The sequence below is a fragment of the Meles meles genome, chromosome 13, assembly GCF_922984935.1.
Source record: "Meles meles chromosome 13, mMelMel3.1 paternal haplotype, whole genome shotgun sequence".
NCBI classification, from domain to species: domain Eukaryota; kingdom Metazoa; phylum Chordata; class Mammalia; order Carnivora; family Mustelidae; genus Meles; species Meles meles.
Window position 1 is genome coordinate 87,651,604 of NC_060078.1, and position 69,455 is coordinate 87,721,058.

Here is a 69,455-nt window from a genome sequence, read left to right on the forward strand (position 1 = left end):
GCCTCCTACCGCTAGGCTACCCTGAAGTTTAACCCATGGCTGAAGAACTCCATTGGCTTTTGAGGAACTCCCTACCCAAGTGCAACTTGGTGACCCAGGTCTTGAGTTGGGACTCCTTGCCTTGTGGACCTGGCTATGTCTGGACTTGATTTCTGTTTGAATCATCTGGTTAGGATGGCTATCTCTGAGCCTGTGCTTAAAACCCACTCTTCCCTGAGCTGTTTGGGTGACTCCTGACTCCATCTCAAGCCACTTTTTCCTGGCAAAAGGAAGTCACAGTGTTTATTTATCACAGTGCTGATTCCTCCCGTGAGCTCCTTGGGGGCAGAGGCCAGTGGCTCTTATTTGTGTCTGTACCAACAACACTCTCATCTGCTCATTTATCAGCCCGATTACTCACTTTCCACCCATCCATCCACCCACCATATTTCCATCCACTCATCTATCTACCATCCATCCATTCATCCACCTACCCACTCATCCACCCAGCTATCTGTCCACCATCCATTCACTCATTCATCCTTTCATCCATCCATCCATCTGTTGGTCTATCTGTCCTCCTGCCTGTGCTCTCCTCTTCCATTTTTTTGAGTCCTTTCCTTTCCCCTCCACCCTTTCCTCTTCTATAGGGGAAGGAGTGTTTCCAAGGTGTTTGAGAAACAGCTGTGGAACTTGTGTGTCTGGAGTGAGGTGATAGAAAGTTATGGCAGGAGAAGATGACGTCAGGATGGAGGAGACACAGGTTATATAAAACCTTGCAGGTCTTGATGAGGATCTTAACTTATCTGAAAGGGTTGGGAACCTTTAAGTATTATGAGTGGAGGGGTGATGAGCTCCATCTCGCATTTGGAAGGACCCCTTGGCAGCTGTGTTGAGGAGACACTGTAGTGTAGAGACAGGGAGCCCAGTTGGGAGGCCATTGCAATAATCCAAGTGTGAGGTGGCGGTGATGGCGTCAGTGAAGGAAGAAGCCAGTGGGGTCTAGATATATTCTCAGAGTAGATCCAGTAGGACAGCTGATGGGATATGAGGACAAAAGAAGGACCAAGAATGCCTCACGGTTTTGGCCTGAGCAACTAGACGATGGATTCCATTAATGGAGATGGAAAAAGCTATAGATAGAGCAAGTTTTGGGGGGGGGATTTAAGGGTTCTGCTTTGGACACATTACGTCTGTGAGGAACATCTGAGTGGAGACAGTCAGTGAGCTGCTGGACACAGGTCTGGACTTCAGGGGAACCTGGGCAGTGGCACTTACTTGAGAATGTTGCTGTGGAAGTCACAAGACTGGTTAAGACCTCAAAGGAAGAGCTAGAGAGAGAAAAGAGAAGTTGGATGATGAGCCCGAGCCCTCTGATGCTAAGAGATCAGGAACGTGATGGCACCAGCCCAGGAGACGGGAAGGGCAGGTGCCAGGAAGGTGGAGAGCCAGCTGCTCCTGATGGCACCTTCCCATCCTCAGCTTAACCGTGGGGGAGGCCACATGACTGTGACAGAACAGTTTTGGTGAGGTGGTCGGGACAGTCTTGGAAGAGGGTGAGCAGAGAGGACTGATACCCCATCCGGGAGTCAGGAAGTGGCAACAGCTGGAGGAGGAAGTGGGTGAACCTACAGTGGTTGTGTCACTGCTGATGGTGACGTCTAGTCATGAGGGCAATCTCGGTGTCACGGGACTAAGAGAAGATGAGTGCTGGAGCGACCTCCTATTGGGTGAGAATGGGCGTCGAATGAGGGGCTGTGTGGGGTATCCTGGATCACTCCAGGCCTAGGTTGAAGGTTAGATAGTTGAGACCTTTGGACTATTTCAGTAATTCCTTGAAGACCAGGTGGAAGTGCGGTGGCCTGTTTACCCTGGATCTGCAGACGCGGGAATCCTGTGCTCACTCTCAAGAGGCACTCGGAGCAAACAGCTTGGTAGGAGCTGGAGCTTGGCGTTTGGCCACAGCTTCCTTCCCGGGTGGGTGCTGGCCAGGAGGCACCTGCTGGGCCAGGAGGCACCTGCTGGGCCGGGAGATGCCAGGCCCTCCCTGGCAGCAAGGGCCCCGGACACACCCAAGTCCCTGCCCATAACTGGTTTTCATGCCTTGGAACCTTGGCCTCCTGGTGGCTTTGAGTTGCCAGGCATCTTCAGGTAGCGGCTTGGCACGTTTTCCACCTGCAAGAAGCTGAGATGTGGTGATGGCTCTGCCCCTCCTGGGCTATTCTCCAGCACAGCTCAGCTCCTGCAGCTGAACTGAGTCCCTGCTCAGCTTCTGGCCCTTCCCTGACCCACTTCACCCAAGGGAACGTATTTTAGTTTGAGCCCTGTTTCTGAGAAAAAGTTCGTGTTCTTCGGGCAATTGGGGAATCATTCATAAACCTCATGGTACCCAATCAAATTGATAGTTTACAAGGACTCCAGCCAACTTCGGTGGGAGAAGGTTTACGAGCTGGGAGACCAAAGGGCTCTCTTCCCAGGGGCATCATTAAAAGAAGGTCAGGCAGGGCTGCGCAGGCTGAGCAGCCGCCTCGGGGAGGTGCCTTGCCAGGCCCCAGGCGACAAGAAGGCTGGGGGGTTCTGGCTCGTTAGGCTCAGGGAGAGTCAGGACCGGGGACTCCAGGGCATCATCATGGGGCTGACGAAGTCTCTCCCAGTTACTAACCACAGCAGGCTCACTCAGAGGAGTTCAGCTCAGAGGAGTCAATTAGTTTCAACAAGCAATTATGTAGGTGGCTCGCAAGCTCCCAAGAGCTGGGGTGACTGCTGCACGGCAGCAGGAGCCAGGAGGGAGGGCAGGAGCAGGAAGGCATTGAACGGGCATCTCCTGCATGAGGTCTCCACCTTCTGAAGTTTGACGGGGGCTGGAGGCCCATGGGAGATGAGGTGTGCCGACTGCTTCCCGGCCTCAGCAGACCTTGGATTCCCTGGTTTCCGTGGAATTTTCCTGCAAGGAGCCTGGTGACCCCGCGCAGTTCTGACAGGGTCTGTGGGCTGCACCAGAGCCTCATGCGGTGTGACCGTGACATGTAAACACTGGTGTGCTGCAGATCACGCCGGGGGCCCACTGTCCCCCTCCTGTGGCCAGAACACAGTCCGGCCATGCAAACAGCTGCTGGACCTCTCATTTTGTAGTGTGTTGGTGTTCACCCATTTCTGTATTCTCTCACTATCTATATTTCAAAGGGATTGGACTTTTTTAGGTGTGTCGACTTTTTTTGATTTGTACTGGCTATATCTTATGAGCAAGTATGTGACCACACAAAAATTTGGCAGTCCTTGTGTTTGTTGCTTTCTATATTGAGATGTAGTTGACACATAACATTGTATCAGTTTCAGGGATCCAGCATAACGACTTACATCCGTACAGACTGAGACATGATCACAATAAATTTAATCGACATGTCACCACACATAGTTACAATTTTCCCCTATGATTAGAACTTTCAAGATCTACTCTCTTAGCAGTTTTCTTTTTAATTAATTAATTATTCATTATGTTCGTTAGCCAGCATATAGTAATTCTCAAACGTAAAACATAGTATGATTAACTGTGCATTTTGTGAATCACACAATGCGTACACGAAAGCGCGCACATTTGAAGTGGACGGTTCGATGAGTTTCTGTCAACGGCACATGTCAAAGAAACCAGCGCCTGGTCTAGACCAGACGTGCCAGAACCCCACGGCCCACACCTCCTTCCTCCCACAGCTCCCAAAGGCTACTGTGGTCTTGACCACCTGCCACCACAGATTAGTTTCCTGTTTTTTTTTATTTGTGTAAGTGGAATCACACAGAACGTGCTCTCGTGTGCTTGGTGTTTCCCTCAGGTCCTCTTGTGTCTCACGATGTCGTACGCAGGCGCAGCTCATAAATTCTCACGACTCACCCACTCGGCTGTTGACGGACATTTGGGCTGGTTCTGTCTTTTGGTCATCGTAAGTAACGCTTCTCTGACAATTCTCATACATGTCTTTTGGGGAGAATATGCATGTGTTTCTTCTGGGTGTAAATCCAAGAGTGGAATTGCTGGGCCGTAGGTCTGTGTCTGTTCAATTTTACCAGGTAACAGTCTTTCTTTTTTAGGCATTTACTCATTTATTTATTTTAGAAAGCGAGAGAGAGCACACACGCAAGCATGAGTGGGAGGAGGGGCAGAAGGAGTGGGAGAGAAAATCTCAAGCAGACCCCACGCTGAGTGCAGAGCCCAGCGTGGGGGTCGATCTCATGACCCCGAGATCAGGACTTGAGCCAAAACGGAGAGGTGGATACAGACTGAGTCACCCTGGTGACCCGACCACAGTCTTTCTGGACGATTGCCACACTGTCCAGTCCCTCAGGAGTGTGGGGTGCTCTCCAACCTTGTGAGCACTTAGTGTTGTCTGTCTTCATTTTAGCCCTCCTGGAAGATGGATCCCATTGTGGTTTCAACTTACATTTCCTGGTGACTAGGAAGTTGGGCATTTCTTCATGCTCATCTGCCATGGAGATGCGAGTCAGGTCTCTTGATCTTGGATTTGAGAGAGCAGGATAGGGCCCCCGTGGGAACCTGTTTACCGCACTGGACAGCAGGGCTGTATTCAGACGCTTCTGCTGAAGCCCAGCTGTGCACCCCTGTGTCGCCTTGGAGATGGTGGACCGGCCAGCACCCCTGCCACCAGCACATCCCCCGAAGCCTTTCTGTTCGAAGTGCGTGTGGTTGGCTAACAAGTCCTCTTAAATCTGAGGAAATGTTGGTTGGGGCCACAGCATTGCTGTGGGCGTCTCTGTGCCAGAGGCCAGGCATCACTGCTCACTTGGGGCAGCACAGCCTTGGCCAGGAGCTGGGGTGGGTCCTCCCTGCCGTGGCTCCGCCGTCACGCCGTATCTGCACAGTGGGAGTGACCGCCATGCTTGCCCTGCCGCTCCGTGGGGACTGGGCGCCCCTCATTTGTCCTATGGGCAGCACAATGTGGGGATAGAATTCCCTTTAGGTGGTGGGTCCTAAGGAGGGCACGTGTAGCATGGAGCACTGGGTGTGGTGCCTAAACAGTGAATCTTGGAGCACTGCATCAGAAACTAATGATGTGTTTTATGGTGACTAACATAAGACAATAACAATTTTAAAAAAAGGAAAGAATTCCCCTTTTGTTGAAGAGGCTCGTGGTCACGTGGTGAGCACACTGCAGACCCGTGACCGTGGGCCTCTGCTCACCTTCCTTCCTCCACTTGAGTGAAACGACTCAGCCCGGCAGCTGAGAAGGGAAGCAGCCACCATGGCAGGGGGGCCGAGAGTGTGCTCTGTGGGACGCCCACGGGCGGACCAGCTGTTGAGCTCTTCGTGCTCTGGGGGGTGCTGTCCACCACGATTTCTATTCTGAGGACCACTGAGCTGCTCTGAGTACAGTTCTTTCAGAAAATATTCCTTTTGGCATAAAGCATCCTGTATGATTGCTGCCTCAGTCACTGTGATCACCATCACTGCTCGTTCCTGCTGCTGTGAACAGAGCGCCTGGGTGTGTGCAGTGTGCCTTTGCTCGGCTAGCAGAGGGTGAGCCCTGGGCTGGTGGGTCGCCCATGTGGCTGGGACCCCAGGCCGCAGGTGCGCCAGCTAGCTGGGTCCCGAGAGGCGGGGTGGGGGGAGCCCTGCTTGTCCCCTGTTGCTTGGATGTCGGCTTCTATACCGTCCCTATGGCGTGGCGGCCACTCAGTCCTCCAGTGGCCCTGCACAACAAGCCACCTCGGATCTCACAGCTTTTCTGGAAACCAGCACAGCAGTATCTTACAAAGTGACCACCTCATACCCTTGCCAGGCGACCCAGCCGTGCCGTCGCCTGGAGTTGACTCAGGAGAGATGGGATGGCATGTCCACACGGAGACATTCTAAGTGTGTTCATAGCGGCGTTGTTCATGATGGTCCCAAACGGAATGTGACCCAGGGTCTGTCCCATGGAGGACATTCACGTCATGGGTTACCACCCAGGAGCAGGCCGAAATGAGGTGTTCACACACACCTGATGGAGCGAAGGGCATGCCGGACTGCAGGCCTCAAGCAGCCGATCGCCACGAGAGGCAAACCTGAGTGCCGCAGGGGCTGTTTAGTGTGAGGAAGCGGGTCTGCTTGGGGGTACTGGCGGTCTCACTGTTGCAGGCAGTTACCACGACGCCTCAGGCTCCAGGCTTTACAGGAGTGATTTTACCATAAGAAAGATAACGCAGGACTAAAACCTTCAGTGGCTTAAGATCATTGATCGGACAGAAGCCCTCTCTTGCCCCTCCGGAGGCTGTGGCTGCACAGTGCTCGGGCTCCACGGTGCTCCCTGAGGTGTCCGAGGATAGCCGTGCGCTGGCTGGGCTCTGCCCGGGCTCGGGGACGGCCTCGCTCTCTCTGGTCCTGAAAACGTTTGTGACCCAGAGCTCTGAAGGGTGGATGAGGGCAGGTGGCTACTGAGAGGACTTTGGTCGTTCCTTCTGTCACCGTGGTGCAAACCTGGTGTCTGCGTGGGGACCCGTTCCTCCGCCTGGTGTCTGAACTGTCACATGCGCCACTGAGTTGGCTGGTGAGTGTTTTGTTGAGGGTTTTCCCATCTATGTTCAATAGGGATCCTGGCCTGTGCTTTTCTTTCCTTTTGGTATCTTTGGAATCAGCATCAGGGTAGCCCTGAAATTTATGTGCAACCACAGAAGACCCCAAACGGCTCGAGCCATCTTGAGAAGGAGGAAGGAAGCCGGAGGCATCGCACGTCCTGACTCGAAAACACACGACGAAGCCACAGGAACATCGGGGTCCTGGCCGCACCAGCTGCAGAGCAAGAGAACAGAGCAGAGGACGTGGAAGCGAAGTCATGCGCACACAGGCGGCCTGACGGGTCTCCGCAGGTGCCAGGAGCACACCTGGGGGAGGATGGCCACTTCAGCAAAGGGTTTTGGGAAACAAGATCCACACGACGAGACGGAGGTTGGATCCTGTTTTACACGGTGCGTGTGCGGAAGCCCCACGTGGATTAAAGATTTAACCGCAGGACTTGAGACTGTGACCCCCTAGAGCGATCTCCGGGGAGAAACTTCGTGACGTTGGTCTTGGCATGACTTCTCGCAGCAGCAACAGCACGAGCGACGAAACCAGAGGGAGAGGAGTGGGAGGACATCAAGCAGGCTCCGTAACAAAGTGTTTTATTTAAGTTCTCTTTACTTAACCTCTATATGCTGTGTGACTAGTTTCAGAGGTAGAGTTCAGTGATTCGTCAGTGGCACACAACACCCAGTGCTCGTTCCATCACGTGCCCTCCTTGGTGCCCCTCCCCCAGCAACCCTCAGTTTGTTTCCTGGAGTTAAGGGTCTCTTATGGTTCATCTCTCTCTCTCTGCTTTCTTCTTATTTTATTTTCTGTCCCTTCCCCTATGATCTTCTGTTTTGTTTCTTAAACTCCACATATCAGGGAGATCATATGATAACTGTCTTTCTCTGATTGACTTATTTCACTCAGCATAACACCCTCTAGCTCCATCCACGTCGTTGCAAATGGCAAGATTTCATTCTTTTTGGTGGCTGCATAGTACTCCATTGTGGATACATACCACATCTTCTTTATCCATTCATCTGTCGATGGACATCTGGGCTTTTTCTATAGTTTGGCTGTTGTGAATGTTGCTGTTACAAACATTGGGGTGCACGTGTCCCTTCGAATCACTATGTTTGTATTTGTATCCTTTGCATAAATACCCAGAGTGCCATTGCTGGGTCATAGGGAAGCTCTATTTTTAACTTTCTAAAGAACCTCCCCACTGTTCTCCAGACTGGCTGCACCAGCTTGCATTCCCACCAGCAGTGTTAGAGGGCTCCCTGTTCTGTGTCCTCGCCAACATCTGTCAAACAGCAGGCTTCTGAACAGCAAAGGAAACAGTCAACAAAATGAAAAGGCAACCAATGGGAGAAAACACCTACTGACTATATATCAGATAAAAATTCAATATCCAAAATATGTAAGGAATGTATACAATTCAGTTGCAAAACCCAAACAAAACCCCCTCCCCCAAAACCTGATTAAAAATGGGCAGAGGACATGAATTGACATTTTTTCGGAAGACCTACAGATTGTCAACAGACACTTGGAAAGATGACCAACGTTACTCAGCATCAGGGAAATGCAGATCAGAGCCATAATGAAATACCACCTCATGCCTGCCAGGATGTCTGCTACTAAAAAGCAAACTAAGCGTTGGTGAGGTCGTGGAGAAAAAGGGACCCTTGTGCACTGTTGCTGGGAATGTGAATTGGTGCAGCCGCTGTAGAAACAGTATCGAGTTTTCTTAAAAAACAGAAAGAAGTACTGTATGACCCCGCAATCCCACTTCTGGTGTATATCTGAAGGCAACGAACTCAGGGTCTTAAAAAGACTGTTTGCATTTCCACGTTCATTACAATAGTAAAGACACAGAAACAACCCAAGTGTTCGTCAACAGATGAACGGATAAAGAAGATCAGTGTATACACCCACACGTACACACACGTAACACACTCACATCAACACATGTACACACACTTATATGCACACATATAATAAACACATATACACACACTGATCTACACACACACACACATACAGTGGAATATTATCCAACTCTAAACAAGAAGACAACTCTGCCATCCATGACAGCACAGGAGAACCCAGAGGACATCATGCTCAGTGAGACAATCCAGACGCAGAAGGTGAACCCAGAGGACATCATGCTCAGTGAGACAATCCAGACGCAGAAGGTGAACCCAGAGGACATCATGCTCAGTGAGACAATCCAGACGCAGAAGGTGAACCCAGAGGACATCATGCTCAGTGAGACAATCCAGACGCAGAAGGTGAACCCAGAGGACATCATGCTCAGTGAGACAGTCCAGACGCAGAAGGCCACAAACTATGATTCCACTTACATGAGGCACCTCGAAGAGTCAGATTCCTAGAGACAGAGTGGAATGGTGGTTGCCAGAAGCTGGGTTGTGATCTCTAGATTGGTTGTAGAGAAAAACACTACACCTCACATTATCCTGGTATGAAATTTCTTCCTAGTAATACAACTTCATCGTTATCAGCAAGTTCTACTTTTGTTAAAATTTGCCTTATAGTCCCCTCCTCTGTAATTTGAATACAAGCTTAAAAAAAAGGAATTTTAAAAGGTTAAGCAGTGAGAAGGGCTTGGGTACAAATTTGGCTGACAGTTTTCTGGGCAAAAGACCTCTAGACTTCTGAGTGAACCCAACTCATCTCCAGTTTACTTTTATTAATATTTTGAGGACAACAAAGCACTTAGGAGTGGATGGGGACCAGAAACTATGCAAAGGGGATTGGATGTCACTCCTGTGATATGTTACCTGAGACCCCATGAGTCTGGCCTATAGTGGGAGGGCCTGTAGGGATCACCTGGCAGGGATCTCTTCCCAGAAGTCCTACAGTTGTGAGGAGATGAATTCTGTTGAGAATCTGAGAGAGCTTGGAAGTGAGTCCCTCCCCGGCTGAGCCTCACATGGAACGCGCCCCAGCTGACATCTGCCTGCAGTCCAGCAAAAACCCAAGCAGAAGACCCATGGAATGGTTTTGTGTTAACCTGTGATGACTTGTTCCACAGCAATAGGAAACACAGATGATGAAGGGAAGGATGGTGCAGTGCAAGGCTGGAAATATTGTTAAAATAAGCAGTTATTGAAAAGGCTTAAGCAGGTTTTCTCTGAGACTAATTAGCACCTTTGAGGCTACTCCTGTGCTCTTGGTCGTAGGCAGGTGGTCTGGGGGGCAGAAGCTGTCCCCAGACCACAGTCAGGAACTTCTCAGATGCTCCTGTAAAGCCTGGACCAGCTGATTCCAAGTGTCCTCAGGAGTGGCAAGTGTCCACCTAAGACTGTGACTGACTTTTTAGGAAAACTGGCCAAAGTTGCCACGTGCAACTATCCCCGAGTATAGGATGCAAGGGTGGCAGATTTTTCCAGCACCTTGAAGGCACTGGCTTCCACAGTTACTGCTGGAAACTCAGCTTTTCCCTTCATGTTCAGGTAGCCACTGTATAGGGCATTGCTGGTTTCTGATGTTGTGTTCAGTGGATCAGTGGTCGTGCATAACAGCCAGCGCTCATCACAGCGCGTGCCCTGGTTACCCCGTTTCCCACCCCCCCCCCAGCAACCCTTAGTTTGGTTCCCAGAGTCCAGAGTCTCTCATCGTTTGTCTCCGTCTCTGATTTCTTCCCAGTTTTCCCTCCTTCCCCTGTGGTCCTCTGAGCTATTCCTTGTGTTCCTCAAATAAGTGAAACCACACGATAATTGTCTTTCTCTGCTTGACTTATTTCAGCACAGTCCCCTCCAGTTCCGTCGATGCAAATGGTAGATGGTCATCCTTTCTGATGGCCGAGTAATATTCCATTGTGTATGTGGACCACATCTTCTTTATCCATTCGTCTCTTGAAGGGCATCTCAGCTCCTTCCACAGTTTGGCGACTGTGGCCATTGCTGTTATGAACATTTGGGTGCAGGTGCCCCTTCTTTTCACTATGTCTGTATCTTTGGGGTAAATACCCAGTAGTGCAGATGCTGGGGTGGGGGCAGGGCCGGCTCGGCACCGCAGGCCCAGGGAGACTGGCCTCCCGACGCCCACGCAGGAGTAGTGGCCGCTTCCTCCTCTGCTGTGGTGGCCCCTAATTCCACAGTGTGCAAAAGAAGGGAGTAGCGACTAGAGATACCCTAGTCGGAGCGCAGCTCCACTTTCAACGTTCTGGGGAGCCTCCACGCTGCTCTCCACAGCGGCTGCACCAGCTTGCAGTCCCACCAACAGTGGAGGAGGGTCCCCTTTCTCCACATCCTCGCCAGCATCTGTCGTTTCCTGCCTTGTTAGTTTTAGCCATTCTGACGGGTGTGAGGTGGGATCTCACTGTGGTTTTGATTTGTATTTCCCTGACGCCGAGTGATGTAGAGCACTTTTTCATGTGTCTGTTGTCCATTTCGATGTCTTCTTTGGAGAAGTTTCTGTTCATGTCTTCTGCCCATTTTTTGACTGGGTTATTTGTTTTTTGAGTGTTGAGTTTGAGAAGTTCTTTATAGTTAGTTTCTGGTCCCCTGGGAAGACATCTGCCTTTTTCCTGGTTGCTTTTTGGAAGTTTTTCTCTGTCTTTGATGTCATGTGCTTTTGGTATAATATGTCTGGGCGTCATCCGTCTTAGTTCTGCTCAACATTCATGGGCTTTTATTGAATCTATAGATTTCTCTTGTTTATTAGTTCTGGAATATTCCCAACCACAGTCTTATCAATATTGCTGTATCTGGGAAGCCTTTTCTGAAAAGGGTCAGAGAGTATGTGTTTGGCAGGTCTTACCCTTCCTGGCCGCCCCCTCCTAGCGCATCGCAGGCAACCCTGGTCTGCCGACACGGTGATCTTCTCTGAGACCACTTATGTGGTCTGTGTCAGTAGTCCAACCTCTTTATCACCAACAAACCCAGCATGTGGATGGGCTGTAACTTACTCACCCGCTGGCTGAGGGACACTTGAGCTCGTTCCGGTTTTGGGCGGTCACAAGAACGCTGTTATGAACATACACTTACAGTCTTTGGAAAGACTTTCATTTCTTTTGGATAAATACCTGTGAGATGGGGATTGCATGGTGGGTTTGCGTACACTGTTTCGGGAAGTTCCCATCTAGTCTCCAAGGTGGTTCTGCCCTTTGCATTCCAGCCAAGACACGTGACTTGGAAATACTGTCTCTCAGGCTGTGGCTCGTCTTTTCATTGTTTTAACTAACCCTTCTGAAGAGCAGAAGACTTAAATTCTATGGAGGTTCATTTGATGATTTCTTTCTTTTATGGATTTTGGTTTTGCTTTTATATCTAAGAAATTTCTGCCCAACCCAAGGTAAAAAAGATTTCCACAGATGTTTTCCTCTGGGAGTTTTAGGTTATATTTAGGTCTGTGAGTGTGTGTGCTGTGAGTTATGGATCAAAGCCTATTTGGGGGAATCAAGATATCTAATTTTTCCAGCCCTATTTGTTGAACAGACTGTTCTGTTTACTAAATTGCCTTTGCACTTTCGTCAAAAATCAGTTGTCTTTCTATGTGGGGCTCCATTTCTGTAGTCTCTCTGCTCTGATCTGCCGACCTGTTTGTCTCTCTTGACGCCAGTGTGTGCTTTCTTATCACGGGAGCTTTGTAATGAAACCGACATCTGTTAGTTTTCTAAACCTGTGGCTCTTTTTCAAGTTGTTGTGAAAATTCTAGGTCCTTAGCATCAGTTTGGTGGTTCCTAAGAGAAGCCTGCTCAGGTTCCGACTGAGATCACGTTGAATGTATAGATCAGTTTGGGGAGGATTAACAAAATTGAGTGTTTCAGCCCATGAATGTGGTTTACATCTCATTTCTTTAATGTCATCAGCAATATTTTGTAGTTTTGAGCGTATAGTTCTTGCACATCTTTGTAAGATTTGCCCTCAGCTGTTCTATTTTTTAATTTAAATTTAATTAGCCAAGGTATAGTACATCATTAGTTTCAGATAAACGTTCAGTGATTCATTAGTTGAAAATAACACCCAGTGCTCATCACATCCCATGCCCTCGTCCATTCCCATCATACTGGAAATGGTATTTGAAAACTACTTCAATTTCCTATTGTTCGTTGCTGATATATGACACAAGGTGGTTTTTGAATAATAAGCTCTACTGTAGGCCCCATGAGTTTCCTCTCCGCTCGCCCAGCACGCCGCGAGTCAGGGGTCTCAGCGGTATCCGAGAGGCAGACCCCTCCCTTCTGAGTCCTCTCAGCTCTGGCAGGACCACGCCGTTTGTCCAGTTTCTGGGGCTTTGTTGCTTCCGTCCCGCTGTCGCTGTGCTTATCCTGTGGGTCCCTTTACCATCATTCTGGTGGGATAAGGAGGGACTGTGTGGTGTGCCACTGACCATCTGTAACCAAAAACTGGACCCTGACTGGGGGCTGGGGCGGGGGGACAGAGGAGGCCTCGGAGAGGGCCTGGGGTGGTCGGTGGGACCCCCGGTGGCAAGGTGTCCGGGGCCGCAGAAGCTCCGACTCCTCACCTGCCAGTGGGTCCTCCCGTCGCTGGGGGCTCTGGGGCGGGGGCAGGGCTGGCTCGGCACCGCAGGCCCAGGGAGACGGGCCTCCCCACGCTCACGCGGGCGTAGCGGCCGCTTCCTCCTCTGCTGCCCCCAGCTTCACACTGCGCCAAAGAAAGGAGGAGCCGCCGGAAACACCTTCCAAAGTCTGAGAAAACAGAACGGATGGAGCATCCGATGAGGCGGCAGTTTAGGCCGTGCTGGGGGCTCCTAGGGCAGGCGGTGGGCCCAGTCCATGGCCCCCAGTGCCGGGGCTGCCGCTTTCCCTGCAGCTCGGTCCCCGCACCAGGGTGCACGTGGCAGGGCGGGCGGGCCTGGGTCCGCAGGAGGCTTCGGTGGCCCCGGGAGTGGGCGCCCGGAACATGTGCACACGATGGACGGACAGACACAGGGGACGCCCTGGGAGCTGGGAGGTCGAGGGTGTCTTTCTGTGCGAGCCCCACCTGGAGTCCAGCTTGTGAGGGGACTGGGGCAGAGGGGACTGTCTCCTTCAGTGTCCTGGGTGGGGGCTGGTGCCTGACAGGGGCAGACGGGGGTGCCTGGCGACCCGGAGAGATGGGGGCCGTGTGGGCAGGACCCCGGGAGGTGTTAGCGAAGGCTGGGTCACAGGGTCCTAGTAAGGATTTGGGAATTTTGCTTATGGGCAACAGGGTTTGATGGCAGGGTCAAGTGAGGGGGCAGGGGTGGGAGACCAGGGTGGTCCCAGCAGGGGTCCTGCTCCCCAGACCTGCCCATCCGGTGGCTGGATGGTGGACCCCAGGCTCGGCGCCTCACGGAGCTCGGCCCCACCTTCGGGGCAGCTCTGCAGCCTCACACGCCTGCCAACTGCGCCGTGTCCGAGGTGCCCCACCCTCTTGCCTGGGCCCCTGTCCTGGGTCCCTCATCCCTGCACTCCTGCTCCCGCACTGTGCTTTGTATCCCACGTTAGAACAAGGCCAAATCCCGTCAGAACGTCCCAAAGTTAGAGCAATCTTCTAAAAACCAAATTATGATTTTATGGGCCCAAGTCCAAGAGCCCACGAGGTTCCTCCATCAGGCCCTTGCCGGCTGTCCTTGTCGTCTCTGCTCTGGGGGTTCTGTCTGTAGTTTGGTGCACCCCCCACCGACGCTGGGGCCTTGTCCCTGACCCCTAGTTTTCAGTCTCCCAGCACTAACTAGTCGCCTGACTGGGCTGCATATGCCGGTGCCCCTCTCCTCCAACACCCGCAGTCTCCGCTTCTCCCCCTGTGCTCAGGGTGGGCTCTCCCCTGGCCCAGCTGCTGAGTTCTGTCTCCAACGTGAAGACCAGAGCGCATCTCTGCTTCGTTTCAAGTGCTCGGCCGCGGCAGGAGGATGTGGGGCAGCCTCTCATGTGCCCTGCGGGGAGCCCTGCATCCCAGCTCCTCCTGGCTTGCGGACTTGCCGCGTCTCCCGAACTCGATGCTCCCTGCGGGGCGTTACTCCACGTTCGCTGGGGCTCCCTCACGGCCTCAATGCCTGCGTGGCACCCAGGCCCTTCCTGGAGCAGATCGTGTCTCCCTGGCATTGGGGGCCCTGCTGTGTGTCCGGCCCTGACCCGAGCCTCATCTGTTGCTTCTGGGGGACTTGCCCAGGCTGTGAGCTCCCCGGTGCAGCTGGTCTCTGCAGGATCGGTCCTGCGAGAGGCCGGCGCTCTGAGCTCACTGTCCTGTCAGACCAGTGAGCCACAGTCTTTTCAGCCTAGTTTTTAGAGCGATCAGTTTGCAGAAATTTGATGTGGAACTACATCTGTTATGAAAGAGGGTGGGGTTGGGCACCTGGGGGGCTCAGTGGGTTAAGCCGCTGCCTTCGGCTCAGGTCATGATCTCAGGGTCCTGGGATCGAGCCCCCGGCCTCATGACTCTGGGCACCACGGTGGAAACCCACGGTCTGTCACAGCCGTGCCCCAGCTGGGACGCGGTGCCTTCCGACGCCCTGGCACCGGTGATCTCAGGAGAGCGGCTACGACTCTGGGAGGCGGAGCCCTGCCCGCCTACACCCCGCACCTCCTGCCAGTGTCCCTGTGACCAGCTTGCTCTCTGTCGAGAGCAGGTGGAGTGGACGAGGCCAGGCCTGGACGCGAGGTGCGGGCCCCGAGACGCAGCCCTGCTCCACGCAGACCCAGCACTGGGGGTCCCCCAGCTCCTCCAGCCGTCATCCGCCCGGACGTGGCCTCCTTGCGCTGTGGACCTGGCATGGGATCCGCGTGGGCCCTGCTGTGCACGGACCCTGGTGGCTCTCCGGCCACAGCTCCCACACGCGCACCGTCACCAAGGGGAGACTGGGTGCGGGTCCATACCCAGCACGGGCCTGGCTGACCAGGGAGGGCAGGACCGAGATCTCCCTTGAGGAGCTCTCCCTGCTCTCCCGAGATCACTGCTGCCACGGCGTCAGAAGGCGCCACGTCCCAGCTGGGGCACACCCGCCCCTCTTCCTCCACACCCTCTCCCCGGGACCACGCAGGGGTCTGTTGCTGTGGCTGACCCAGCCTGGGGGCCCTCCCGGAGGAGAAACGCCTGGCGGGGCCTGCCTGGGGCCTCGGCAAAGAGGCAGGCCCAGCCCTACAACCTGGCCACTGCACGCCTCCCCTGGGCTGGGAGACGGAGGGGGTCTGCCTGGAATGGGGGTTCCCGGCCGCCTCAGGCAGCATGTGCAAATCAGCCCAGGATGAGATCTTGTGAGGCACCTGGGGTGCACGGCGAGGGCTCCACACAGGTGCCTGTTCCGGGTACTGGCTCCCTGGGGGTGACCCAGGTTGGGGTGCTCATCCTGGCTGGCGTCTTGGGCAGGTCATGACAAGGGACAGGGACAGCAAGGACTCTGCCTTCAGCCCCTTGCCCTGTGGCCACTCAGGGGACACAAAGGCCTAGAGCAGGTCCGCGGGAGCTGGGGTCCCGGGGAGGCTCCTAGGATGGGACCCCCAGGGCCTGGGCCGCCCTCTGGGCTGCCTTGCTTAGGGCCTCCTTGACCTCCCGGTTCCGCAGACAGTAAATGATGGGGTTGAGCAGCGGCGTGAGCACCGTGTAGACCACGGACACCAGCTTGTTGAGGTCGAAGGAGTAGATGGCGCGCGGCCGGGCGTAGATGAAGAGGGAGGCCGAGTAGAAGATGACCACCACGGCCAGGTGCGAGGCGCAGGTGGAGAAGGCCTTGTGCCGGCCGGCGGCAGACGGGATGCGCAGCACGGTGCCCAGGATGGCGGCGTACGAGAAGACGGTGAGCAGCAGCGGCCCCAGCAGGATGAGCAGCGCCAGGAGGAAGTCCACCAGCTCGGCCGCCGACATGTCCGAGCACGCCAGGTTCAGCAGGGGGGACACGTCGCAGAAGAAGTGGTTCATGACGTTGGGGCCGCAGTAGCCCAGGCGTGAGATGAAGAAGACCTTCCCCAGGGAGATGGCGAAGCCGGAGAGCCAGGAGCCGGCGGCCAGCACGTGGCAGAGGCTGGGGCTCATGACCCTGGGGTAGCGCAGGGGGCGGCAGATGGCCACGTAGCGGTCGTAGGCCATGACGCCCAGCAGCGCGCACTCGGTGCAGGCCAGCGCCAGGAAGAAGTACAGCTGAGCCATGCAGCCCGCGAAGGAGATGCGGCGGAACCGGGGGGCGGCCAGGCTGAGCAGCATCTTGGGCACGGTGACGGACACGTACCACACCTCCAGGAAGGACAGGTTGCTGAGGAAGACGTACATGGGCTTGTGCAGCGGGGGGCTGACGCGGACCACGGCCATGATGACGACGTTCTCCGTGACCGTCAGCGTGTAGGCCAGCGCGAACAGCACCAGCAGGCACAGGTGGACGCCCAGCGGGCCCGGGAAGCCCACCAGCACGAACTCTGTCACCTCGGAGTGGTTGTCGCCGGTGGACATGGCGCACGCCGCCTGCTGGCAGAGACAGCGGGTCAGAGGTTGGCTGGCGGCGGGGTGTGGGGGGAGGGGCCGTCTTAGTCTGTGTCCCCCAGGACTGCTGAGGAGGACGTCCATGGGCTCGCGGAGTGGGGGGCTGGCGCGGATCACGGCCACTCGTGGGACGCCTGTTCCCCAGGAGAGTTCAGCATCCCAGGCAGTTGGAGGGATGCAGGAGGCCACCCCGGGTCCCCCGGACACCCCAGCCAGGCGAGCTACGTGCTTCCTGACACTCCCAGAAGCCGAGGCCGCTGCACGGGCCTGGGGGTCCGGCCCTCCGCTGCTTCACCCCACGGGCAGCTCCTGTGTGGCTCGGCAGGGAGGTTCTTGGGTCCAGACTTCCTGTGCGGTGTCCCCGGTTCCAGCCCTGGCTGCGGTGGCTGAGGGATCGAGAGGGCAGGACTGTGGGCAGCAGCTTCCTCGTGGCTCCGAGGAGCTGTTTTCACAGGACTGAAAGGGCCGGACCCTCAAAACAGAAGTCAGCTTCCTTTACCCCTGCCCGACCGTGGGGGGTCTCCCCCGTCCGGTCCACCCATGGGTTTGCTGGCTCAGAGGCTCCCCAAAGTGTGGCCGAGTCCCGTCCAGGGTCCCCCTGCACCGTGCCCCACATCAGCCTGTGCTCTCTGTTCCAGGAACGTTCCCGTAGGTCACAGGCCATGCTGCCAGATCTCCAAAAACCCATTTAAACCCAATGCGCTCGTGTGCACTGTGGCTGGGGCTCAGGCTCTTACCTGCTCGCTGAGTGTCTCGGGACAGGGCCGAGGGGACCCGCACACCTGATGTGAAGTAGCCGCTGGCTAAACAAGGGGCTGATGCATGACAGAGGGGGTTTGGAGGACAGAACCCCTAGACCCCTGCTCAGGCTCCGTTGGGCATCTCGCTGCTGTGAGCCCCCAGAGGGCACCTCCCACACCAGGCCTTGTCCCCTGAGGCCTCCTCCCGAGCTTGGGACTGCTCATGGCAGGTGTGTGGGGTGTGGCAGGTGGCCCTCCTGCCCGGATGAAGTGGATGCCCCAGGGCATGGCTACCCTGGTCCCCCAACCCCTGCCCCTTTTTGGAGAGACCCTTGAGCCCAGAACCCGGCAGGTTCCCTGTCCCTGTCCCCAGCTCGTGTCCCCTTCTCAGGTTCCTGCCTCCTCCCAGAACCCCAGAACTCCCAGGACTCCTCTCAGCCTCTGCCATCGAGTGGCCACGGGCCCCCTGTCCTCTCTCCCCCCTGTGCTGCCCAGGACCTGCTTGAAGCCTGCAGTTTCCCATCGTTTTCTTCCTGCAGAGACTGTGAGGGGCAGTGGAACCCAGAGCTCCAGGGCACAGGCTCTGGCAGGAGCAGCTCAGGTTCAAACCCTGCCCTCCCCAGCCTCCTGTGCCTGGGACAGGACCTCTGCCCTCTCTGTCTCTGATCCCCCAGCTGTCCCATGGGGCACGGCAGGACCTTTGCTGGGCTGTCCCGGCCTCAGCAGCCAGCAGGAGGGGTGGGGCGCCTGGGCTCCGAGGGCCGTGGGGCGCCTGCACACCTGCTGAGCTCACTCAGGGGCGCTTGCTGGCCCCGGGGGGTGTGGTGAGGAGCCTCGGCAGGGTCGGCCTCCTGTAGCTGGGGTCTGGGGTAAAACCGCCCCTGGGTCCCTCTATCTCTCCCCCACTCTGGCTCCTGGTGACCCCAGGACTCTCTGCTCAGATCTGCCATGGATCAGAGTTGGAACAAATGTCCACCCTTGTCCAGGGCAGAGACAGAACAAAAGCATCACCTTGGCTGCAGGGATGGGAGCATCAGGAGCCCCCGAGTCCCACAGACACGAGGAGACAAATGGCAAGTCCTCGGCCTTCCCTGTGCTGCTCCAGTGACTCCCAGACGTCACCCGGAGAAGTCCCGCGCTCCCTCCCCCAAACTCAGATGCACTCGGGGCGCCCGGCGTCCGAGTCAAAGCCACAGCAACCTCCACACCCAGACCCACAGCCCTTCATGCAGGGACCCACACAGATACCAGGCTCCTGCCAGGCAGACAGACGCCCGCATACCTGCGTGCCCCCAGCAGACCCCCACCTGGCACAGACTCCAGGCCTCAGACACAGGTGCCCCACCACACGCCGTCCTGCCCAGGAGACAGATGCCAAGCCTCCCGCCTGGGCCTCAGGACCCATACTCTCTGCCACAGGAACACGGAATAGCGGCTCTGATACAGGGTTCAACCCCAAGCCCCAGACGCCCTGCCCCTCACAGAGATGTTCGGACAAGCTCGCTGCCCTCATCCCCTGCGTGGGCACACACGAGCGCACTCAGGACCAGAGGCTCACACAGGCACTCAGCTCTCGCCGGGCAGGGATGCCGGTTTCAGGAGCCTGAGCCCGGCCCCACCCTCTGCGCTCAACCCCTAAGCCTGGCTCCTCACCTGGGGAGGGTAAGGTCTCAACGCTCTTTTCTGGCTTTCCTGCGGCCGCAGGGATGCTCTGGGCGGGGACTTAGCCAATGCAGGTCACTAGCTGGTCCCGAGTGCTGAGAGGGAGCTCAGCACGACAGTGGATGGGGGCTGACCACGGGCCCCCTGGATCTCTCCCTCCCAGGGCTGCCACACACCCTGGGACCATCTCGGTTCTGGGCAGAGCTTGGAAGAGACAAAACGGGGTAACGCCGCCTGCAAAGACCCCTCCTCGCCAGTAAGGAGCCCTCCAGGCCAAGACGGCGGTGGTGGTCCGGACAAGAGGGCCTCCTCTTCCCCTCATTTCACAGGAGCAGGAGTCAGGTTTTGGGAGAAAGTCCCAGGGACCGGCCAGTCTGTGGCTACAGGGAACATCCCCTCTGCATGGGGAGAACCCCGCAGCCCCGGAGCTCACATGCCCACCAGCAGGTCCCGCTGCTTTCTGAAGGGTGGCTCGGTGGCGAATGGGAAGCTCCCCTCAGCCCTAGCTCCCTCCTCACTGGAGAAGAGCTCCCTGCGGAGGCTGGGCTGGGCAGAGGGAGCGCGGAGCCTGCCCCCCCCCACCCCGCGCGCAGTCCCAGGGGCGGTGCACCAGCATCTCCTCCTGGGAAGCTCCTCAGGCCTCTGGTCAGGGACCCTCCTCCCCTGGGACCATCCACGTCAGCCAGAATGACCCCTCCCTGGCTGTCCTCACCTGCCGAGGGCAGGCATGATCTGGGGTCGGGGAGGGATGTGAGCGCAGGTGGTCCCCCTGCCCCCCAGCAGCTGCTCGGTGCAGCACAGGGCCTAGCCAGAGACCTCCGCCCCTGCCCCTGAGCAGGGCTGTGGGTGGGGAGCTGGCCCGGCTGCACCCCACACCCGCCGTCCCGAGTGGGCTCCAGGCTGTGTCCTGAGTGCGTGGCGCTGAGGCTCCGGTCCTGTCTCATGGCACCTCCCTCCCTGATCTCCGGCTGGACACAGTGAGGGCCCAGGAGCTGGACAGGCAAATCCCTTCCTCGGCCGTGAAGGGGCCCACGCAGCAGCTCCCGCTGTCCTGTGGGAGGTGGGAGGAGGGTGCCCGGGACGCCACGGCGGGACTGCAGTCCTTCCCTGCCACGTGGGGTCCAGTGTCTGCTGTGCTCAGCCACAATGGACAGCTGACCAGCCCCTTAGAGGTGGGGTCCTGGCTTAGGGGAACTCCGATCTCTGGGGCTGCCCCATCCCAGGGCCCACGGTGGACAGGGTGGCCGTGTGTTCCTGGGTCCCAGAGTCACTTTACAGAAGCCACGTGTACTCATTCACCCTTCAGCTGAGTCGGGCCGGACGCTGGGGCATCCAGCAGTCCAGCTCCTGTGTGTGGGGCTCTGGTGCTGGAGGGAGGGACAAAGGCGTGGTGAGGTGGGCTGCAGCCGCCGGGACCGGGACGAAATCCGGGGCACGGCTCCAGCCGCACAGGGTCCTGGAGGTAGCCAGGAGGAGAGCGTGGGTGGAGGGAACAGCCGCAGCCCAGGGTGGGGGGGACGTGGGCTCCACGTGTGGGGGGAGGGGACATGGGCTCCACATGTAAGGGAGTGGGGGGAAGGAGTGTGCTGGGACAGGCCTGGTCTCAGAGAGCTGGGGCGGGGTCGGCAGCTGTGCTCTGGGTGGGTGCACCGTCTGATGGTGCCCCTTGAAGTGCGGAGTTCTGGGCAGCGCTCGGCTGCTGGGGAGAACAGGCTGGCGGGTCCAGATGGGCTGCTCTGGGGCCCCGTCCGTGCTAGGGAGCCCTGTGGGGGGGGGGGTGTCGCTGGATTTGCTGCAGGATGTGGACCGGTGGGTTCGGGAAGAGAGGGCGTCGGGAGTAAGTGTTGGGGCAGATTTGGAGATGAGGGAAGTTAGGCGTGGACACGTGCGTCTGGAGCCCAGAGCCTCCCTGGAGGTGGGCGTTGGGGACCCCAGGGTGCGAGGCTGAGAAGACAGGACGGGGCCTCCCGCGGATGAGCTGTGGGGTGGGGAGGGAGCCGGGAGCAGGGTGGGCTGTGGACATGATCGAGAAGACCAGGCTCTTCACAGCTGTCCTGGTGAGGGGTCTGGAGCACGCTGGAGCTGGGCTGCGCAGGCTGCCATCTGGGGACCGTGAACGTGGCCCGAGCGAGTGACCAAGGCAGGACGCTCAGCCAGGCTGCTGGTCTGTGTACCCACACTCTCAGGCCTACACCATCCCTTCCCACTGGGCCTTGGGTCTGGGGAGCCGCTGCGTCTCCGGGGCAGGGCTGACCACGCTCTAGACCTCACTGTCCTGGGTTGCACCTGGGCGAAGCAGGCTGCTTTGCAGAGAGGTGCATGGAGCCTTCCAGGAGGAGAAGTTCTCTTACTCACGGGAATGCCCCAGCCCCTGCCCTGCTCTAAATCTGCCCCCACCTCCTCGCCACCCCCGCACCCTCCCAGGAGCCCCGCACCACAGCCCCTCTGCAGTAGTGAGGTCGGGGACTCTGCTGTGTTCAGGTGGGGAGTGTCTTGTGCTGCTGGACCTCTTGCTGGTTTGCTGATTTGGTGGCCAGTTTTCTTCTTGGGAACGCCAGCACTCGTGGGCAGCGCACCCCACACTTCCCCAGCTTCCTGCTTCCCAGGGTCCTGTCTCCCTGCATCATCTCAGCCCCTTTCCACAGACACCCCTGGCTTCCCATGGCCCAGAACTTCACCTCGGGATCCAGGCTGTGGAGATGAAGGTCCAGACATCACCTTGGGTTCAGGCTGTGGAGAGGAAGGTCCCGCCCATTTCCCACCTCACTCACACCAGCCCTGGTCCCAGCTCAGCGGGTGCCCACACCCGGGCCTGCCACCCCAACTTCCAGGGCCAGTGTTCACCCCTGTAGAGTCCCCAGTCTGTCCCTGCAGCGTGGTCTCCAGCAGCGCCCCCCCATCCTCTGCCCCCTCCCCCCAGGCAGGCTTCCCAAACCCTGGAGCCCTCACCCCTTCGCAGAAAACAAGCCAGGGGCAGGGACTCTGACTTCCTGCTCCCCCCACAGCGACCTTATCTTTGTCCACACGCATCCTGGGGACTTTCCGCTCCAGGCCGTGCTGAGTTCCTGTCCTGGCCTGGCCTTTGCTGCTGGGTCTCCACCTTCTTTCTTTCCACCTTTCCTGACCGCAGCAAGGACACAGGTCCCAGCCTCTGTCTTAGAAACCGAAGGGGAGGCAGCCCCTGCCCTGCAGCCCCCCACCACCACCCCCCACCTCCTGGGAGCAGCACCCGCGTGTCCTCACCCTACTTTGTGCCCACCCTAGTGCCCCTGTGAGCTGGGCAGGAGGACCCCCCCCCCACCTGCCACTGGCCTTGGAGTAGAGAGCCCACTCCCGCCGGGCTCTCTGCCTCAGTCCCCACTGGCTGGCTGGTGGGTGTCCCTACACCTGGGTCACTGCTAGTCCAGCGGGGGCGGCGGGGTCCTGCCCCTAGCGACCGGCTGGTGCTCCCGCCCAGGCGCGGCTCCGGGTAAATTTCACAGTCATGTGTCAGTGTCAGCCTCCCTCCCTCAGTAGTTAATCTGGGGAAACTGTACGTCTTTGCAAGAGCCTTCTGACCCATGAACTAGACGCATTTTTCTTCCTCAGACTTTGCCGTGATGCCTGTTTTCCGTGTAAAGGGTTCCACGTCTTTCGTTAGATACTGAAGTATTAATATTTAATATAATATTAAATTAGATGTTTAATATTTTTGTTCCTTTTTAAACTGGAGCTTTGAAAGAATCTCTTTTCTGCTTGTTGCTTTTTGTTTATTAACTGCCCTGTGAGCTTGCCAAACTGTCATGAATTCTGCTCACTTATCTGCGGGTTCTTCTGGATCCCTTTCATTCCCGGTGGCATCGTCCGTGGGCCTTTAGGGCTTTGCCCTCGTTTCTAGTCCTCACGACTTTCTGCTCATAACCCACTGCACTGGTGAAGGCCCCCAGGGCAGGGCAGTCCTGTTCGCTCTCTGGCTCCCGACCTGGTTTTGGGGAGCAGGAGACCTGCTGTGGGTTGTGGTTTGATGCTTTTGCTCGGATGAAGGGGCTTCCCTGCTACTTCTGGTTTGCAAAAGGTATTTATTAATCGCGGTACATTTTTTAATGTAAAAAATCTTGCCTCTCTTAAGAGGATAATATACATTTTCTCCCTCAGTATTTCAGTGTGGCAAATTATAATGGTGGATTTTCTTTCTTTCTTGGTTTTATTTATTTATTTATTTGCCAGAGAGAGAGAGACACAGCGCGAGAGCGAACACAAGCAGGGGGAGTGGGAGAGGGAGAAGCAGGCTTCCTGCTGAGCAGAGAGCCCCATGGGGGGCTCGATCCCAGCACCCTGGGATCATGACCTGAGCTGAAGGCAGAGGCTTAACGACTGAGCCCCCGCGGCGCCCCGGTGGTGGCCTTTCTCACGGCAACTCTGCAGTGCCGGGCAGAAGTCAGCCTGGGCACCATTGTTGTGCTTTACACACGTTGCCGATTTGGTGGGCTCCGGGCACAGGGTTTTCTCTGTGAGGGGTGCTCTCTCTGTAGAAACAGCGCTGTCGAGGTGTAAGTGGTGTGTAACGAGCAGCACGTGTCTGGAGTGTGCGGTCTGACTGGTGTTGACCTGCGCACACCCATGAATCTGATACCACAACGAACACGATGTGCGTTTCCATCCCCCAGAAGTTTCCTCCTTCCCGCCGCTCCCCTCTCCAGGCGGCCGCAGACCTGCTTTCTGCCACTGTATGTTGGTTTGCGTTTCCCAGAAATTTATGGGAGGAGGTGGAGGAACTGAAGCCCCGAATCCTAGAGCCACGTCGGGAACTGGGTCCTTCCTGGTGAGCTACTGAGCTGGGACCGAGCGACCGCACCGGTCCGCTCCTAGGTCCTTACTGCCGAGACGCGGACATGCACGTCCACCAAAGGACTTGTCCAGGAACACTCTCACTGGTTTACTTGTGGGAGTCCCGGACTGTGACCGCGGGGAGTCCACACACGTGCCATGCCCAGAGCTGGCTCGGATCTCACGGCTGCGCCCGTGCTCGTTCGTGCGTCCGTGCCACGTGTGGCTGGCCGCTGTGGACCTTCAGGCGAGTGCCCAGCGATCACGCCCACCCCTGGTGCTGCCCGTTTCCAGGCACACCCCCACCCCCACGTAGTGTACCCACGGACCCGTTCTTCCCTGTTATTTCAGAAATGGTCTCTCCCTGCGATATGCGTCTGTTAGAGATCGCTTTTCCATTCCGCATAATTTCCTCGAGGTTCGTGTGCATCCAGCAGTTTTGTGTGGCTCGGTGACTCTGTCCTTTCTCGTTGCTGAGTAGGGTCCCACGCGTGGGTGAACCCAGTTTGGCGGTTGGACCACGGACAGGCGTTCAGGAACTCCCAGTGTCTGGCTACCGTGAATCAAGCTGCTGCGAGCACCAGAGCACCCGTTTCTGTGTGAAAATGAGTTTTTGTCGCTCTGGGGTCAGTGCCCCACAGGGCAGCCACTGAGTCACAGGGCAGTTCTCATTTTAGGCTTGGAAAGGCCCCGTTATTTAGAGCGGCCATGGCTGTACTGCTTCCATTCCCACCAGCAACGTGTCCGGGATTTCTTTTCTTGGCTTCTTGCCAGCAGCTGGTGTGATGACGAATTTTTAAAAAAGCCATCCTGGTGGTTCTGTAGTGATGTCGTACTGTGTTTTCAGTTTACGCGTCAACGGCTAATGAAGGGGACCCTCTTTTCATGTCCTTACATGACAGCGCTGTATGTCCTCTTCGGTGAAATGACTGTGCGTGCCTGCTTTCTAATTGAGTATTTTTTCATGTTGAATTTTTGGAGTTTTTTTTAATACTCTGAATGCAAGTCTAGTGTTGAATATGTGATTTGCAAATATTTTCCCCCAGTGTATATTTTCACAATTCTTTCACAGAGCAAAGATTTTAAATTTTTACACAGTCCAGTTTAATTTTTTGTAGAATTTTGCTTTTGGTGTCAAATTACGAATGCTTTGCCTCATCGTAAGTCCCAAAGATTTTATTAGTTTTTTCTAGAAGTTTCATAGTTTTACATTTGACATTTAGGCCCATGATTCTTTTCGAATTAGCTTTTGTATAGATATGAGGGTTAGGTTGAGTTCATTTCTTTGGAGAAGTTATAAATTGTATTGCATTTTTTCTTGAGGTTCCCCCTGTTCATTGTTGGTGTGTAGAAATGCCCCTGGGTTTGTATTGGGTCTCGTGTCCTCTGAGCCTACGGAGCCTACTTACTACTACTACGAGTTTTATTTTTGTAGACTTGGGAATTTCTACACAATTCTGTCATTTGTAAATGGAGATATTTTTATTTCTTCCAACTTGTATGCTTCTAGTTCCTTCTCTTGCCCTGTGGCCGGAACTTCCAGGGCTGCATTGAGGGAGGGTGGCGAGACTGGGCGTCTCCACACGGAATTCCTGATCTGAAGGGAGGACGTTCGGTCTCTCAGCACTAAGGGTGATGTTAATTGCTGAGAATTTTTGGTAGATGCTCTTTATTTGAGAAAGTTCCCCTCTGTTCCTAGTTTCCTGAGAGTTTTTTAATCTATCCTGAATTTTGTCAGAAGCGTCTTCCCCACATTTGATATGGTCACGAGATTGTTCCTCTTTTGCCTGTTGCTGAGATGAGTCACGCTGATTGATTTTCAATATTGAATCGATCTTGCGTGCCTGGAATAAATCCACTTGGAGTGAATTATTCTTTCTACATACTGGGTTATGTTTGATGGGAGTTTTGTTGAAGATTTCGCCTCTAAATTCATTAGAGACATAGGTCTGTGGTTTTCATTTTCGGTGCACCTTCAGGTCGGGTTATGAAATGAGTTGGAAAGTGTTCCATCTTAGTTTTAGAAGAGAGTGTGTGGAATTGGTGTATTTCTTTTTAAACGTCTGGTAAAATTCTCTAGTGGAACCATCTAGGCCTAGAGATTTCTTTCTTAGGAATTTTTAGACTTTATTTTTTAGAACAATTTTAGATTTGCACAAAAACAGAGAGGATAGCACAGACACCCCGTTTGCATTATTACCACTTACATTACGATGTTATATTTGCTACAGTTAATGAACCGACATCGACACGTTATTATAAACAAATGTGCATAGTTCGTTCAGATTTCCCTCGTTTTTACCTAGAGTCCTTTTCCTCTCTTAGGTCCCATCTAGGACTCCACGTTGTAGCAATCGTCTCCTTAGGCTCCTCTCGGCTGTGATGGTTTCTCTTACGTTCTTGGTTTTGGTGACCTGGACAGTTTTGAAGAGGACTGCTCAGGTATGTCGTAAGATGCCTTTTTACTGGAATTTCTCTGATCTTCTTCCCATTAGATCGTGGTTATAGGTGTTTTTGGAGGCAGATCCCAGAGGTGAAGCGCCATTTTCATCCCACGTGATCCACAGTACACATACTGAGGTGGTACGTGGCTGTTGGCGTTGACTTTTTCACATGGCTGAATTGTGTTGGTCAGGCTTTTTCCCTTGAAGAACTGTTCCTCTCCTCCCGTTCTGTGCTTCACTCTTTGGAGGAAGAGTTAGGCCCACATTTAAGGAGTGGGAAGTTGGGTGCTCCTTCCTTGAAAGCAGATTATCTACACAAATTGGAATTCTTCGGCATGGGAAATGTGTCTCTTCTCCCCCTTTATGTATTCCGTCATTTTTTATGTCAGTATGACTCATGGGTGTGTGTTTTACCCTTTGAGTCATAATCTGGTATTGACTGACTGATCATTGCTCCAACGGTCCCAGCTTTGGTCTTTGGGAAGTCGCCAGTCAGCCTCTGTGCACTTTTGCCATACCTCATCACCAATGTTTCAATTTTATGGTATTGTTTGTTTTTTTTTAAAGATTTTATTTATTTATTTGACAGAGATCACAAGTAGGCAGAGAGGCAGGCAGAGAGAGGGAAGAAGCAGGCTCCCAGCTGAGCAGGAGCCCGATGTGGGGCTCGATCCCAGGACCCCGAGACCATGACCTGAGCCAAAGGCAGAGGCTTAACCCACTGAGACCCCCAGGCTCCCCTGTTATTGTTTTTTTTTTAATCACTTCTTTATTTCCTGACATTAGAAGATGCTCTGGGCCCACCTTACGTCTTTCCTGCTCCAGTCTTAGAACCAGCCGCTTCTCCCAGGTGTCCTGTTTCCTTTTACTGAGGATGATGTTAGATGCCAAGTTCTGGGCACTGGGTGTGCTCATTGCTACTGGGGCACTGCTGCTTCCAGGCCCTCTCAGTTGGCAGAACAAAGACATACATGTGTGTATGTACATGCGTGTGCACACATCTGTACATACACCCATGTACGGTGTTTCTATACGGAGCCATCAAGGTGAGCACGAGGTCTTACCGACATCTCCACCTCCGATCCAGCACCGTGTGGCCCTTCCAGTCAATTCCAGTAGTGAGAACTCCAGATTCAGAAGCATTTTGATGACAAAAACTTAGTTTCTTCGTAGTTTCAGTTATCTGTTTCATCTGGCTGAGTTTTAGTAGTTTGTGGTTTTCAGGGAATGGTCCATCTCTTCTAAATCGTTGAAGTTATGAATTTAAAGTTGTCCACAGTATTTCTCTCCTGCCCTTCTAATGGCTGCTGGGTCTGTTGGTACATCACTTTTTCCATTCTTGGTATTGATTTGGGTCACTTTTGATTCTTGTTAATCTTACTAGAGGTTAATTAATTTTATTTTATTCTTCAAAAATCAGCTTTTTGTTTCCTTAATTTTTAATTTTTTTTATTGTGTTATGTTAGTCACCATGAAATCATCATTCGTTTTTGATGTAGTGTTCCAAAAAAATTTTTCCTGTTTTTAATTTCATTGATTTCTGCTTTTGTCTTTATTATTTCTTTCTTTATGCATACTTTGGCTTTATTTGGCTTTTTTCTGTGTAGATTTTTGAGGTAGCACTTTAGCTTATGGGTGGAGAGCTTCCCTTTCATGTGAATGTTAAGCATTGTAAACGTCCCTTGGCATTTCTTGAGCTGCGGCTCACAATGTTGATATGCCGTTTTCATTTTCATTTGTTTCTTTGTATTTTAAAAATTTCCCTTGGGACTTCATCATTGACCCATGGATTATTTAGAAGTGTGTTTGATTTTCAAGTGTTTGCAGATTTTCCTGTTGTCTTTCTGTTATTGAGTTCTTATTTGAATCTATTATGGTCAGAAAATATTGTTTTATGACCCAAGATACAGCTTTCGGTGAATGTCCCATGTGTGAGAAACAAATGTGTGCTCTTGTGTGTGGAGGGGCCCGCAGGGGAGCAGTGGGTCCATCGGTTGGTGGGCCCCGCAGGTGTGCCGTAGGTCCGTTGGTTGGTGGGTCCCGATCTCCCCCATCTTGCGGATCTTATCTCCAGTAGTTCTGTCAGTTGCCGTCCGTGACATTATGAAGTCTCCAGCTAGAATTGTGGACTTGTCTATTTCTTTTTTCAGCTTTATCCAATTTGCTTCATATATTTTGAAGTTCTGCATACACATATGGGATTGTCCTATCTTTTTGGTGGATTCACCCCTTTTATTATTCTGTAATGTTCTCCATTCTTCCTATAACTTTCTTTTATCTGAAATTTTTCTCTGATATCAATACAGCTACTCCTGCCTTTTTGGATTAATGTTCACATAAAATATCTTTTTCTTAAAAAAGCACATATTTGGATCATTTTAAAAATTTACTTGGCCAACATCTGTCTTTTAATTTGTGTATTTAGAACATTTACATTTAAATTATTACTAATGTCTTAGGGCTCATATCTGCCATTTACTTTTTATTTCCTCTTTGTTCCCCTATTTCTCAGGTATCTGTTTCTTTTTCCCTTCCCTCCCTATGAGTCATACGAAAATTTTTCAGACTTCTATTTTGATATATTTATAATATTTTTTGAGTTTTGTGTAATTTTCTCATTGATTAACTTACATGTAATCTACATATGATATTCTATGTAACTTATAACAGCCTCTGGTGTTACCATTTTAACACTTCAAGTGAAATATAGAAACCTTACTTATATTCAGGTTTTTTTTTTTTACCCTCCTGCTTTAAACATAGAACTGTTTGGAGTATTTCCTCCATATGTACTGAGCTCTACTTCAGGTAGCGTTATAACATAAAATGTGATTAAAGAAAGTCGCAAAGTAAACGATAGTGTATTATGGTTACTTCTACTTTTGCCCATTTTATTGTTCTTTCCTTTCTAAAAGTCCCATCTTTTTGTAATCATTTGCTTTCAGATTGGAGGGTTTTATTTAACCATTGTGTAACAGTATGCATTCTAGCAAGAAGTTCTCTTGTTTTCCTTCATTCGAGGATGTCTTTATTTCCCCTTAATTTCTGCAGGATAGTTTCACAGACATAGAATGCAGGCTTGACTCATGCTCTCTTTCAGCCCTTAAAAACGGGTTTTCTGCTACCTACGGTCTCCATTGCAGATGAGAAATTTGCTGTTATTCAAATTGGTTTACCTTTATAGATAATGTGTTATTTTTCTTTGGCTTCTTTTAGGATTTTTTTTATTTCTTAGTTTTCAAAATTTTACTTATGATGTGGTTTGGTGTGAATTTCTTTGGGTTAATACTGCTTGGAATTTGTTCAGCTTCCTGAATCTGTAAATTTATGTCTTGAGAAGTTTTCAGCCATTGTTTCTTCCCATTCTTTTCTTTCCTTTCCTTACTAGATCTCCAATGATAAAATGTTAGTTTTTTGTTATTGTCCCAGAGGTCTCTGAGGTTGTATTAATTTTTTGTCTATTTTCTCTCTGTTGTTTACATTAAATAAATACTATTTATTTGTCTTCAATTTGACTGATGTTGTCCTCTGGCATTTTCATTCTACTCTTCAGTCCATTTAGTGGTTTTTAAAAATAAAAAAATTTTATTTATTTATTTATTTATTTGAGAGAGAGAGAGAGAAGAGCACATGTGCACATGAGTAGGGGGAGGGGCAGTGGGCGAGGGAGAAGCAGACTCCCTCCCTGCTGGGCAGGGAGCCCAACGTGGGACTTGATCCCAGGACCCTAGGATCATGACCTGAGTTGAAGGCAGACACTTCACTGACTGAGCCACCAAGGCGCCCCCATTTAGTGAGTTTTAAAAAAACTTCAGCTGTTGTATTTTTAGTTCTATAATTTCTATTTGGTTTTTTAAAAGAATAACAGCTTTATTGAGAATATAATTTATATACCACAAATGTATCCTTTAAAAGTCTATAATCAGTAGTTTTTAGTATACTCAGAATTATACCACCATCACCACTGGCTGATTTCAGAACATTTTCATTTCCTCCAAAGGAAACCCCATACCTATTAGCAGTCATTTCCAATTTTTTCCTCCTTCCAGCCCCTGGCAACCACTAATTCACTTTCTCTGTCCGTGGATTTGCCCAATCGGGACGTTTTATAGAAACGGAGTCATATATGTGATCTTCCGGTCTGAAAACTCCCGCTTGGCCTGATGTTTCCAAGGTTCATTCCATTCTTGCTGGTGTCAGATCTTCCCTCCTTGTGACGGCCGACTAATGGCCTATGCTGCGGACAGACCAAGTGTGGTTTATGCGTTCATCAACTGATGTGCATTTCGCTTGTTTCTGTTTTTTGCTTATATGAGTAATGCTGCTGTGAACATCTATATACAGGTTTTTGTGTGGACATGACTTGATTTCTCTTCGATGCGTACCTAGGAGTGGGATTGCTGGGCTGACATTATGAACAGCTGCCAAACTTTGTCCAAAGTGGCCGCACCATTTCCCAGTCCTACGAATGTCCAATTTCTCCGCATACTCACCAGTCGTTCATTTTTATAACTTCTATTTCTTTCTTGAGATTTTCTGGCTTTTTTCCCCCCCCATTTGTTTCAAAGGAGTTTGCATTTATCGTGGAAGCATCTTTTGTGACGGTGACTTTAAACCCTCGGCAGATGGTTCTGAGACCTGCACCAGTTCATCATATTTTATCATCAGATAGTTTTTCTCCTGGCTTTTCAGATGATGGGTAGTTTTCACTTGTATTCCGGACTGTGATGTCAGGAGACCCTTCCCTGCCAGCAGGTTGTCATCCTGCTTAAGTTCAGAGGATATGTTCTGTCCTTTTGTGGCTGTAGGTCCAATGACAGTTCAGCTTCTAGGGGCCTTGCAAGGCTATCCTGGCCTGTCTCATTCTCCTGGTGCTGTGGGGCTCCCACTCAGTGCCTGGTAGTCCCCAGAAGTCTGGTGTCGCTGTGTCACTGTGATGGGGAGCCAAGGCCACTGGGCCTGGAGCGGAGGGCAAGGCACACATGGCTTTGCTGTCGCTGTGGCTGTGGCAGTTCAGACCTGTCTGACTGTGAGGTCTCAGTAAAGCTGCCCTGTCAGCAGTTAGCACTGTGGGAGGAAACCCACAGCCTGGGCCCCTCGCTTAGATCTGGCAATGCTCAGGGCTACCAAGGTCATTGGTTGCCCTGCTCAGAGACAGAGAGACGACCCCTGGTACATTCTGGAAAGGCCCTGTCTGCATTGGTTCCTGGAGGCTACTGGTGGCCCCTACTTCAGTGTATCTGACTCCGGGCTATAATCTCTGCTTTGCCCCTGTGGACAGCAGGAGTAGGCTGAGCTCTGGGGGTCACAGGGCCATGAAGACAGTTCTCTGGGCCTTGGGACTGGGGACCCTTCTCCTCACTCTCAGGGCAGTCCCCATTGGTAAGTTTCTCCTCCCCTCATCCGTGGAAGCTTCTGGAGGCCGTGGCTCTGTAGAGCCTGAGACCCTCGGGTGTGGGGATCTCCTGCTGTGACCGGCTATCTGTTGGGCGCTTGCTTAGTCCCAAGGGGGATGGGTCATCCTGGGGCCGGTGGGCATGTGGGCTCCAAAGTTTGTGTCCCTGGAGACTCTTGTTCTGACAAAGACTGAGGAGATCTAACTCCATGGTGAACCTGGGGTGCAGGGCTGGGCCAGAGCCTGGGTGAATGAGGGGACTGGGTTAGGGTCCCCGTGACCCCATGGACGGGAGGTGCTGAGGGGTCTTGCAGAGCGGCTGCTCGGTCCGTTTTCCCTGGGGCTGCGGCGCTGCTGAAGGAGTGGGAGAGTGAGCTGTGCTGGGCCACGAGGGTGACCATTCAGCTTGTGCTGGGACGTGGAAGAGACACAGTTCTAGGGAGTTGCAATAGCAAGGTGTGCTTGCAGGGGTGTGGGCCCAGTGGGTCCCAAAACCAGGAGGCAGGACCATGGGTAGGAAGCTGTAGAGAGGGGGTTCTGCCAGACGGACCAGCACGGAAAGGCAGGTGGTGAGAGAAGAGGCCCCTGGGGGGACCGCGCACACCAGCACGGGGCTCTGACTGGGTGAGCGGTCCTGCTGGTGTCAGACGGTGTGTGCGAGCGTGCGTGTGAGCTGTGCAGGGAGACAGGAGAGGGTAGCAGCGTCCAGGGCCCTGGAAACTGATGGAAGGACATTTCACTGGACAGGCTGACCCAGGGCCCAGCCCAGGTGGCCTCAGAGCTGGACAGTAAGGGCACCGCAGGGGATGTTGGCAGGGATCTGTGGCCAGTGATGCCATCGGGCGGGAGTGGCATGGGAAAGCTGGAGGGGATCTCGTTTTGTGTTAAGGATGCAGACACATGTTTCACAGGTTGGAAGGGGATGCAGAGGCTCTGGGGTTGTACCAGCGCTGAATGAAGACGCTCCAGGGTTGGTGAGAGGGTGGTGAGGGGGACGTGCCTTCCTCTGGATCTGTATGCGGGAGTCTGCCCTCTGCCTCCTCCCTCTGTGAGGCCAGGATAGGCCCTGGATGTGGTCTGGGGTGGCCCAGGCTGGGACATAGACTTCTCTGTGGCTGCTGTTGTGTTTCTCCCGCACCAGCCCAGGAGGGGGTCATGAGAATGGGGGATCAAGGGGCTGTGACAGAAAAACCAGGGTGCAGAGACCTAGACGGGGCGTTGTTCTGGAAATGGGTCCCGCTCCTGGTAGCGTGGTCCATTTGGTCCTGGTCCAGGGAGCTGCCAAGACCTGAAACCCAAGGAGGTGGCCTGCTTGGAGGACAGAATCGGAGGGGTAGGCGGCCAGGTGGAGGGCAGGGGTGAGCAGGGAATGGAGTGGTGCGGTGCGTGTGGTGGGCCGCAGGCCCTCGTGGGAGTGGGGGATAATGACTGGGAGGTGCGTTAGGCGGTGGGAAGAACAGTGGAGGACGAGGGGCCTTTCTTGCCCGGGGGTGGAGTTGCGCACATCGTAGGGGCCCAGAGGGCTTGGAGGGCAGCAGAGGATGAGACTGGGGGGAGGGGGACCGTGGAGGTGAGGACGCAAGGCTGCCTGGGGGCAGTGGGAGGGTCTCTGTGTGACCCCAGCCCGTCACCTTTCTGGACCGCGTCTGCTGGGGGCGTCCAGGGACCTGACTTTGCGCCAAGGCCTCAGAGCGAGACCTTGGAAGTGGCTACAGGGAAACGTAGTCTTCGGACCTCCCCTGCCGCTCCGGCCCTCCCCCACCCCACAAAGACGGTTCCGGCCCCTCTGAGGCCGGCCCGTGCTTCTGCAGGCGGACCACACGCCCTGAGGCTGGCGTACAGACACAGTCCCTGCGACGGCGTGGTGCTGGTCCGCCACCAGGAGCAGTGGGGACACGTGTGCAACCAGGAATGGACGTTGGCAGAGGCGTCGGTGGTCTGCAGGCAGCTGGGCTGCGGCCATGCGGTGGGTGCCCCCAAGTACGTCCCACTGCCCGGGGAGATGGTGCGGCCGTGGCTTCACAACGTGTCCTGCAGGGGCGATGAGCCCTCCTTCTGGGAGTGCAGCCTCGGGGCCTGGACGCAGAGCGAGTGCCCTCACGAGTGGGTGGTGGTGGCTCTGTGTGCAAGTGAGTCTGCTGGAGGGGGCTGGGGAGGGGGAGGAGGGTGGGGCTGGGGAGGGGGAGGAGGGTGGGGCTGGGGAGGGGGAGCAGGGGGTCTGGGGGTTTCTGGCTGGGGCTCCTCACTGGGTGTAAGAACCACCCCCACCCGTGAAGCCTTCCAATTCTCACGAGTCATTCCTTCTGTTAGGGTCCTTTGCTTTTCCTCCAACAGATGCTTATTTGCAGGGCACTATTCTAGATGCGGGGGGCGGGCCCGGTGAGTAAATCGGACCAGACCCTGCTGCAGGAGGCAGGGAACAAAGGAGCAGGGCAGCGATGTGGGAGGAGCAGGAACCACGCGGGTAGGCGGGGCTCGAGGACCACCCTGTCTTCCAGACACTTGAACAGTAGGTGTCGAAATGCGGAGGGCGAGCGCGTTCCCTTGGAGGCTCGCTTGAGGGTCTTTTGCAGTCTCGGGCACTTGGGTGGCCGCGGACCTGCGGGTGCCTCTGTAGCGTCCCGTCTGTGAGGCGGGCCCACTACGCCCAGCATAAGGCGAAAACGCAGGGGCCCCTGAAAACAGCAAGATTTTCAAGACAGTGACAGGCCCAGGACCCTCTGAGTGGGGGGGCCTGCTGGGGGGGGGCCTTTGGGGCTGCCTGCTCTCAGAGAGGGCCCCACGCAGCCCAGCACTGAGCCCTCCGACGGCTGGTCTCGGGCAGGAACCCAGACCCAGTGTAGGGACTGCCACGCCGAAATGGAGTCTGGTCATCGAGGCAGGCCACAGGCTCTGAGCGGCCAAGCGGCCGGCAGGGTCCCCACCTTCGGCCACGTGGGCCTGTGATTCCCAGATGGCACCTTTCGGGAGATCCGGCTGGTGAAGGGCCGCAGCCCCTGCTCTGGGCTCCCCGAGATCAGGAATGTGAATGGGGTGGATCGCCTCTGCGGCCTGCATGAGGAGGAGGCCACGGTGTTCTGCCGGGAGCTGGGGTGTGGGCCTGTGCTTCAGGCGCCGCGCCGAGATGTGGGTGTCGTCGGGAAGTACATGACGTGCAGGGGCACCGAGCCCACCATCCGGAACTGCAGGCTTAACAACAATCTGCGCAGCGGCTGTGACTTCCAGCAGGATGCGGACGTGGTCTGCGCAGGTGAGGCCCTGCGTTCACCGCTGAGTCCCCGCGCAGGGCCCTGGGGGAGGAGCCGCTGGGAAGGGTCTCAGCCCTCCCAGCCCGATCTCCTGCTGCCACCGGGCCCCTTGCCGTCTCAGAGGATCAGGTCGGGGCGGCTGGGCTGACAGAGAGGAGAGCCCTGTGTGGGCACCATCTGATGTTCTCTGGCTCAGAGCTGTTTGGAACGGAGGCCTGGAGGTGAGGGCACGGGAGATGCTCTTGGATGGCCCACGGGGGCCTCCCCCAGGCCCCTGTGTGTTCTCCCTGCAGAGGTGTCCTGGCTCAGAGCCCCCAGGCTGGCGGGGGGCCTGGCTGTCCTGCAGCGTTTGAGCTGGTGGAGCTGAGATTGTCGCGTGTGCGACTCGAGCTGGCCGGCTGGTGGCTGTCCCCTCCCAGTCCTGCCTCAAACGGGCAAGTGAAACAGCCCTCAGAGATGCTGGCTCGGTTCTGGGAACGAGGAAAGGCTGCAGTGAGGCGGACGGGCCCCTGTCCTGGGTGCCCCCAAGAAGGCAGTGACTTGGGGCAGGAGAGGGGCCTTGACCTGGCCTCCAAGACTGTACAGAGCCTTGAGGCCCTGCCCTGGGCAGGCAGAGGCTGTGTGACACATGTGAGCCCCTGGAGGAGGTGACTCTGCCCTCTGACCTCAGGGACGTGACAGTGACCCCGGCTCTGCTCTAGGTAGAGGGTGTCTGGGCCCCTGGCTCTCAGTTTCTGGCCCGGGCTTGCAGACCCACTGCTTGGGCCCAGGTGCTCTGCCCTGGCTGGAGCCTGTTGCAGTCCGGGGAGGTGGCTGAGCGGTTTGCTGAGAACATGACCCTAACAGAGTTTGTGTCCTCCCCCAGGGCACATGGAAGCCCGGTTGGAGGGCGGTGAGCACCCCTGTGCCGGGCGTCTGGAAGTGAGGCGTGGCCTGACCTGGGGCACCGTCTGTGATGATGACCTGGACCAGGCCACGGCCCACGTGGTGTGCCGGGAGCTGCAGTGTGGCTCGGCCGTGTCCACGCCCGGGGGCGCCCACTTCGGTCGGGGCTCTGGGCCCGTGTGGACGGAGGCCTTCCTTTGTGCAGGCAACGAGTCTCTGCTGTTCCACTGCCCTCGGGGGCCGGGGCACCAGTGTGGGCACGGCCAGGATGCTGGGCTCAGATGCTCAGGTTAGGAGGCAGCCCCCAGTAGCCGTCCCTGCCAGCCCCCCTCGGTGGCTCTCTCTGGGGGCTCTAAGCTGGGCTCATGAAGATGCCTCTGGCCGGGAGGGTGTGCGTGTTCCGAGTTGAGGAAGTGTTGCCTCTGTGGGTCCATGGGAGGGAGGAGAAGCTTGTGCCCCCCCGCCCCAGCTGCACACCACAGTCTGCCAGCATGACTGCGAGAGGCTGACCTGGCTGCTGAGGCTGAAGAGCGGAGGGAGCTGGTGAGGCAGGCAAGGGCCTGGCTGTGGCCACCGCACTGGGTGCGAAGGAAAGAATCAGGTCTGTGGGGGAGGGGGATGCTGACACCCACTCCCCTCTTCAGAGTTCCGGCTGGTTAACGGCAGCGGCAGCTGTGAGGGGCGCGTGGAGCTCCAGGTGCAGCGGGCCTGGGCACCCATCTGCGCGGCCCACTGGGACTTAGCAGACACCACCGTCCTCTGCCACCAGCTCAACTGTGGCAGCGCGGAGGCCACACCCCTAGGAGGCCACTTTGGGGGCGGGGACGCTCCCATCTGGCCTGACGCCTTTCACTGTGTGGGGACAGAACCCTATTTGTGGAATTGCCCAGTCGGCACTCTGGGGGGCGCGGCCTGTGCCCTGGGGAACGCGGCTGCGGTGGTCTGCTCAGGTGGGTCTGGGAGCGGGGGTGGGGGCTGGGGGAGGTCGGGGGGAGGGGCAGAGGGAGGCTGGGAGTGGGCGGCGTTCTGCTGGGAGGTGGTGGTCCCCTCCCCTTTGCAGGCGGAGAGTCCCTCCTCCCTGACCCCTGTCCCTGCGTCCTCCCCAGGTCTCCTCCACGCCCTCCGGCTGAGGGACGGACAGAGCCGCTGCGACGGCCGCGTGGAGGTCTTCCTGGACGGGGTGTGGGGCCGCGTCCTGGACGACGCGTGGGATCTGCGCGGCGCCCACGTGGTGTGCAGGCAGCTGGGGTGCGGACTGGCTGACCGGGCCTACGATGCGCCTGCGCCCAGGCGTGGGGCCGTCCGGGTGGGGCTGAGCCGCGCGCGCTGTCAGGGCACCGAGACCCGCCTGACCCAGTGCAACGTGTCCGCATCCCCGCTGGTACCCGCGGGAGCCGCGCGGGACGCGGGCGTCGTGTGCTCCGGTGAGTGAGTGCCCGGGCCGCCCGCCCATCTGCCCGCGGGCCCGGCGCCCTGACTGCGCGCTGTCTCCGCAGGGAGCCGGTGGGTGCGGCTGGCCGGGGGGCCCCACCGCTGTGCGGGGCGCGTGGAGGTGCTGCACGGAGGCGTGTGGGGCACCGTGTGTGACGACGGCTGGGACCTGCGGGACGCCCACGTGGTCTGCCGGCAGCTGGGCTGCGGCCAAGCCCTCCGTGCCCTGGGGGCTGCGCCCTTCGGTGCGGGCTCAGGGCGCATCTGGCTGGACCAGCTGGGCTGCAGCGGCCGCGAGTCTGCGCTGTGGCAGTGCCCGTCGCGGGGCTGGGGCCAGCAGGACTGCGGGCACAAGGAGGACGCCGGCGTCGTCTGCTCAGGTCGGTCCTGTTGGTTGAGTGTCTTCCTGGGGCAGCTGGGTACCAAATGGCCGCGCTGTCCGAGTGCGTGACATCGCGCGCACTTGCCTTCCTCGGATTCCGCTCTCCCTCTTCCTGGCTGGAGAGCTCCACGGGGCACCCGAGGGTGTCCTCTGGCGGTGGTGATGCTGCGTGCGCTCTTCACCCTCCTGGGGGAGGGGCGCGGGAGGGGGTGGGGGACAGGGAACCCCAGGGCGGGTCTGCTCTGATGCTGCTGGCGGTCTCTTATGGTTTGTCCCTCTCTCTGATTTTGTCTTGTGTTGTTTTTCCACTCTTCCCCTGTGTTCATCTGTTTTGTTTCCTAAATGCCACATGTGAGTGAGATCATATGATTATTGTTTTTCTTTGATGGACTTTGCTTGGCAAAATACCCTCTAGCTCCATCCATGTTGTTGCAAATGGCAAGATTTCATTCTTTTTGGTGGCTGAGTAATATTTCATTGTATATATGAACCACATCTTCTTCATTTATTCATCTGTCGACGGACATCTGGGCTCTTTCCATAGTTTGGCCATTGTGGACATTGCTGCTATGAACATTGGGGTGCGGCTGTCCGGTTAGATCAAGACATTTGTATGTTTGGGGTAAATCCCTCCTAGTGTAATTGCTGAGCCATAGGGCAGCTCTAGTCTTAACGTCTTGAGGAACCTCCATGCTGTTTTCCAGAGTGGCTGCACCAGTTCGTATTCCCACCAAGAGTGCAAGAGGCTCCCCTTTCTCTGTATCCTCACCAATATCTGTCATTTCCTGACTTGTCAATTTTGTCCATTCTGACTGGTGTGAGGTGGGATCTCATCGTGGTTTTGATTTGTGTTTCCCTGATGCCGAGTGATGTGGAGCACTGTTTCACGTGTCTGTTGGTCATCTGGATGTCTTCTTTGCAGAAATGTCTGTTCATGTCTTCCGCCCCTTTCTTGATTGAATCATTTGTTCTTTGGGTGTTGAGTTTGATAAGTTCTTTTAAAAAATTTATTTATTTGACACAGAGAGATCACAAGTAGGCAGAAAGGCAGGCAGAGAGAGAGAGAGAGAGGAAGAAGGAGGCTCCCCGCTGAGCAGAGAGCCCCATGCGGGGGTCGATCCCAGGACTCTGAGATCATGACCTGAGCCGAAGGCAGAGGCTTTAACTGACTGAGCCCCCCAGGCGCCCCATGATGAGCTCCTTATAGATCTTGCATACTATCTAATATGTTACTTGCAAACCCTTTCTACCATTCCGTTGGTTGTCTTTTGGTTTTGTCCTTTGCTGTGCAGAAGCTTTTTATTTTGATGAAGTCTCAACAGTTCACTTTTGTCTTTATTTCCGTTGCCTTTAGAGATGTGTCTAGTGAGAAGTTGCTATGGCTGAGGTCACAGAAGTTGTTGCCTGTGTTCTGCTCTAGGATTTTGATGCATTACTATCTCATATTTAGGACTTTTGTCCATTTTGAGTCTATTTTTGAGTCTATTTTTTGTGTATGGCATAAGAAAATTGTCCGGTTTCATTTTTCGGCATGTGGCTGTCTAGTTTCCCAACACCACTTGTTGAAGAGGCTATCTTTTTTCCACTGGACGTTCTTTCCTGCTTTGTTGGAGATTAGTTGACCATAGAGGTGAGGGTCTATTTCTGGGCTCTCTATTCTGTTCCATTGATCTATGTGTCTGTTTTTGTGTCAGTACCATGCTGTCTTGATGATGACGGCTTTGTAATAGAGCTCGAAGTCCGGAATTGTCATGCCTGCAGCTTTGGTTTTCTTTTTCAACATTCCTTTGACTATTTGGGGTCGTTTCTGGTTCCATACAAATTTTAGGATTATTTTTTTCAGCTCTGTGAAAAAAGTTGCTAGTATTTTGATAGGGATTGCCTTGAATGTGTAGCTTGCTCTGGACAGCATAGACATTTTAACAATATTTGTTCTTCCACTCCATAAGCATGGAATATTTTTCCATTTCCTTGTGTCTTCCTCAATTTCTCTCATGAGTGTGCTATAGTTTTTAGATATTTTACCTCCTTGGTTGGGTTAATTCCTGGGCATCTTACAGTTTTGGGTGTAATTGTAAATGGGATCAACTCCTTAGTTTCTTGTTCTCCAGTTTCATTGTTAGTGTTTATAACTGATTTCTGAGCATTGATTTTATATCCTGACACTTTGCTGAATTCCTGTATGACTTCTAGCAGTCTTGGAATGGAGTCTCTGGGGATTTCTGCATAAAGTATCATATCATCTGCAAAGAATGAGAATTTGACTTCTTCTTTGCCAATTTGGATGCCTTTTACTTCTTTTTGTTGTCTGATTGCTGAGGCCAGGACTCTAGTACTATGTTGAACAATGGTGGTGAGAATGGACATCCTTGTCATGTTCCTGACATTAGGGGAAAAGCTCTCAGTTTTCCCCATTGAGAATGATATTTGCTGTGGACTTTTCAAATATGACTTCTATTATTTTGAGGTGTGCTCCCTCTCTCCCTACACTGCAGAGAGTTTTATCAAGAAAGGGTGCTGTACTTTGTCAAATGGTCTTCCTGAATCCATTGAGAGGATCCTATGGTTCTTGTCCTTTCTGTTATTAATGTATCGTATCACACTGATTGATTTGTGGTTGTTGAACCAAACTTGCAGCCCAGGAATAAATCCCACTTGGTCGTGGTGAATAATCCTTTCAATGGACTGTTGCAGGGAATGATCCAAATCTTTTGGTACTCAGGTTGAGACCTGGTTTGTGACCCCATATGTGATCTGTTCTGGAGAATGTTCCATGTGCAATTGAGAAGAATGTGTATTCTCTTGCTTTAGGATGGAATGTTCTGAATGTATCTGTGATGTCCATCTGGTCCAGTGTGTCATTCAAAGCCCTTGTTTCCTTGTTGATCTGCTTAGATGATGTGTCCATTGCCGTGAGTGGGGTGTTAAAGTCCCCTACTACTATTGTATTATTGTTCATGTGTTTCTTTAATTTTGTTATTTACTGGTTTATATAATTGACTGCTCCCATGTTAGGGGCATAGATATATTTTTAATTATAGATAATTATAATTATTTTATAATTTTATATTTTATAATTATTATTAACTATAATTATAGATAATTATAATTAAGATAATTATAATTATTGGATCTTCTTGTTGGATAAACCCTTCAATTATGATATAGGGTCCTTCCTCATTTTTTTTACAGTCTTTGGATGAAAATCTAATTTGTCTGATTTGGGATTGTTACTCCAGCTTTCTTTTGATGTCCATTAGCATGATAAATATTCTCCATGCCCTCACTTTCAATCTGGAGGTGTCTTTGGGTCTAAGATGAGTCTCTTCCAGATAGCATATCAATGAGTCTTGGTTTTTTATCCATTCTGATACCTTGTGACTCTTAATTGGGGCATTTAGTCCATTTACATTTGGAGTAACTACTGAAAGATATGAATTTAGGGCCATTGTATTACCCGTAATGTCCCTGTTTCTGTATATTGTCTCTGTTCCTTTCTGGTCTCTGTTACTTTTGGGCTCTCTCTTTGCTTAAAGGATCCCCTTCAATATTTCTTGCAGGGCTGGTTTAGTGATCACAAATTCTTTTAGTTTCTGTTTGTCCTGGAAGATTTTTATCTTTTCTTCTACTCTGAATGACAGCCTTTCTGGATAAAGTATTCTGGGCTGCTAAATTTTTCTCATTTAGCACTTGGATTATTCTGTATTTTGAACGATTTGCAAGGATGGATTTCTGGACAATTAGCTGACACCCGCTAAGATCCTACAGCTGGGGATTAATTCTGGTCCCCAGAGGTTAACATTTCCCTGCATCCCTGGGGTGGGAGATTGTCATGGGGACGTGTGATTGATGGGTTAGATGCCCATGAGCAACATTGATCCTGGTGCTGCGACCCTCTCATTTTTGGTTCCTCCCTTGGAAATTTCCCCTGGCCTGACTGCTCTTTTCTTCCAGGGTCAGTGGCTCTGAGGCTGCGAGGTGGCATCCACCACTGTGCTGGGTGGCTGGATGTGTTCTACAATGGGACATGGGGTGCCGTGTGCAGTAATGCCCTGAAGGACATCTCCTTGTCCATCATCTGCAAGCAGCTGGGCTGTGGGGAACAGGGCTGGCTAGAGAACAGGCCTGTCCACAGCAGCTTGGGCACCTCCTGGGTGGATGACATCGAGTGCCGCAGGCTGAGGAACTCCACTCTGTGGCAGTGCCCCTCGGCCCCGTGGCACCCACAATCCTGTGCCCCTGGAGAGGAGGTCTGGATCACCTGTGCAGGTGGGACATGGGCGGTTTCTGAGAGCTCACCCGTAGGAGCTGCCACTGACCCTGACTCAGGGCCTGGCGTCCTGTGGGCTCTACAGACTTCATTCTGGAGCTTTTCAGGGCATTTACAATGGGATGGTGACTATGTGATCCAATAGGGTTGTCAGAGAAAATGACACAGGATTCTGGGGAGACCCTCAACTGCTCATCCATCCACAGCTGCCCAGGTACCCTTTCGTCCATCTCCCTGTCCACCCTTCATCTTGTTCCTGCCCTGCACTGACCACAGCTCTCTTTTCCAGAGGAGGGTATGCTGCGTGTGCGTGGGGGCAAGGACAGCTGCTCCGGCCGTGTGGAGCTCTGGCATGCTGGCTCCTGGGGCACCGTGTGTGATGATTCCTGGGACCTGGCAGATGCAGAGGTCGTGTGCCGCCAGCTGGGCTGTGGCCCAGCTCTGGGTGCCCTTGCAGGGGCAGCCTTCGGGCCAGGCTCGGGCCCTGTGTGGCTGGATGAGGTGGGGTGCCGTGGCAGCGAGTCGTCCCTGTGGAGCTGTCCTGCGGAGCCGTGGGGACTCGGAGACTGTGGACACAAGGAGGATGCTGGTGTGCACTGCTCCCGTGAGTGGGCAGGGGGCAGCGGGCCAGGCGGGGTGGTGGGGATTGCTGGGGGCTGGGGTGGGCGTTGCCAGAAGAGGTCCTTGGAATATCCCCCAAAACGTGGCCCTAGGGCTGTACCTGAGCTGGGTTCCTCTGGCTGCCTCTGTGGCTGTCTCATGGCATGTTGGGCTCAGGTTGAGTGGGGCTGGGACACGGCTGAGGGTCTGGGCTGCCCAGGGCTGTGGCTGCCTCCCCTCCTTTGCCCTCTGATAGCTCTGATTTCTCCTGCAGGTGACAGGGGAACCACGGCCTTGCCACCAGCACTGGCACGGACATCAGGTAGGTGTGCTCTCCCTCAAGTCTCAGCTCATGCCCTCCTGTTTGGCCCCAGCTCAGAGGGGCCCTACAATGGGTTCTGCACAGAGGGGTCCCCTGGAGTTTCCTATGGGTGCCAAGGCCCCAGGCAGCCCCTCCTTAGGTTGGTTGGGCAAAGGTCTGGAGGACCAGGAACACCCCCTCCTCTGAGGAAGAGGCCAGCCTATGTGGAGAGCCACGGGGTGAGACGGCAGGCCCAGGCCTTGACCAGCCACTTCTCTGGGGTCTTTCTTTTACCAGCAGGGAGGTTTGACCTGGGGACACTCTGAATCCCTTCTGGCCCCCCCCTCCTGGTACTTCTTGCTCTTGGCCCCCTCCCTCCTGTGTCCCCTCCTTCCTCACCTTTGCCCTGTGACCTCAGGGCTATGTCTAGGAGAGGAGCACAAGGCCCATCTCTCCTCTGGGTGCCTTCCCCCTCCCTGAGAGGCTCAGGTGGTCCAGACCCAAGGTCACAATACCCCAGGCACACAGGGGAGACCCCACCTCTCACTGTCCCCACAGGCCACCCCTCAGCCCCTCCGTCTGCCCTCAAGACCGGGAACCTGCCCATGACGTTTTGCCTTGTCCTCGGCACCCTCCTGGTCATCGTCTCCCTGCTCCTGGGGGTGCAGTGGTGCCGTGGCAGAGCCCGCAGGGGTAGGTGGTGTGGGAGGGAGGGTGTGTGGGGAGGGAGGGGTATGGGAGGGAGGAGAGCCCGTGCTCTGGGGATGGGGACGCCGGGGGTGCACACTCTGAGACCGCAGCCCTCCACAGGCCCCTTCTCTCCTGGGAACTGCTCTGCCTGTCTGGTCCCACCCAGACCCCCACTGCATGGTGACTTCTCAGTGACATCCTTGGACCCATGAGTTTTCGGGGTCAGGGAACTGTGGACCCTGATCTGCTCCTGAGGCGTGGCCTGGGTGTGAAAACAAGTCCCCAGGGGTGTCCCGATGCGTTATGCCATCTGTGCGGTGGGGTTAAACAGCCATGGGAGCCCAGGGAGACATATGGCCCCTTGTGGGGGACGTTGCTCTTGGTAGGCCAGGCTGCACAGGGCCAGCAGGGGGTGGGCTCAGACAGAGGGAGGGTCTCTTCTAGGGGGCTCTGGTGTGCCCTTTGCAGGTTCCAGAATGTTGGGGAGTCTGGCCTCGGAAGCTGTTTATGAGGACATTGGAGCTGTCCCCATGGGGGAGAAAGACGAGGGACCCAGAGTGTCCCAGAACCTGGCCCTGGAGGAGGAGTATGACGATGCGGGGGAGCCGGAGCTGGGCCCTGAGGAGGAGGAGGAAGAGGAGGAGGCACCCTTGAGCCCCACCGGTGTGCACCTCTGCGTGCTGGCGTCTGTCGTGCTCTTCCTTCTGTACGGCTCCTATGTGCGGGGCTCTGCTCTGGCCAGTGCCTACATTTAAAGACCCTGAGAGCTGTCTGCCCGTGTGTCCATGTCCCTCACTCCTGCGCCACAGGCTGGGACATCCCTTCAGAGCTGTTCCCTAGACAGGAATCTTCTTGTGGGGGACGTGGAGTTTAGAGAGGGTCCTGCAGTTTTCCTTGGGTTTCTTCTTATGGCTGCCCCCAGGGTTCCTCTAGTACCTTGTCCTGTTCGGCTGCAGGGGGCCTGAGTACAGGGTGGGAGGGGATGCAGTGTGACCCTGGCTCACCCACTCTAGTCCTTGTCTGGCCTCTGGTTTCAAGTGACACACCAGGGCCCAGAAGTGGTGGGGGCTCGGAGGGGTGGCCAAGGAGCCCAACGTGCGTCTTTCTCCTTCAACGCAGGTGGGGCTCCTTGTAGCCTCGGCCCCAAAGCTTGGCCTGAGACAGAAGACACAGCATGTCCTGGGACGTGATGACAGTGAGCTGGCCATGGGGGCATCAGTGACCCTAGGGGAGGGCGTGGGGGGGGGGAAGCCCAGGCCCTGGGGGGCTTTCATTGTCCTCACTTCAAAAGGAGATGTCATTAAAGTCCCTTTGAACTCACTCATTCATGCATTAATTCATCTCAGGAACATTCCTCAGACCACCTGTCCCAGCCCAGGTGCAGTTCTCAGCTACCCCCTCTTCACCGTGGTCCGGGGAGGGCGCGCGTTCTCCACCATCCGCACCCGCAGCTTCCTGCTCGCGTGGGTCTCGGGCATGCATCGTCGGAGTGGGGCCCCGCAGAACCAGCTCCGGAGCGCCGCCTCGCAGAGGGCGCTGGAACCGGCCCAGGTGTTCTGCCGCGTCAGGGTCCCCAGCACTCACAGAGGGACCCAGCCCTTTGTGACCACAGCCACTCGGGCCGCAGCCTCCCACGCCCCTCCCCCCCCACCCCTCCCCGCCCGACCCTCCCACCTTCCCTCCCTGACACACCCTCCCCAACCAGGTCCCCGACCACACCCCTGACCACACCCCCCGACCACACCCCCATGCCCCTGACCACACCCTCCCTGACCACACGCTCGGCCACGCCCCTGGCCACACCCTCTGCATCCTCGCACTGGATATCCCCGGCGAGGGTAGGGGAAGGTGTGCAGCAGGAGTGCGTCCCTGCGGTCAGGAGGGAGAGAAGGGAGCTGGCAGGAAGTGGGGACATCCCTCTGGGGGCTGGGCATGGGACAGGGGACCTGGAAGACGCGGAGAGCAGAGTAAGGGTGTCAGCCGAGCAGGGAGGGTCGGGACTTAGACGAAGTGTGCAAGGTTCCCCAGTGCGTAGTGCTCCCCGGGCTGGACGGTGCCCCCTCCCGCTGTGTGCCGAGATTTCTCCCAGGGCCCCCCGCCCTTTCAGTCCCTTTGTAGGGTTCTGATTAGGCGTCTTGTGAGTGAAGTGCATTGGGGGACCCACTCGAGGCAGCTGCCCGTCCCTGGTGTCCTGAGCCCCCAACTGGGGGTGCGCTCAGTGCTGGGAGACGCTGTGGCTCGGAGCTGCTGCCCAGAGAGTCCTGCGGATGGGGTCCTCCCGCCCTGTCCAGGCTCTCCTCGCCCCCTCCATACTGTCTGAAGACCTGAGCGGCCCTCTGGAAAACTGGTCATCTGGCAAAGCTTTGGATAGCAACCGTTACTGATCTGCTTCTGTTTATAAAATAATATGCGTTTCTTATTGCAAATGCAAAACCTCATAGAGCCAAGAAAGAGTTGGGAAACACTTGTTCTACACGCAGAAACGAATACCCCGGCATCCTGGCTGACATCCGCGAGACCTTTTCTTTGCACTGGTGCGCAGCTCTGAGTACGGTTGACGCCGTGCATGGTCTGTGCCTGCGTGTCCGCCACCTGAAACCTGCGGACTTGCCCGTTAACGTGCTCGGTGTCTGCCTCGTGTCCCTTCACGCATTTATTCTGTCATTTATTCCCACTGTCGCACTTCTGACTGCTCCGAAGCCCCCGTCCTCACAAAGAGGTGTGCGCACCCTTCACGATGGCTGACCACAGTCACACATTTTTTAAAGGTTCGGAGCAGATGGACCTTTTGCGCGGGGCAAGGGAAGGTGTGGCCTCCAGAAAGCCTCCAGGAGCCTCACACTGGGTGTGTGGGAAGCCACGCCCAGGCCTCCCCACCTGCTGCAGGTGCTGTGTGGGTGTGGCAGGGTGGCTGGGAGGTGGGCGGCGCTTCCTTCCGGAACTGCTCCCTGCCGAGCTGCAGCCCCCCCCCCCCCCCCCCCCCCCGCGCAGGGGCATGGGGCCCCCTCTCCGTGCCCAGGGGGCTGCAGCGGTAGGAGACCCCTCCTCCTGGTCTGTTGGACGCCCCCCTCCAGGCGAGTGTGCTGCTGTCCACAGGGCTCTGGGCTCCAAGAGGTCCCTGAGCGGAGGGGACCACAGAGAGAAGGGCTGTCTCAGCCCTTTGCAGGCAGAGCGAACCGTCTGTGTTCACATGAAGAGCCGAGACCCTCACCCTGTGGAGAGTCCTCAGAAAAGGGTCCTTGGGCGTTCATTTTTGCTAATGCTTTAATTTCTTAATGTCATTGACACCATCGAAATAAAGTGTGAGCGAACTTAGGAAGATTGAAATTAAGGACCCAAATGGAGATGAATATTTGGTCTCTAATTTTTGAAATTTCTGGACAAAGGGTCCTTGAGTGCATTTTTGCCATGGACAGCCTTCCTGTGCTCTTGCTCCGAGGGCCATGTCTGGGGGTCACTGGGGCTGCTGGGGGGCAGACACCACGGGAGGCCCTGGTACGTGTGCCCCCAACCCCCCACAAGGGCTCTGAGTGCCCTGGTCGGGCTGTGACTAGGCACCAGGGTTGAAGACTGACCAGGCGATGAACGTTCCAGTCAGGCACGCAGTCCCGGCCTGGGGAAGGGGCCCTAGGCCCCCAGGACAGAGCTGAGGGGGCTGTGTTCATCTCTCCCTGGCTCCCACGTGGCCTGAGGAGGTGGGAAATGAGCCTTTGCTGTCACAGTCTGAGTGGGGCTGGGACCTGGGAGACGCTGAGGAACGAGACGGTCCTCCTAGTCACAGGTCACCCCACCCCTAGACTTCCAGTGCTGGCCTAAGGACCCCTTGGCCCATCGGGGCTGTGCTGGGCCAAGGGGGTCCTGGTCCTCCTGCATCCTCCCTCCCTGTAGTGCTGGAAGGGGGGCATGCAGTCACTTGCCTGGGGCCTGCCAAACGTCTCCCCTGCCGTAGATGGACTGTTTCTGTTCAGTGTCCTCCGCAGGCCACGCGGAGGCCCAGCCGGGGTGTGTCGGGCACCCCCGTGCCAGCGTCTGGAAGTGAGGCGTGGTTTGACCTCGGGCACCATCTCTAATGCCCACCAGGACCAGGCCAGGGCCCATGTGGTGTGCCGGGAGCAGCAGTGTGGCTGGGTCGTGTCCACACCTGGGGGCGCCCAGCTCAGCCAGGGCTCTGGGCCTGTGTGGATGGAGGCCCTCCGTTGTGCAGGTGTCTCTGCTGTCCCACTGCCCTCGGGGGCCGGGGCACCAGTGTGGGCACCGCCAGGATGCCGGGCTCAGTTGGGAAACAGAAAGAACGAGCTTCTCTCATTGTGAAGGGAATTGTTCTCTCACTTTCCTTGGGAGTTGTTCATCGCTGCTATGTAGAGGTTCAGTGAATTTTTTGTATTGATCTTGTACCATCAACTTTCCCGAATTTATTTAATAGTTTTTTTTAGGATTCTGTAGGGTTTTCTGCACAGACGATCATGTCTCTGTGAATACGGATGTTTTACTTGTTTTTCCCATCCGAATGCCTTTTTCTTTTCTCTTGCCTCATCGTTCAACCAGAGCTTGCATCCCCGCGTTGACTGGGAGCCGCGGGAAAGGGGTCCCATCTGCCCCCCGCTGCGAGGGGACCTTGCCCGCCACCGCCGCTGAGCCCCATGCGCGCTGTGGGCTTTTCACGTCCGGCCTGGGTCGTGTTGAGAAACGCTCCTTTCCTTTCCAGTTGAAGTGTTTTCACCCGCCGGGCGGCTGGGGGGTGTCGGACGCCCTTTCTGCACCGGTCCGGACGCTCACGTTCCATTGTCTCCTTCATGAGGGAAGCGGACAGTCTGGGGCTGGGCTTTTCTTTGCTCAGAGAGTTTGGTTTACTCATTCATTCTCTTTATTTTTCATAGGTCTGCTCAGATTTTGTTTATTTTGGGTCAGTTTTGACAGTTGGTGTTTCCGGAGATCTGCTCATTTCATCCGAGTTTTGTCGCGCGCTGGTTACTGGCTCACCATATCCACTTCTGTTCCTCCAGTTGGCTCGGCAGGCCTCCACTTCTGTTTCCGATTTTAGGGACTTGAGGCTTTTCTAATGTTTTCATGTTCAATCTAGAAAAATGTGAATTTTATTTACCTTTTAAAAATATTTTATTTACTTAACAGGGAGAGAGACAAGGAGAGAAGGAACATAAGTGGGGGAGGGCAGAGGCAGAGGGAGAAGCAGGCCTCCTGCGGAGCAGAGAGCCAGCCCGGGGCTTGATCCCAGGACCCCGAGATCATGACCTGAGCTGACAGCCAGAGTCAGATGCTCAACCAACTGAGCCACCAAGGCGCCCCTGGCTTACACAATTTCCAACGAGAAATCTGCTTGCAATTTTTTATCTTTGTTCTTTCATGTGTGACTTTTCTTTATGCCTTTAATCCCTCTTACGATTCTCTATTGATTGTCAAACATTTCATAATGTGGCTCGGGAGCTGCTGCCCAGAGAGTCCTGCGGATGGGGTCCTCCCGCCCTGTCCAGGCTCTCCTCGCCTCCTCCATACTGTCTGAAGACCTGAGCGGCTTTGAGTTTGATGTGCTGCTGTGTGTACATGCTGCTTGTGGTGAGTGTTGGGATTCCTGTATCCAGAAAATCTTCGAAAAATTTTTGACCAATTTTCTTTGTTGTTTCCTCCCCCTCCCTTTTTGGAAATCCATTTACATATCTGACAGATGGCTCAATATTGCCTTATGGATCACCTGAGATGCTCATTTTTCAGTCTATTCTACTTCACCTAACTCTTCTTTTTTTAAAGATTTTATTTATTTATTTATTTGTCAGAGAGAGAGAGAGAGAGAGAGCACGCGAGCACAAGCAGGCAGAGTGGAGGGAGAAGCAGGCTCCCCGCTGAGCAAGGAGCCCAATGCAGGACCCTGGGATCATGACCTGAGCCAAAGGCAGCAGCTTAACCACTGAGCCACCCAGGCATCCCATGCTTAACTTCTTAACAATTTAAATTTAATTAGGCAAGGTATAGCACATCATAGTTTTTGATGTACTGTTCAACGATTCATTAGTTGTATACAATACCCAGTGCTCATCACGTGTGCCCTCCTTAATACCCAACACCCGGTTACCCCCTCCTCCAACCCCTATCTCCTCTGACCCTTGTTTGTTTCCCGGGGTCCGGAGTCTCTCATGTTTCGTCTCCATCTCTGATTCTCCCCACCCCCACCTTCAGTCTTCCCTCCCTTCCCTTATGGTCCTCTGCTCTATTGCTTATGTTTCGCATATAAGTGAAGCCGTATGATAACTGGCTCTCTCTGCTTGACTTATTTCACTCAGCATAATCTCCTCCATTCCCATCCATGTTGCTACAAAAGTTGGGTATTTATCCTTTCTGATGGAGGCATAATACTCCATTGTGTACATGGACCACATCTTCTTTATCCATTCGTCTGTTGAAGGGTGTCTTGGCTCTTTCCAGTTTGGCGACTGTGACTATTGTTGCTATGGACATTGGGGTACAGATGGTCCTTCTTTTCACTACATCTGTGTCTTTGGGGTAAATACCCAGTAGTGCAATTGCAGGGTCATAGGGAAGCTCTACTTTTAATTTCTTAAGGAATCTGCACACTGTTCTCCAAAGTGGCTGCACCAACTTGCATTCCCACCAACAGTGTAAGAGGGTTCCCCTTTCTCCACCTCCTTGCCAACATTTGTTTTTCCTGTCTTATTGATTTTGGCCATTCTAACTGGTGTGAGGTGGTATTTCATTGTGGTTTTGATTTATATTTTCCTGATGGCTAGTGATGATGAACACTTTTCATGTGTCTGATAGCCATTTGTATGTCTTCATTGGAGAAGTGTCTGTTCATATCTTCTGCCCATTTTTTGACATGATTATCTGTTTTGTGTGTGTTGAGTTTGAGGAGTTCTTTATGGATCTGCTTTATCAGCCCTTTGTCTGTAGTGGCATTTGCAAATGTCTTCTCCCATTCTGTGGGTTGCCTCTTTGTTTTGTTGGTTGTTTCCTTTGCTGTGCAAAAGATTTCGATCTTGATGAAGTTCCCAAATTTCATTTTTTCTTTTGTTCCCCTTGCCTTTGGAGACGTGTCTTGAAAGTTGCTGTAGCCAATAAATACCTGGTTAAATAAAATAACGTTATAAAAGAAAAAAAAATAAAGATCTATAAATGCTACGACGAATAGCTATCCAGTATTTGTTCAGCAATGCACAACAAAAATTTTCTGGTAGAACATAAAAGAAAAGTTAACAGGGATTACTCTGGGGATAGAAATGGGGTGTGTGTGCACGGGGGGAGGGCAGATCCAGGGAAGACCAAGGATCTGTTGGAACGGTTTCCACTGTCTTCATGTAACAGCTTGCAGTGATGATAAATACGTATCTACTCTTATATAGAAGAATTGGGAAAAATAATTCAAGGTTAATTATAATCACATTTTTTGCTTGACTGTCCTAACCCACTGAGATGATGTGCTAAATTAGGGATCTTCATAGCTTTATGTGGTAAAATCAGTTACAATTTGGAAATACGACTAAGTGCTTGCAAAATTGGGAGATGAATTCTAAGTGGCTAAAGTGCCCGGAGGGAGCCGCTGGAGCCGTTTTGATGTGCTGAGTCGTGAGTGGTTAGTGCCAGGCAACGTTCTGTGGTCAGTTCATTTGTCTCCTGGAGTCAGGCAAGGTGAGAACTACAGAGACTCAGACGCTGGCTGGCTGGTTGGAAGCATTCATATGATTACTATTTTGAGAGGATTTAGAAGAACTCTTCCCTGTGAGACTGCTTTCAGCACTCAAGGATAGTGTCACTACTCGAAGCAGCCTATGGTCCTTCCCACAGCCTGACTGCGCTGCCGGTGTCCAGGACCTGCTCACGGGGGGACCCATGTGCTATCTGGGGTCCCTTCCATGGAGCCTCTGGGAGCTGCCTGTGGCTGAGCCATGCCCTAGAGAGTGACCCATGGCCTACAGACCACCATGGGGTTCTGGGGGACTACAACACAGCCCAGCTGGCTAAACTACCCATATTTACTAAAAATGGTACCTCCAAAAACTCAGATTATGATACTGACAACTTTTCCTTTTTAAAAAAGTATTTATTTAGATTCTATTTAGTTAACCTGTATATGCTGTATTATTAGTTTCAGAGGTAGAGGTCACTGATTCATCAGTTGCACACAACAGTGCTCGTTACATCACGTGCCCTCCTCGGTGCCCCCCCCACCCCGTTACGCTGTTCCCCACTTGCCCCCACCAGCAAACCTCAGTTTGTTTCCTGGATTTAAGAGTCTTTTACGGTTTGCCTCCCTCTCTGTTTTTATCTTATTTTATTTTCCCTCCCTTCCCCTATGATCTTTTCTTTTGTCCTTAAACTCCACATGTGAGTGAGATCATATGATAACTGTCTTTCTCTGACTGACTTATTTTGCTCAGCATAACACCCTCTAGTTCCATCCATGTTGTTGGTGAGATTTCATTCTTTTTGGTGGCTGAGTAATATCCCATTGTATATCGATCACATCCTTTTTATGCATTCATCTGTCAATGGAAAATGCGCTCTTTCCATAGTTTGGCTACCGGGAACATTGCTGTTATAAACACTGGGGTGCAGGTGTCCCTTCAGAGCACTATGTTTGTATCTTTTGGATAAATACCTCGTAGTGCCATTGCGGGGTCATAGGGAAGCTCAATTTTTAACTTCCTGAGGAATCTCCACACTGTTCTCCAGAGTGGCTGCACCAGTTTGCGTTCCCAGCAGCAGTGTAAGAAAGTTCCCTTTTCTTCCTGTCCTCGCCAGCATCTGTTGTTTCTTGTGTTGTTAATTTTTTTTGTGCTGTTAACTTTAGCCATTCTGATCAATGATACTGACATCTTTTTAGTCTGTTTTAATTTTTCAGTGTTCCAAGATTCATTGTTTATGCACCACACCCAGTGCTCCATGCAATCCATTTCCTCCTTAGTACCCACTACCAGGCTCACCCAACCCCCCACCCCCTCCCTTCCAAAACCCTCAGTTTGTTCCTCAGAGCCCACAGTCTCTCATGGTTCATCTTCCTCTCTGATTTCCCCCAATTCAATTTTCCGTTCTTATTCCTAATGTCCTCCACTATTCCGTATTCTCCACAAGTAAGTGAAGCCATATTATTGACTCTCTCTGCTTGACTTATTTCACTCAGCATAATCTCCAGTCCCATCCACGTTGCTACAAAAGTTGGGTATTCATCCTTTCTGATGGCTGCATAATATTCCATAGTGTATATGGACCACATCTTCTTTATCCATTCATCCACTGAGGGGCATCTTGGCTCTTTCTACAGTTTGGTGACCGTGGCCATTGCTACTATGACAACTTTTCTTTAAACAACAGGGTATAAATTAGAATTATCTGCTAAACAGAGGAATTTGGTTGAGGGGTTCCTGTAGCTTTCTCTGTGTTGAGGAAAAATATCAGATCCCATTATGGGCACAGAGTGGGAGACAGGAAAGTCTTGCTTTTACTCTGAGTCAGGTGTACTCACACCTCAGCTTATGAAGCATCCCCCAGGGAACCTGTTAAAATGCAAATTCTGATTCATTAGTTTTTAAAAATATCTTTTTTTTAAAAATTAATTAATTTATTTTTATTTGCTTATTTACAGCATAACAGTGTTCATTGTTTTGCCATCACACCCAGTGCTCCATGCAGTACGTGCCCTCCCTATTACCCACCACCTGGTTCCTCAACCTCCCACCCCACCCCACTCCCTCCCGCCGCCCCTTCATAACCCTCTGGTTGTTTTTCAGAGTCCATAGTCTCTCATGGTTCATCTCCCCTTCCAGTTTCCCTCAACTCCCTCTCCTCTCCATCTCCCCATGTCCTCCATGTTATTTGTTATGCTCCACAAATAAGTGAGACCATATGATACTTGACTCTCTCTGCTTGACTTATTTCGCTCAGCATAATTTCTTCCAGTCCTGTCCATGTTGCTACAAAAGTTGGGTATTCGTCCTTTCTGATGGAGGCATAATACTCCATTGTGTATATGGACCACATCTTCCTTATCCATTCATCCGTTGAAGGGCATCTTGGTTCTTTCCACAGTTTGGCGACCGTAGCCATTGCTGCAATAAACATTGGGGTACAAATGGCCCTTCTTTTCACTACATCTGTATCTTTGGGGTAAATACCCAGCAGTGCAATTGCAGGGTCATAGGGAAGCTCTATTTTTAATTTCTTCAGGAATCTCCACACTGTTCTCCAAAGTGGCTGCACTAACTTGCATTCCCACCAACAGTGTAAGAGGGTTCCCCTTTCTCCACATCCTCTCCAGCACACGTTGTTTCCTGTCTTGCTAATTTTGGCCATTCTAACTGGTGTTAGGTGGTATCTCAATGTTGTTTTAATTTGAATCTCCCTGATGGCTAGTGATGATGAACATTTTTTCATGTGTCTGATAGCCATTTGTATGTCTTCGTTGGAGAAGTGTCTATTCATATCTTCTGCCCATTTTTTGATATGATTATCTGTTTTGTGTGTGTTGAGTTTGAGAAGTTCTTTGTAGATCCTGGATATCAACCTTTTGTCTGTACTGTCATTTACAAATATCTTCTCCCATTCCGTGGGTTGCCTCTTTGTTTTGTTGACTGTTTCCTTTGCTGTGCAGAAGCTTTTGATCTTGATGAAGTCCCAAAAGTTCATTTTGGCTTTTGTTTCCTTGGCCTTTGGAGACTTATCTTGAAAGAAGTTGCTGTGGCTGATATCGAAGAGGTTACTGCCTATGTTCTCCTCTAGGATTCTGATAGATTCCTGTCTCATGTTGAGGTCCTTTATCCATTTCGAGTTTATCTTTGTGAGCGATGTAAGAGAATGGTCGAGTTTCATTCTTCTACATATCGCAGTCCAGTTTTCCCAGCACCATTTATTGAAGAGACTGTCTTTTTTCCATTGAATATTTTTTCCTGTTTTGTCGAAGATTATTTGACCATAGAGTTGAGGGTCCATATCTGGGCTCTCCACTCTGTTCCACTGGTCTATGTGTCTGTTTTTATGCCAGTACCACGCTGTCTTGGTGATCACAGCTTTGTAGTAAAGCTTGAAATCGGGTAACGTGATGCCGCCAGTTTTGTTTTTGTTTTTCAACATTTCCTTAGCAATTCGGGGTCTCTTCTGACTCCATACAAATTTTAGGATTATTTGCTCCAGCTCTTTGAAAAATATCGGTGGAATTTTGATCGGAATGGCATTAAAAGTATAGATTGCTCTAGGCAGTATAGACATTTTAACAATGTTTATTCTTCCAATCCAAGAGCATGGAACAGTCTTCCATCTTTTTGTGTCTTCTTCAATTTCTTTCATGAGTGTTCTGTAGTTCCTCGAGTACAGGTCCTTTACTTCTTTGGTTAGGTTTATGCCCAGGTATCTTATGGTTCTTGGTGCTATAGTAAATGGAATCGATTCTCTAATTTCCCTTTCTGTATTTTCATTGTTAGTGTATAAGAAAGCCACTGATTTCTGTACATTGACTTTGTATCCTGCCACGTTACTGAATTGCTGTATGAGTTCTAGTAGTTTGGGGGTGGAGTCTTTGGGGTTTTCCATATAAAGAATCATGTCATCTGCGAAGAGAGAGAGTTTGACTTCTTCCTTGCCAATTTGGATACCTTTTATTCCTCTTTGTTGTCTGATTGCCGTTGCTAGGACTTCTAATACTATGTTGAACAAGAGTGGTGAGAGTGGGCATCCTTGTCGTGTTCCTGATCTCAACGGGAAGGCTGCAAGCTTTTTCCCATTGAGGATGATATTTGCTGTGGGTCTTGCATAGATAGATTTTATGAACTTCAGGAATGTTCCCTCTATCCCTATACTTTGAAGCGTTTTCATCAGGAACGGATGCTGGATTTTGTCAAATGCTTTTTCTGCATCAATTGAGAGGACCATGTGGTTCTTCTCTCTTCTCTTATTGATGTGTTCTATCACACTGATTTATTTGTGAATGTTGAACCAACCTTGCAACCCAGGGATGAATCCCACCTGGTCATGGTGGATAATCTTTTTAATGTGCTGCTGGATCCTGTTTGCTAGGATCTTGTTGAGAATCTTTGCATCCATATTCATCAGTGATATTGGTCTGAAATTCTCCTTTTTGGTAGGGTCTTTGCCTGGTTTGGGGATCAGGGTAATGCTGGCTTCATGAAAAGAGTCTGGACGTTGTCCTTCTGCTTCAATTTTTTGGAACAGCTTTGGGAGAATTGGTGTTATTTCTTCTTTGAAAGTTTGGTAGAATTCCCCAGGGAATCCGTCAGGTCCTGGGCTCTTGTTTTTTGGGAGGTTTTTGATCACTGCTTCAATCTCATTACTAGATATCGGTCTATTCAGGTTGTCAATTTCTTCCTGGTTCAATTTTGGGAGTTTGTAGCTTTCCAGGAATGCATCCATTTCATCTAGGTTGCTTAGCTTATTGGCATATAACTGTTGGTAATAATTTCTGATGATTGTTTCTATTTCCTTGGTGTTAGTTGTGATCTCTCCCTTTTCATTCATAATTTTATTAATTTGGGCTTTCTCTCTTTTCTTTTGGATTAGTGTGGCCAATGGTTTATCGATCTTATTGATTCTTTCAAAAAACCAGCTTCTAGTTTCATTGATACGTTCTACTGTATCTCTCGTTTCTACCTCATTGATCTCTGCTCTAATCTTGATTATTTCCCTTCTTGCATGTGGAGTTGGTTTGATTTGTTGTTGATTCTCCAGTTCTTTAAGGTGTAGAGACAGCTGGTGTATTCTGGATTTTTCAATGTTTTTGAGGGAGGCTTGGATGGCTATGTATTTCCCCCTTAGAACCGCCTTTGCTGTATCCCATAGGTTTTGGACCGAGGTGTCTTCATTCTCATTGGTTTCCATGAATTGTTTAAGTTCATCTTTGATCTCCTGGTTGATCCAAGCATTCTTAAGCAAGGTGGTCTTTAGCTTCCAGGTGTTTGAGTTCCTTCTGAACTTTTCCTTGTGATTGAGCTCCAGTTTCAAAGCATTGTGATCGGAGAATATGCAGGGAATAATGTCAGTCTTTTGGTATCGGTTGAGTCCTGCTTTGTGACCCAGTATGTGGTCTATTCTGGAGAAGGTTCCATGTGCACTTGAGAAGAATGAGTATTCTGTTGTTTTAGGGTGGAATGTTCTGTATATGTCTATGAGGTCCATCTGGTCCAATGTTTCATTCAATGCTCTTATTTCTTTATTAATTTTCTGCTTCGATGATCTGTCTATTTCTGAGAGAGGCGTATTAAGATCTCCTACTATTATTGTATTCATATCAATATGGCTCTTTATCTTGATTAATAGTTTTCTTACGTAATTGGGTGCTCCCATATTGGGGGCATAGATATTCACAATTGTTAGATCGTCTTGGCGGATAGTACCTTTAAGAATTATGTAGTGTCCTTCTGTGTCTCTGACTACAGTCTTTAGTTTAAAATCTAATTTATCTGATATGAGAATTGCTACTCCGGCCTTCTTTTGAGGCCCATTGGCATGAAAGATGCTTCTCCATCCCTTCACTTTCAGTCTGGGTGTATCCTTAGGTTCAAAATGGGTCTCTTGTAGACAACATATGGATGGGTCCTGTCGTTTTATCCAATCTGCAACCCTGTGTCGTTTTATGGGCGCATTTAGGCCATTCACATTGAGAGTGATTATTGAGAGATAGGTTTTTATTGACATCGTGTTGCCTTTGAAGTCTTTCTGTCTATAGATTGTTTCTATATTTCTGTTCAATGATATTCTTAGGATTTTTTCTCTTTTATAGGACCCCCCTTAATATTTCCTGCAGTGTTGGCTTGGTGGTTGCATAGTCTTTTAAGCCTTGCTGGTCTTGGAAACTCTTTATCTCTCCATCCATTTTAAATGTCAGTCTTGCTGGATAGAGTATTCTTGGTTGCATGTTCTTCTCATTTAGTACTCTGAATATATTTTGCCAGCCCTTCCTGGCTTTCCAGGTCTCTGTGGAAAGGTCTGACGTTATTCTAATGGGCTTTCCTCTGTATGTAAGAAGCTTCTTTGTCCTACCTGCTTTTAAGAGGGTCTCTCTTGAAACATAATTCCCCATTTTAACTATAAGGTGCCGTGAGGACTTTCGAGAATCTAAAATCTTTGGAGGAGATCTTTCTGCCTCTAGTACATGAACGTTGTTTCCATTCGTGAGATTGGGAAAATTTTCATAGACAACTTCTTCCACTATATCTTCTAGACTTCTTTCTTTTTCTTCCCTTTCAGGGATTCCAATAATTCTGACGTTGGAACGTTTCATGGCATCGTTTATTTCCCTGATTCTGTTTTCGTGGCTTCTGAGCTGTTTGTTCCAGGCTTCCTCCTGATCCTTTCTCTCTATCTGTTTGTCCTCCAGATCACTAATTCTATCTTCTGTCTCAGTTACCCTAGCTTTTAGAGAATTTAGATTGGACTGGAACTCATTGAGAGCATTTTGAACATCATCCCTGGTGGCTTTCAGTTCTGCCCTAACATTGTGAACATCATCCCTGGTGGCTTTCAGTTCTGCCCTAATCAATTCTGTTTGGTCATCCATGGCTTTCTCCAACCTAGCTATTGCCTGGATAATTGTTAGTCTGAATTCCTTTTCTGACATATTGTCTATGTCGATAGCCATTAGTTCTGTTGCAGAAGGCCCATCCTCTGTATTTTTCTTCTGTTGGGTATTCCTCCTCCTAGTCATTTTGGTAAGAGATGACTGAACAGATGCAGCTGGACTTATCGATTGTGGTGCAGTCAATGTGCACCCTGGAACGCTTCTGTGCAATCAGGATTCCCCACCCAAATGAGAGAAAAAAGAAAAGAAAAAGAAATAGAGAAGAAGAAAGAAAAAAAAAGGGGAAAGAAAAAAGGAAGAAAAAAAAAAGAGAGAGAGAGATAGGAAAAAAAGGGAAGATACAAGAGAAGGCTCAGCCCAAATGGGCCACAAGGTAAGATTTGTGGAGTATACAAACAAAAACAGACAGACAAAAAGAGTGATAAAAGTATATGACAAGAGAAAAAAATATGTATATATAAGCAAAAAAAAGGGAAAAACCTCCTCAGAAAGAACCCCAAGTATAAGATTTATATATTGTCAGGACAGACACAAATTCACAGAAACACTGACAGAAGGAAAAATTGGGAGAATGGTTATAGATTCTCAGTGTGGGTGAGGAAGGTTATTTTGATTCTTCCTGAAGGTATCTTGATGTTTTTGTTAAGGGACTCAACTTTCCTAAGTTACAGGGGGATTAGAAACTGGTTTGCCTATAGGGGTAGCATTGATTGGGGAAAGGGGGTTACCTTGAAGTTTAACTCTATATGTATAGTAGAAAATAAAAATTAAAAAAAGAATAAACTAGACTAAACTAAGTTAAAATTAAAAAAATAGAAAAACAAAAGAAAAACACGGGTGTATGTATCAAAAATTTCAGGTTAGAAGGTTATTAAAGAATTTGATGTACTGGACATCTCAGTGTGATGGTAAATAGGTTAAAAAATTATCTGTATGTATAAAAAAAAAAGAACCACAATATTGGTAAAGAGTTAAAAATAAAAGTTGTATTTATGAAGTAGTGGTGGTTGTTCTCTTGTAGTCTTTTTTTTTTTTTTTTTCCTTCCTTCCTGGTTGGTTTTCTGGGGGAGGGGCCTGTCACGTGGGTTTTCAGACAATGATGTTCCCTGAGTTAGGTCCTCCCACTCCCCTCAAGGGGGTGAGCTCTTTTTTTTTCCAGGAAACTGTTTTTTTTTTTTTTTTTTTCAGCCTTTTGTTCTCTGGGGGTTTTTATGTTCTTTCATCTGCTTTCTCTCGCCTTGACAGCTTTTGATGGTTTTTGGAGGTTTAGAGGAGAGCAAACAGCACCCCAACCTCCCTCTCAGAGAGAAGCCTCAGACTGTTTTGCAAAAGCTGCTGGCAGAGTTGGTTCTGGGTCGCGGTCCCTGGGGATGCAGGAGCTCCTCGTTGTGCCCAAAACCAGGGCAGCTGTGGCTGTCTAGGCAGCTCCAGACCGCCAGAGAAGTTCCGAGCAGAGACCGCGCACTGAGATTTTCCCGCTGTCCCGGGCTGGGAATGTCTGGTTTTTCCGGCTGCCAGAGCTCCAGGCTAGCGCCTATGAGCACCTATCCCAAGGGAGGGTGTGGGACGCGCGCGTTTCAGGATTGCCATCAGGCCAGGCTCCCAGCCCCTCACGGGAGACAGACCCCACTCGTTCTCAGGCGCGCTGGCGTTCAGGTGCACTCGCGGCTCAGGGACGGAGACCTGATTTCTCCGCCGCACTCTCTCTGGCTCCACGCCAGGGGAGGCTGTCCTGGGTCCGGGGACTTAGGTCCCTGACCCTAACCGCCCAGGTTCCCACTATTACCCCCCCCCACCGCGATCCTTTGCTGTTTGTTTTTTGAGTGCTTTCAACCAGACTCCAAGTTAATGCTGGTCCTCAGACGCAGAGTACTCTCGTGTTGGGGTGTTACTTTCCAATCGGTCACCTCTGGTGGCTCCCTCCCCCTTTTGTTTATCTTCCGATATCAGTCCGATGCTCCCAGTCTGCTTTACCTGCCACTGGCGTCTTCTGCTCCAGTAGAGATCCAGACGTGTATAATTCTGATCTCAGGCTGATTTCATGGGTGGTCGGAGTTCTTTGGTAGGTAATCAGCTCACTTTAGGGTACAGGTTGAAATGGTGCCTCCTCCTACTTCCCCGCCATCTTGCTCCCCCAGTTTTTAAAAATATCTTATTTATTTATTTATTTGTCAGAGAGAGAGAGAGAGAGAGAAAACAAAGGGAGGGGCAGGCAGAGGGAGAAGCAGGCTCCCTGCTGAGCAAGGAGCCTGATGTGGGACTTGATCCTAGAACCCTGGGATCATAACCCAAGCTAAAGGCAGACGCTTAACTGACTGAGCCACTCAGACACCCCTCAGTGATTTAAAAACATTTTTTACTTGTTTACTTAAGAGAGAGCAAGTGTGAGAGAGGGAGAGCAAAAGTGAGCACACAAGCAGGGGTGTGGCTGGCAGAGGGAGAGGGAGAAGCAGACTCCTGGCTGAGCAGGGAGCTTGATGCAGGACTCGACCCCAGGACCCCGAGACCATGACCTGAGCCAAGGAAGATGCTTAACTGACTGACACCCAGGTGCCCCATTATTTCAATATATTTTTTTTAAGATTTCATTTATTTATTTGACAGAGAGAGATCACAAGTAGGCAGAGAGGCAGGCAGAGAGAGAGAAGGAAGCAGGCTCCCTCCTGAGCAGAGAGCCCGATGCGGGGCTCGATCCCAGGACCCTGAGATCATGACCTGAACCGAAGGCAGCGGCTTAACCCACTGAGCCGCCCAGGTGCCCCTATTTCAATATTTTTATAAATATGGCAATGTTTGCCACCTCATATATTCATTTCCAACTTGTTTTTCTTCCTGACATTATGCTTTTATTGTATGTCCCCATGGATAAAACACGTCCAACACGAAATCCCGTGTGTGGTGTATTTCCACATTAAATGTATGGATTCAGGATGATACCCCAGGTATGGTGAATCCACGGCTCGCTTACTCATGTTCTCACTGATGGGCATTTAGGCAGTTTCCACTTTTAGCTACCGCACGAGGTGATGGGACAAGCGACTGTGAGCCCGTGTCCTGGGTGTGTAGGCAGGAGCACCCAGCAGTGAGACTGTTCCATAGTGGAGCTGGTGCATCTTCGTCTTCGACAGATGTGATGTGTCAGAGGCTCTGTGCGTCATTGTCATTTATCTACCTCCTTGTGTGCTCCAGGTCCCGTGTTTTGTGAGGAGCAGTGGTGTGCAAAATCCAGAGCCCCTTTCTTAATGAAACCCAGTACAACAGATATTAGTTACATAATCGATTGAATGATTAGCTGTGAGGAAATAAGAAGGTGCTAGGAGAGCAGATAGTGGAGAGACCTAACCCAGGCTGGTTAGGGAAAAACTACTCAGGATTTAACGTGCAGCGGGGGTGTGAAAAGAGTACGTGTTAAGCAGTAAATAGTGTCCCATGTGGGAGGAGCAATGTGCACACGAGACTCAAAGGGGGTGTTGCTGTGGCTCACGAGGTTCCTGTCGCATCCCTGGACCAGGGATTCCAAGGCAGTCATTGCACGGGAAGGGAGAGGGCGTAGTCAGTGTTCTCCAGAGAAACCACCAATAGGAGGTATATGTACTTTCGGACTTGTGGTGATCTGTGATCTCTATCTGTATCATATCTATTCGCGCGCACACACACACATAACACACATACACACAGGTCCACAGGCGTAATTACACGCACGACATGATACAATATGGTGTGCATTTATGTATGTATCTACTTATGTTCATACATGCATACACTTGGGGGTTATTATTGGGAAGTGGCTCATGCCTTTACGGAAGACAAGAAGCCCCACTACCAGCCATTTGCAAACTGTAGAACAAGAAGACTGATGGAGTCATTCATTCCAAGTCCAGAGACTTAGAAACCAGGGACAATTCGCAGATACTCTTCTGAGTCTGATAGCCAAAGAAGCAAAAAGACCCTTCCTTCCCTTTTTTGTTCCATCTGGCCCTCAGTGGACTCTTAATGCCCACCCCCATTGGTGAGGAAGATCTGTGACCTTCTTTATCCAGTTTGTCCATTCAGATACTAATAGCTTCCAGAGACGCCCTTACAGACACACCCAGAAATAATGTCTGACCGGCTGTCTCCATGTCCCAGAGCCCAGTCAGGTTGACACACAAAATCAACCATGGCAGGAGACACCTCCTCTGCAATCTGGAGCTGAGATCCGTATGGCCTGAGCAGAACTTCGGGTAGTTTTTCAGGGGCATTTTGTTTGTTTGTTTGCAGGGGCATTTTTGATGGGGTTGAGCTGCTCCCACCTCATGAAAGTCAGTAAGACATAGATAGAGACTCTGGTTTGGTGTGCGGTCCAGGGATCTGAGAAGTAACCAACACATCCCTTGTATCTTACCGGAACTTTCAGTAACAGGTGGGCAAAGGCCACAAGTCACTGGGGTGTTATAGAGAACTCAGAGAGGAATATTTTCTCAATAAAGCTGTGTTTCGAGTCACATAGAAAGAGGGTATTTATAGCAGGTGGGACACATCTCATAAGGGTCAGTGGTCAGAGAGCAACAAAGAACACAACTTTAGAGACTGTCAGTTTACAGGGTTTTGACCACAAGTATCAAGACTTTCCTGAGGGCTGCCTTGACATCTTTGTTCTTCAGGCTGTAGATGAGAGGGTTCAAGGCAGGGCTCACCGTGGAATAGAGTCCAGCCATCACCTTGCCCGTCCCGGGGGAGTAGCTGGAGCCGGGGCTCAGGTAGGTGTAGATGATGGTGGAGTAGTACAAGGTAACCACCGTGAGGTGGGAGGAGCAGGTGGAGAAGGCTCGCTGCTTCCCCTCGGCCGTGCGAATCTTTAGGATGGTGGAGATGATGAAGCCATAGGACACCATGGTGAGCAGGAAGTTCAGCATGGCGAAGAAGATGTCGGCCATGACCGCCATGATGTTATTCACATATGTGGAGGAGCAGGAGAGTAACAGCAGAGGGGGGATCTCACAGAAGAAGTGATCAATCACGTTGGGGCCACAGAAGTTCAGCCGCAACATCAGGCAGGCATTGACTCCAGCTCCCAGCACGCTGATGCTCCACACGGCCCCAGCCAGCGTGGCGCACACCCTGGGGCCCATCATGGAGCTATAGTGCAGTGGCTGGCAGATGGCCACGTAACGGTCATAGGCCATAGCGGTGAAGAGCAGCACCTCCCCGGCCACCGACCACGACAGGAAGTACATCTGGGCCATGCAGCCTCTGTAGGAGATGCTTCTCTTCTCTGCCACCAGGATTGCGAGCAGCTTGGGCACCACGGTGCATGCACAGATGATGTCCAGCACAGACAGGTTGGCCAGGAAGAAGTACATGGGCGTGTGGAGCCTGGAGCAGCAGGCGATGGCCACGACTATGAGGGAATTGCCGCAGAGGGCCATGGCGTAGAGGAAGAGGAAGAGGATGAAGAAGAGGACCTGGAGCTGCGGCCCTTCCGAGAAGCCCTGCAGGATGAATTCTGTCACCCGCGTCTGATTGCTCATGGCCTTTGACCCGTCTGTTCGATCTCTTTCTTGCTCTGCAGCTGGGCTGGAAAAAAGTGTGTGGAATTAGTGGTCTAGGTGTGGAATAAGTGAATATGTCAGAATCTCCCAGAATTTAATACTTTTGTATTTCATTAGACTCAGACATCACCGGCTAACAAGCTCCTCTCAGGAAAATAGGAGGGTGTGCTCGCCCTGGCTCCCTCCTGCCACCACTGCACCCAGGACCGCCTGCCCACAAACACCCCACCGTGGCCCGACAGCCCCCCCACAGTGATCCTCCGACCATGCCATGTCCCTGTGAGAGCCCTTCAGGAGATGAAGCCCAGTGTGCACGGTGGCCTGAAAGTGTCTCCATGTCCCGTCCTGGCCGGGGAGTTCCCGGCATCACCCCCGCACTCCCCCCCTCTGCCCCTTCCTCTGCCCAGTCCCCCCGGTTTCCTTCACATCTGTTGATGAGCTGCCCCGGACATGAGACAGTGGACATCAGCGGACATCAGACCTGATGTGGAGCCTGGGCTCTGCTTAGGGGGACAGAGGATGATGGAGGCAGGAGGACAGGAGGCAAGGCAGGTGGGAGACCAAGTCACCGAGGGGGATGACCATGACGTCCAGGCTGGGAGGTACAGTCAGGACCAGACTGGGAAGGTCAGAGGTGAAACAGGCATTCTTGGAAGCAGGGAGGTTCTTACAGGTGGAGGGTCGAGGGCAGTCCCACCAGAAGAGAGCAGAACAGAGGGCCTTCCCAGAGGGCAGTGTTGCTGATTCTGCCCCAGTGACTTCCCCGTCCTGGGAAGGAGGCATCCAGTCCAGGGCAGGCATCAAAGAGCCTGGTGGTCACTCCCAGCTGCTTCTGCGGGGGTGACCTTGTCCATAGCCCTTATTCCGGCTGGTTTTGGCACATCAGAAATTAGCATGATTGCTGGTGTATTTTATATTCCTCAGTCATGTTTCTTGTAAGAAAACAGACACAGGGTAACATTTCAAGGGTGAACCTGTAAGTGACAAGTGGCTATGTCCGGCTCGTTGAGAAGGCAGGCACACAGTTACACAGCAGATAGAGTTATCGTGGTCCTGTGGTCACGACCGCACCCGGCCACAAGCACACTCTGCGTGTCTGCAGACACACTGGCCCTTCTCAGACGGCCAGCAAGGGACTTCTGAGAAAGCTGTGCAACTGTTGCAGAACAGATGACAGTGTTACCACTGAGTGGGAACATCTTCCCACCGAAGCCCAGATCAGCCTCAGGGGAAGTCCACTGGGAGCCGGAGACAGGGCAACTCTGTGCCTGCCACCTTTTTAACGGTTCCCACCACAAATGAGTGACAAGTCGTATCGTCACTGTTTTAATTTTGACTTTGTACTACAAAAGTACAGACCTGCCCCAAGTTCACAGGGGCAACCCAGTCCAAGAAAAATATCTTTGGGGGCACCTGGGTGGCTCCGTGGGTTAAGCCTCTGCCTTCGACTCAGGTCACGATCCCAGAGTCCTGGGATCGAGCCCCACATCGGGCTCCCCCACCCCCTCTCTCTGCCTGCCTCGCTGCCTACTTGTGATCTCTGTCTGTCAAATAAATAAATAAAAATCTTAAAAAAAAGAAAAATATCTCTACTTGAAATACCATGTGTGACAGGGTCCCCAGCAACTTCATTTTTACAACCTCAAGAGACCTTCCTGCTGGAAAGGCAGGCACAGGGGAAGCCACCCCATCTTCTGAAAGAGTCTGTCAATTGCTCGTGGCCTGTGCACTAATGTATTAATAGGGACATTCTTGGAAGTGTTATTAAATACACCATTCTGGTGACTGAACCCAAAGTCAGACCCTCTCAGGCTTTCCCAGCCCAGAAAAGAGAACACTGCACAGAGCACGCTGTTCTGCTGCTGCCCTTGGCTTGGGCTGTGCTGTGAGCATGTGGGGCACGAGAGGAGCAGAGAGGTCGCAGCTGGAGCATCAGAGGAGAGCAGTGGGAACACAGAAACATCCTAAGGAAAACCACGCCCTCCTTCCCCATCACAGTCTAAGCCTGGACACTGTGTGGTCAACAGTCGGTTTAAAAACTTGATGACATGGCAATTTATTATAACAACATGTTCTCTCAAGGAGCAGAAGTCAGTCGTGTTTAAACCAGACAGACCTGCACGCAACACCAGGGCACAGCCAGGGTACACGGACCCCTCCAAGCAGACATGAGAGCCCTTCAGGACACTGGGCTCCAGGAGGCATCAGGTCACTGCAGACACGATCACACTCACGCCCGAGACCTCACAGAATGTGCATCACCCAGAGGGAAAAGGAAAGAACCTTCGAACCAGCTCTGATCTGTCTTACGTCCTTGGGGTCAGGAGAAGGGACAAGTGGAGCAGCACCCAGCTCAGAGGGGAGCCGTGCTGCCGTTGGCCTCCCGGGCAGGTGTTCGGAGGTGTCCGCTGGTGTCCTGGAGAGGACGGTGCACAGCCCCGCACTCGCATCTGCTCTGACCTGCAAAACTCAGGGACGTGGGCCTTGGCCACAAAGTCCTAGCCCCTCCCTCCTTCCCTGCCCTAATCTCTCCGTGGCCACTGAAAATGATGAAAACTTATCCCCTAAAATTAAAAATTGCTATAATAATAATTTATGACCTAGCAAACAAAAAGTTTCATGTCCTAAGTCATTTTGTTCCACTAATTTTGTGAAATGAATCTAATAACAATAGTGAGAGATCCATTATCAAGAATAAATACACAACATTACTTAAATGCTTGTGGGACAGATGGAAGCTTCTTTCTGAGTCCCTGAAGCATTGCAGATGGCCCTTAAGTTGCCTAGGGAGTCCCCTTGACCTTGACTCAGAAGAAACAGACACGTGACCTCATGCTGGCACTTCAGGGTCCTCGCTCAGCGGCACGTGGGGCCAGTGGGGTCAGTGCTGAGGATGGGGCAGCAGCCGGAGCCCAGCGCGGCTTTTAACCAGGCGGCTCTGCTGTGTGACGTCATTAGTGAAAGTGTTAACCCGTCGGGATATAGCTCCAGACTCTGTCACTTAGAGGGATTCAGGAGCCCTGGGGGCCTTGGAGCCTGAGGCGGTGGCCTCAGCGCAGAGCGAGTTGTACTGAGGGACGAGGCAAGTGGTACTGGCAGGAGCGACCACTCCTAGTCAGACAGAAAACGTACTTCCTCCTACGGGACTATGATGGGGGAATGTCTGCCAGACACCAGCATCCCCAGGGCACACTCTGAGTGCTGGTTTCTCCTGGAAACACAGCGCTAGAAGGTTCCCTGGAGTGACAGCACTGACCGTTCGTGGACAGCTGAGACAGCAGGCACAGAGAGGGGAGGGCATCAGCCCACATCACAGGCCATGGGTGACAAGGCAGGGCTCAACACAGCACCACGCACTCCTCCAGCCACTGGGCTGGGAGGCTGTCCAGGAAGCAGAATAGGGAACAGCCGGAGTTCTGGCAGGGGCAGGAGTGCCAGCGGATGTGGGGGCAGGAGGCTTGGCCGTGGCTGGGCATAGGCAGGACAGGCCAATAACAGCCACAGAGCAGCAGCCAGTGGGGGTGGCTGAGCCAGTCTGAGCACTTAGGATATGATGATCTCCAAGGGGTTCTCCCTCCCTCCCTCCATCCTTCCCTCCCTTCCTTCCTCCCTCCCTCCCTTTCCTTCTTCCTTCCTTCTCTTTCTCACTCTTTGTCTCTCCCTCCCTCCCTCCCCCCTTTCCTTTCAGCTCATATATGTTGGTTAACAAACAGGACATCGTTAGTTTTTGATGCAGTGTTCAATGACTCATAGCTGCGTAGAACACCCAGTGCTCTTCACATCACATGTCCCCCTTAATGCCCATTACCCGGCTGCCCCGTCCCCCACCCCCGCCTTCTGTAATGCTCAATTTGTTTCCCAGGGTCCAGAGTCTCTCATGGTTCATCTCCTTCTCTGATTTCCCTCCCTTCAGATTTCCCTCCTGTGCCCTGTGGTCCTCCGTGCTGTTCCTTCTGTTCCACATATGAATGAAACCATATGATAATTGTCTTTCTCTGCTTGACTTACTTCTCTCAGCATAATCCCCTCCAGTTCTACCCATGTTGATGCAAATGGTGGGTGTTCATCCTTTCTGATGGCTGAGTAATACTCCATTGTACACATGGGCCACATCTTTACCCACATCTGCTGAAGTACATCCTGGGTCCTTCCACAGTTTGGCTATCATGGTCATTGTTGCTATGAACATTGGGGTGCAAATGCCCCTTCTTTGCACTACATCTGTATCTTTGGGGTAAATACTTAGTAGTGCAATTGCAGGGTCATAGGGCAGCTCTATTTTTAATTTCTTGAAGAACCTCCATACTGTTTTCCAGAGTGGCTATACCAGCTTGCATTCCCACCAACAGTGTAGGAGGGTTCCCCTTTCTCCCACATCCTTGCCAACATTTGTTTTTCCTGTCTTTTTGATTTTTGCCATTCTAACTGGTGTGAGGTGGTATTTCATTGTGGTTTTGATTTATAGTTCCCTGATGGCTAATGATGTTGAACATTTTTCATGTGTCTGTTGGCCATTTAAATGTCTTCTTTGGAGAAGTGTCTGTTCATGTCTTCTTGACTGGACTATTTTTTTTTAACTTTATTTTATTTTTTCAGTGTTCCAAGATTCGTTGTTTATGCATGACACCCAGTGCTCCATGAAATACGTGCCCTTCTTAGTACCCACAGCCAGGCTCACCCATCCCCACTCCTCCATCCCCTCCAAAACCCTTTGTTTCTCAGAGTCCATAGTCACTCATGGTTTATCTCCCCCTCCAATTTCCCCCAATTCACTTCTCCTCTCCATCTCCCTATGTCCTCCATGTTATTCCTTATGCTCCACAAGTAAGTGAAACCATATGATAATCGACTCTCTCTGCTTGACTTATTTCACTCAGCATAATCTCCTCAAGTTCCATCCATGTTCGTACAAAAGTTGGGTATTCATCGTTTCTTTTTTTTTTTGTCCACATACTTTATTTTTTTTTTAAAAGATATACACATATGATGTATTTTTATCCCAGGGGTACAGGTCTGTGAATCTCCAGGTTTACACGCTTCACAGCACTCACCATAGCACATACCCTCCCCAATGTCCATAACCCCCTCCCCCTCTCCCAACCCTACCTCCCCCCAGCAACCCCCAGTTTGTTTTGTGAGATTAAGAGTCACTCATGGTTTGTCTCCCTCCCAATCCCATCTTGTTTCATTTATTCTTCTCCTATCCCCCTAACCTCCCATGTGGCATCTCCACGTCCTCATATCAGGGAGATCATATGATAGTTGTCTTTCTCCGATTGACTTATTTCACTAAGCATGATACCCTCTAGTTCCATCCACGTCGTCGCAAATGGCAAGATTTCATTTCTTTTGATGGCTGCATAGTATTCCATTGTGTATATATACCACATCTTCTTTATCCAATCATCTGTTGATGGACATCTAGGTTCTTCCATAGTTTGGCTATTGTAGACATTGCTGCTATAAACATTTGGGTGCACGTGCCCCTTCGGATCACTACGTTTGTATCTTTAGGGTAAATACCCAGTAGTGCGATTGCTGGGTCATAGGGTAGTTCTATTTTCAACATTTTGAGGAACCTCCA

At 52.2% G+C, this 69,455-nt stretch overlaps 3 protein-coding genes across 4 annotated transcripts; 1 reads left to right on the forward strand and 2 right to left on the reverse strand.

Moving 5' to 3' along the window:
* Positions 1 to 15,948: 15,948 nt before the first annotated feature.
* Positions 15,949 to 23,177, reverse strand: LOC123955092 (olfactory receptor 6B1-like). Its single transcript, XM_046026616.1, has 5 exons — positions 23,135 to 23,177; positions 20,214 to 20,388; positions 20,050 to 20,069; positions 17,673 to 17,738; positions 15,949 to 17,069 (listed from the first exon to the last, which is right to left on the reverse strand). Exons 1-5 carry the CDS (start codon positions 23,175 to 23,177, stop codon positions 15,949 to 15,951), a joined length of 1,425 nt encoding a protein of 474 aa, XP_045882572.1.
* Positions 23,178 to 31,745: 8,568 nt separating this feature from the next.
* SCART1 (scavenger receptor family member expressed on T cells 1) lies at positions 31,746 to 45,074 on the forward strand. Of its 2 annotated transcripts, XM_046027254.1 has the most exons (14): positions 31,746 to 31,969; positions 33,794 to 34,111; positions 34,936 to 35,232; positions 36,096 to 36,404; positions 36,760 to 37,065; positions 37,222 to 37,539; positions 37,612 to 37,926; positions 41,883 to 42,197; positions 42,344 to 42,412; positions 42,488 to 42,802; positions 43,073 to 43,120; positions 43,658 to 43,792; positions 44,258 to 44,452; positions 44,909 to 45,074. In XM_046027254.1, exons 1-14 carry the CDS (start codon positions 31,903 to 31,905, stop codon positions 44,977 to 44,979), a joined length of 3,078 nt encoding a protein of 1,025 aa, XP_045883210.1. In that variant the 5' UTR covers positions 31,746 to 31,902; the 3' UTR covers positions 44,980 to 45,074. The 2 variants fall into 2 exon arrangements, with proteins under 2 accessions (XP_045883210.1, XP_045883209.1); XM_046027253.1 differs by lacking the exon at positions 44,909 to 45,074 and having other exon boundaries at positions 44,258 to 44,676.
* Positions 45,075 to 62,917: 17,843 nt separating this feature from the next.
* Positions 62,918 to 63,850, reverse strand: LOC123955652 (olfactory receptor 13A1-like). Its single transcript, XM_046027904.1, has one exon. The coding sequence runs from the start codon at positions 63,848 to 63,850 to the stop codon at positions 62,918 to 62,920; it is 933 nt and encodes a 310-aa protein (XP_045883860.1).
* Between the last annotated feature and the right edge of the window lie 5,605 nt (positions 63,851 to 69,455).

Bases quoted from the DNA above. Each gene is read 5' to 3' on its own strand.
- LOC123955092 (XM_046026616.1), bottom strand. From the start codon at position 23,177: ATGCCACCGGGAATGAAAGGGATCCAGAAGAACCCGCAGATAA. The intron at 20,070-20,213 runs GTGTGGGGTGCA...CCCCGACCCCAG, and splicing joins GAGCCCACTCGGGACGGCGG to ATCATGCCTGCCCTCGGCAG. The intron at 17,070-17,672 runs GTAAGAGCCTGA...CCTGGGGAACAG, and splicing joins CCGAGACACTCAGCGAGCAG to GCGTCCCACGAGTGGCCGTG.
- SCART1 (XM_046027253.1), top strand. From the start codon at position 31,903: ATGAAGACAGTTCTCTGGGCCTTGGGACTGGGGACCCTTCTCCTCACT. The intron at 31,970-33,793 runs GTAAGTTTCTCC...GTGCTTCTGCAG, and splicing joins TCTCAGGGCAGTCCCCATTG to GCGGACCACACGCCCTGAGG. The intron at 43,121-43,657 runs GTAGGTGTGCTC...CTGTCCCCACAG, and splicing joins AGCACTGGCACGGACATCAG to GCCACCCCTCAGCCCCTCCG.
- LOC123955652 (XM_046027904.1), bottom strand. From the start codon at position 63,850: ATGAGCAATCAGACGCGGGTGACAGAATTCATCCTGCAGGGCTTCTCG.